General features: G+C 34.5%; 3 protein-coding genes and 1 long non-coding RNA gene across 7 annotated transcripts in view; 2 read left to right on the forward strand and 2 right to left on the reverse strand.

Annotated features, from left to right (window-relative positions):
- Positions 1–816: 816 nt before the first annotated feature.
- Positions 817–23,718, reverse strand: SR1 (signal responsive 1). Of its 2 annotated transcripts, none has more exons than XM_006853084.4 (14): positions 23,687–23,718; positions 23,375–23,442; positions 19,008–19,127; positions 17,467–17,582; positions 17,241–17,329; positions 11,339–11,381; positions 10,040–10,217; positions 9,672–9,836; positions 9,263–9,570; positions 8,456–9,025; positions 7,567–8,270; positions 6,841–7,423; positions 1,702–2,025; positions 817–1,086 (listed from the first exon to the last, which is right to left on the reverse strand). In XM_006853084.4, exons 2-14 carry the CDS (start codon positions 23,412–23,414, stop codon positions 991–993), a joined length of 3,336 nt encoding a protein of 1,111 aa, XP_006853146.4. In that variant the 5' UTR covers positions 23,415–23,442; positions 23,687–23,718; the 3' UTR covers positions 817–990. The 2 variants fall into 2 exon arrangements, with proteins under 2 accessions (XP_006853146.4, XP_088720929.1); XM_088864803.1 differs by having other exon boundaries at positions 9,672–9,839.
- A 29,359-nt stretch (positions 23,719–53,077) lies between these two features.
- On the forward strand, positions 53,078–57,454 carry LOC148782246 (uncharacterized). 2 transcript variants are annotated; one of them, XR_016054059.1, is made up of 2 exons: positions 53,078–53,175; positions 57,063–57,454. It is a non-coding gene; the product is annotated as an uncharacterized LOC148782246 (long non-coding RNA). The 2 variants fall into 2 exon arrangements; XR_016054060.1 differs by lacking the exon at positions 53,078–53,175 and adding an exon at positions 56,858–56,937.
- A 3,612-nt stretch (positions 57,455–61,066) lies between these two features.
- Positions 61,067–65,391, forward strand: LOC18426901 (uncharacterized). The gene is made up of 2 exons (XM_006835961.4): positions 61,067–62,468; positions 65,094–65,391. The coding sequence occupies exons 1-2, from the start codon at positions 61,611–61,613 to the stop codon at positions 65,109–65,111; spliced, it is 876 nt and encodes a 291-aa protein (XP_006836024.3). The 5' UTR covers positions 61,067–61,610; the 3' UTR covers positions 65,112–65,391.
- Positions 65,392–71,449: 6,058 nt separating this feature from the next.
- Positions 71,450–72,089, reverse strand: part of LOC18442879 (putative mitochondrial adenine nucleotide transporter BTL3) — a 20,952-nt gene continuing 20,312 nt past the window's right edge. For both annotated transcript variants that reach the window (XM_088864804.1, XM_006853088.4), the window contains one exon: positions 71,450–71,942. In XM_088864804.1, the coding sequence (XP_088720930.1) occupies positions 71,874–71,942 (69 nt within the window). In that variant the 3' untranslated portion in view covers positions 71,450–71,873. The remainder of the gene's footprint in view (positions 71,943–72,089) is intronic.

A 72,089-nucleotide genomic window follows, 5' to 3' on the forward strand; every position in this document is an offset into this window, starting at 1 on the left:
ATGCTCTCTCAGAGAAAGGCAAACTATAATTAACCGTAAATCTAAGTTATAAATAGAATTGCAATCATTTTACACGTTTATGTACCATGTTTTTGAATTTTTGTCCGTTCTAATTTTTCATAATAATATTTGCTTCTAAGTACATAATATATTTGCTAATATAATAAAAATTAATTTTAGAGTACATTGCTAATATTTACTAATAAAGAAATAATAAATTTACTAATACAATTAATTTAAATTTTAGATTAAATTAAAGAATAACATAACTGCATAATTAAAAAAAAAATTAAAAAAAATCTAAACTTTTATTTTCACATATGAAGATAAATCCAACAAATTCTCTTTAACTCGATTAAAAATTTATTTTAATATTTAATATTTAATACACATGCATATCACTAGTTACCTATCATTCAATAGTAGTCCTCTCTCTTGAGCATGGGATTTTCCTCAGTCCATGAAAAACAAATGCATATCCCAGTTACATTTTAGCACATAACGTTTTAGCACCCATTTTCTCCCTCTCCATCATTCTCGCGAAGTATAGCAAGTCTAAGACCACTCTCTCTCATATCACATATAATATACTCTCATCACTGCATCTTGGCCCTCGACATAAAACTCTAGTCATTCAGCCTCTGTGAAAAGTAAGGGAAACTTTGCCTAAACGAGAGGGAGAGGAACCTAATTACAATTTATAAAGGAGATGTAATAATTTCATTTTCGCTAGAAATAATTTAGCGCACCTTTCATTTGTTTCCAGTGAGGGGAAATATAATTTGCCCTATTAGGATTTAGTGACTACAGGATATATTTGTTTTCACTATCACCAAGCACATATTATTCAAAACCCTATAAATATTTATGTACAACACTTTTTCCACATATAAATATATTACAGCAGTTACCTTTCCCGATTAGAAAGGGAGAGGGAAATCAAAGGAAAGAATACCAATGACTGTACGAGAGAGTACTAAGTTCAATATGCTAACCCATGATAGTATCTTCTTCCTCTAATGTTACACAATCGATGAGCTCATATTCAATTTCTTCCGCTTGCCTTAAGAGCCTCTCAGAATCAACCTGCAATTATCAGCAACAACAAAAAATCATTCTTTTCTGGCCAATTTCATTCTTTGTTCCCACAAGTGTAGTTATCAAAAGTGATTTCATTTGTTTCGATGTAAAGAGCAGGTCACCGAATCATAGAAACAAGGAAGATGCCTTCCATTTTGTTGAAATTAAGAAAAACTATGCCAAACAATCCTTCGGACAAGCCTAGGACGTAAAAAAACTTAAGCGCTAATGTAGAAAATCCACGAGGAAACAAAGTAATTTTCTTATATTGCATCAATCAAAGAATGCATATGCTCACTAATTCTTAAAAACTAGTCATGAAAGATTACTATTATTATTTAAATATTACCATGATCAGAGAGAATTCGAGGAATCAAAAGCAGTTTCCCTATATAAGTTAAGAATGCATGGGCTAACCAATCCTTTTAGAAACAAAATTTCTCGTGATGGGAGAGCACTAGAAAAACTTAAGAAGGCGAGAGAAACTCTAATGCAATATGCATGCCCTTACCAATTCATCTCACACTAAATTTGTGATCAGCAAAGTGATACACAAAACATACCCTAGAGTGAATCCACAAGAAAACAAACCAAAACTAATAAATAGGAATTGAGTACTACCTTGGACTCCTGAAATTCATTCACAACATTCATCAGACGCCTGTATTGAGCTCTTGCTTCAGGGTACTGAACCATGGACTGCACCCTTGCAAGGGCTTTATCTAAGCGTTCCTCTGTTTGCCTACGGCCCACTTTTAAAAAGTCGTAGTCATCACTTTGGGAGGACTCAGCTTGTGCGTTAGGGCCTTCGATAGATGCCTCTGGCTTGAATCCTCGAAGCCCACTCCCTTTCCGCCTCCATCTGAGAATTGCTTTTTCCACAATCCCCACTGACCATATAATCTTCTTGTAGTGCTTTCTAACCTGATAACCCCTAAAAAAGGCCTTGATAAACAAAATAGATAATCAGAAAAATTATTAAAACATGTGGAAATCCACTTCAAATTTATTTTTTTACTTCTGTTATAATTTCTTAATTTTTCTTCTGATCGGGTAACATTCAAGTTAGTAAAATAGTTATGTGAAGTAGCATAGAGAAAATGCTACCAAAAAGACATAATCCAAAAGAGAGAAAACATGGAAAAAACAGAAAATAAAACTTATTTCTTCTTCTTTTTCTCGTTTCTTACATATCCTGGCCCTTGAACAAGCCTTGATCGAAGTCGGTAACAACCACATGCAATGCAAAGGTACGAACCACCATGACTTCACTTTCTATCATTGAATTCTACTTGGTTACAATTTATTAAAGTTCTTGAATAAATGCATATATGGTGGTAAGAATTGGATGAACACTCTGCAATTTTGGCTTAATTAGGGGAAAGGTGAGAATGGGGCTTAAGATAAGTTGACAGCTCAAGCACAATAAAATGCACATTATGTTCTCAAACTATATACTGATTGGCACTGTTGTCCATCAACTAGTCACCATGTCTAGCTTCTAAGTGTCCCTCAAACTCGAAAGGGAATCACCATTATTACTGATCGTACTATGATGTCTATTTTCAATGGAATTCAAACTACTTTTGTAACTAAATGCGGTCCTATTTCCTATTTAGGGGTGTAGTGGTTATCTCATGTTCTACCTAGAGGTTGGTAGTTATGCACGTTAATGGTTAGCTATTGTCTAGTGGGTAGCTATTGTACCACAATGGGTTGTCAATTATTGTGAGTGGGAGTCAACCATGTCATGTAGTGGGTAGTTATTGCTGTAAATGGGGTAAATATCACTTGTCAACCAGTTCTATAAACCTCTATTTAAGGAGGTGTGCTATGAAGCAAAGTGAGCCAAGCGAGTGATAAGTGCAGTGTGTGTGTGCTGTATTTCCAGCAAAGAAAATTAATGCAAAGATTGCTTTAAGTGTCCATTCTCTTGTTATTTTCCTTTGCATAGCTTGCGCACTAAGAACCCAACAAGATCTCGTATCAGAACCTGGTCTGTCACAAGCTGGGCATGACTGACATGAAGTGATTGAAGAAGAAGAAAGAAGGATGAAAAAAGATAGAAAAGAGAATGTAACACAATGGCAAGAACAGATAATGCTGTTAATATTTCAAAACAAATGGTTCCCATATTCAAAGGTGACGATGATCAATTTTGGAGCAATAAATCAAAACGAAATTCATGTTTTATCTATCATGATTTTATGGGAATTAGTTGAGATGGATATGTAGAATATGACTATAAAGAAGGAAGGCTTATTAAATCCCAACAAGCAGTGTTAAAGGAAAAGAGAAAAAAAGGATGCTAAGGCCTTGTTTTACATCCCACAGGTTGTGGATGGGACCATATTTCTGGGAATAATGGTAGCAAAAACATCAAAGGAAGCATGGGACTTGCTTGAATATGAATATAAAGGACTAAGTCAGGTAAAAACTATGAAGCATGGGACTTGCTTGAAGATGAATATTAAGGATTGAGTCAGGTAAAAACTATGAAATTGCAAACTCTCCATTGTGAATTAGAGACTCTGTCGATTAAAAATTCTGAATCTATTTGAGATTTTTCTCATGAGAGTTAGTTTTATTGTGAATCACATAAGGTGTCTTGGTGAAATATTAAATGATAAAAAATGTTGAAAAAGTTTTAAGAAGCCTTCTCCTAAATTAATCATGTTGTTGCCGAAATTGAGGAGTCCAAAGATTTTACTACTCTATCTTTGAATCATCTAATGTGTTCTCTTCAAGCACATGAGGAAAGGATGAATAGATCAGCAGAAAAATAAGTTAAATACGCCTTTCAATCAAAATTTGATCTAAAGACAAGCTCGAGTGAAGGTGGACAAACTCATTGGGAAGCATGATGGAAGAGGCGGTAAGCAAAACTTTCGAGGAGAAGAAAAATCAGCAGCATTCTAATAGTGGTAATCATGAACCCCATGAATGTTATAAGTCCAAAAAGATAGGCCATATTTATTGCTGGCACAAAGGGATTTTAATTTACCTCAATGTTCTAATTGTAAGAAGATTGACCATGCTGAAAAGATTGTTGGTACAAGTCTAAAGATCAGGCAAATTTCCATAAGAAAATAAATGATATATTGTTTCTTTCATGTCTTATGTCTTAATGCAAATGGTGCGCTAGCTGAAAATATTTGGTATCTTGATAGTTGTCGTAGTAATCATATGATTGGTGATAAAACAATGTTTTTTGAAATCAAAGGAACAATGAGATCTCAGGTCAAGATGCGAGATAACCAAATGCAAGTCCTAAAGGTATTCAGTCCTATAGCCAATGCTCATATTCATTCTAAAAAAAGGAAAAAAGTTAGATGATTAAGAGTACAAAATGCTGTTGGCAGTAGTGATAACACAAAGGCTATGGACTTCGTAATCCTGCTAAAAATAAGTTGATTATAAGTCGAGATATGCTTGGAATTGGGAAAGTGGTGTAGAAAAATATTCTTTACTTGTAGAAGCGGAAGAAGAATCTCCAAGTGCACCGAAAAGCCCATTCACATCTCATGAATTCACAGAATCACCTCCAAGGAGGTTTAGAAGTCATAGTTATCAATTATGTAAATTTGCATGTTTTGTCTTGAAACCTACTTGTTTTGAAGCTGCAACTACAAAGAAAGAGCGGATCGATGCTATGAGAGAGAAATGAGTGTGATTGAAGGACCAAAACATGGAGTTTAGTAGGACTTTCCCCGGGAAAAGAAGCTATTGGACTAAAGTAGATTTACAAATTCAAATTCAATTCCGATGGATCTCTACAAAGGCATAAAGCCCAGTTGGTTGCCAAAGGATATGCACAAATCCCAGGTATTGATTTCTCTGAAAACTTTTTTTTCACCTATTGATAGGATTGATACCATCAGAATAATCTTAACATTGGTTGTTCGAAAAGGATGGGAGATTTTCCATTTTGATGTGAAATCAACATTTCTTACTGGAGAATTACAAAAGGAATCTATGTAGAGCGGCCCCAAGGATTTGAAGTCAAAGGAATGGAACAACAAAGACTACAAATTAGAGAAAGCTTTATACGGGCTTAACCATGCTTGAAAAGCACGATATAGACAAGTATTTCCTTGACAATAATTTCAAGAAAAGTGTGAGTACCCTCTATGCGAAAGCCCAAGGTATGGATGAAATTCTCATAGTTTACCTATATGTTAGATGATATAATATTTATACACAATTATTTAAGTTTAATAAATGAATTCAAGAAAAATCATCATTATCCGAGCCTTATCCCAACTATTGGAGGTTAGCTACACGAATCCACTTCCGCCAATTCTGGTCCATCAATGAAAGACTTGGGCCTTTTATATTACTTTTTGGGAATGTAAGTTATTCAAGATTCTCATGGAATTTTCTTATGTCAAGAAAATATGTCTGTGATTTGTTGAAAAGCTTTCATATTTCTAATTGTAAGCCAGTAAAATCTCCCATGAATACAAATGAAAAGCTTGTATTAGATCAGAGGTTGGAGAAAGCCAATATTAAAGAATACATAAACTTGATCGATGGACTGATTCAACTCACTCACACGAGACCAGGATAACGTTTGCCGTGCACAATCCAAATACTCACCACCTTGGGTTCGTGGAACACTGAATTTCGGAATCAGGTATCATCAAGTTAATAATTTTAAGCATGTATTATATACTGACATTGATTGGGCAGGATGCGCAGAAGACATGAGAAGCACTTCAAGTTTGGCACTTGGACTTGGGTCCAGGATGATATCTTGGACAACAAGCAACATTGTGTTCCTCTTTCTAGTTTGAAAGCAGAATACAAGGCTTCTACAAGTGCAGCATGCATAGCTAAAAAGGATCTCATTCAACTTGAAGGAGGAACAAGGAGCTACAACCATATTTTACGACAAGTCTACTATTGCGATGACAAAAAATCTAGTCTTCCATGGGAGGACCAAAACAAATAGAAATTTGTCATCATTTTACTCGAGATCTTGTGGAAAAAGGAGATATCAAGTTGGGAGTATTGCAACACGGAGGACCAGATTCTAGATATTTTTTTTAAAAAAAAGCACTTCCAAAGGAGAAATTCGGTAAGTTGCATTAACTATTTGAAGCCAAAATAATTATGGGGGGGTGTTGAATGTAATTCAAACTATTTTTGCAACTAACCACTATTCTATCTCATAGTTTCTCTCTCTTTGTGGTGTAGTGGTTATTTCATGTTCTGCCTAGTGGGTCAGTAGCTGTGCACCATTTTCTCTCTCTAAGTGTTAGTCGTTGGTTATTGCCCAGTGGGTAGTTATTGAAATACAGGGGGGTTGTTATTGCAAATGAGAGTCAAACATCTCATGTAGTGGGTAGTAGTTGCTGTAAATGGGTAAAGACCACTTCTCAAGCAGTTGTATAAGTCTCTATTTAAAGAAAGGAATGAAAGTCAGCTATTAGTATCCATTCTCTTGTTATTTTCTCTTGCTTGTCTTCGTGCCTTCTCTCTTGAAATAGCTAGTGCACCTAGAATCCGACAATATACATTGGGAAACTTTGTTTATCGTGCATTCACTATGGTTTTCCAACATAAACAATGTATCAAGAACTGTTTCAAAACCACACTATTCTAGGACTAAAGGAAATTACCATGTTTGTCCTCACAAACACATGCTTTCATCAATTTCAAATGCACTGTATGATGCAATGCACAGACAATCGATATATCATATGCAGCTCAATCTGTTTCTTTTAAATAATACATGAAACAAAAACAATATTGTACCTGAAGATGGACAATACGCTGCCTGATTACCAAGAACTCCTTTCTTCCCTTCCATCCTCGAAACTTCCTTTGTATTCTTACTGCTGCATGTACAGGCTCATCATTCCCTGTTTTCCTCATCTTTTGAACAGAAATGAGTGAGAGAGCTCGCTCATCTGACATGCCAAATTTATCATCTCCATACTCTATAAGCTTCTTCCTATGGAATGACTGCACTCTGAAAACTTCATGAATTCGAGCTGCAGCTTGAGCAGCATTACGAACAGCTGTTAGTGAGTTCCTTAATGACAGTCCATCAAGACTGTCACCATCATTAAACTGATCAATGATCTCATCATTGGTTGGCTCTAGTGCATTTTCACTAGTGAGGGCTAATTCATTGCCATCCTCGATAGCCTCCTCTATAGTAAGTTTGGAGAGATGGGAGGTAAGCGCAGACTCAGCTAGGTAACCAGCAATTCCTTTGTGTCCATTGACAGAAGCCAGATCAGCAGGTGTTTGCCCAGAAGAAAACTTTGGAGTAGGATCACTTAACGCCCCTGGTGCTCCACCCAGGGCAATAATTGCAGCAACTGTTCGCTCTCTGAGATCACAATGAGCTCAAGTAAGAAAACTACAACCTGACTTTTTGTTTTCTATATTTATTCTCAATGCACATATGAACTCTACAAATATGGGTATTAAGTATTTAAAAGTGAGAAAACAGTCGTAAAGAAATCAGGATACCTGCCACAAGATGCTGCCCAGTGGAGTGCAGTCCAACCACTTACATCGCGGAAATTGATATTAACACCCGCAGCAACTATGGGGGCTATTGCCCAATCGTAACCAAGAGCAGATGTTAAGTGAAGCACTCCTTGCCCTTGTGTATCTAAGACATTAGGACCTTTACCATCTTCACCAGCTTTAACAAGAAGCCAAGCATGCAACTTTTCCTTCAATAGCTTTTGCACCAATTGATCCTTTGCTTTACCAGGAAACAAGTCCTCATCATCAGTAAGATTTTCTATCTGGAACCATTCATCGTCATTATCTTTAAGTAAGGAATTAATTTTGCCACTTATATAAGTTTCCTCTCTGACATTACTAGATAAAGATTTCACAGGAATACTGGACCCCAAAGACAACAAACTTGCAAGTCGTACACGAAGAACCATCTCATTTGTGCTAGTGTTATCAATATCTGTAAAAGTATCCATGTATTCAGGAGCGCAATCAAGAAACTCAAATTCTCTAATTTCACTACAGGCCACCCTGTTGGAACACGTTACATAGAAAGGGACTCTTCCAGAAGCATGTGATGGAGTGTGGCAGCGAAGAACATTTTCAGTTAACACCTGTGCTGGAACTTCAACTTCCCCGAACATGCACGACCACTGACACTTCTCCACCTGATTTTGGTTCATCAAGAATGTCCCAGTAATGAGAACCTGTGGATTGTATGCAATTAGTGATGGACAATGATCATTAAGAAACATGGAATCACATAATTTCTCCATCTATAAGAATAAACAGAAATGCATTTAAGAAACCATCTGTTCCAACTTTTTCCAATTCAAGCGAACTGAGGGTTTCAGAGAATTCAAAAAGAAATAAATTTCATACAATCAAATACCTTGCAATCCAAGCCTGAGTAAGCCCATGTTGGTGAGAAATCGATAATACTGAAAAGCTGATCTTGAGAAATTGAGGGACTCAATGAATCAGTACCCAAGTTCAGTTGATGGGGCATTCTAGAATCATCAACCACATCGGTACTATCGAGAGTACTCCAAAATGAACGAGACTCAGATGAAACAACTACATCCTCTCCTCCAAATTCATTACTCATCCACCTGCTAAAACTATCCAACTTCTTTAAGCCTTCTTCTCCTTCAGTTTTGGACAATGATTTCAGCAGAGGTTGCTCTGGAAAACGACTGTGAACAGCATATTCTTCAACACCAACTTCATCCTCATTGGATTTTGATTCTTGAAAATGTCCAACTTCTGGGAAGCTGCCATCTTTTAATATGATACAAGAATCTTTTAAGTTCCCAAACTGTATAGAAAATGGTTCCTGGTCAATATGAGGCTTCATCCAAAGATACTTAGACTGCTGATAGTTTCCACATGGTTCACTCCCTTGTTCTGTATGTATGCGTGTATTTGCTGTTGCTTTTGAAGAATCCTCACTTGAGGCTATCTGAATCCAATTAAAAAATTTAGAAGCTAGAAGCCAGGTGGTGATTCAAAAAATTCACAAGTTACTGACTTGAAAGTAGAAAGTTACAGGAAGAAAACACATTAGTTCCATTCTGAAACCAACATATCCTACGAAACTTGATGATTCAGAATCATGAAGTATGCAATGGAGGGCATCATCACTCACAGAGGCATGGAAAAAAAATTTGTCGAAAGGAGAATCTCATAAATAATTTACCTGCCATTCTTCTTGTGCATATGGTTTAGCAAGGGCTTCTGACTTGGTGCTTATGTCTTCAGCAAACAGTTGCTCAAAGATGCCATTGAACTGTTTATTTGGCAGCCCTCCCACATACACAGATTTATCAGAAGAACCCATTGTGCCATGTCCTAAGACATCTGACCAAGATGCCATGTCCATCTGTTTCCTCGGCTCAAGTTGATTCATTTCAAAACCACCAATATTTTTCTCTTCCAAAACGTTGTTTCGATCATGAGAGACGAATGACATTTCTGGTGCAGCTGACTGGTTGTCATGATGATTGCCTGTCAGAAGGGATTTAGAATTTCCAACTTTAATCATACCAACAAAACCCTCCATGATATTTCTCATATTTTAGGAATCATCCGAAAGCAACATGTCTCACCTTTGCTTGTAAAAATTAAGGGATGGCTCTTAAATATATTATCTGTTCTTAAAACTTCAAGATAACTATTCAACAGATCAGCATCCTTTTGATTCCTCTGTAACCTGTATTCCGGTTGCTGTAACTCGAGAAGAGATTTGTATCTGGAAGTTACTTGAGGGTTACCTGCTACACCAATATATTATAGCTTCTCGTTTTCTAATATTTGTTGATGTGTTGTACAAGTGACAGAACCATAAGAGGAATACCGTAAAACTACTAAAAATATAACTAAAGACACCAACATCTTATATCTCCTCTAGGAATTTCACAAGCAAAGCTCAAAAGCCTAACGAAAAAATATCAGTTTCATTTAGAGTTGGACTTACCCGATTCAGCATCCTCATATTCAGACTGTCCAATGCTCATGCTTGAGCCAGGAGTAGTTTGAGAATGTAGTTGGGAAGGATTTGAGTTAAGAGAAGCAGAATGAACTGGACTGCTTGTCGGTGTGACTTGAAAAGTTTTCTCTGCATCTCTTGAACGCCCATAACCTGTTTTATTACCCTAACATAAAGAATGTGTTTAATCAGTACATGAATACACTCCCTATAAACATAATCTTCCGAACTAGGATATTTGAGCCAATGTCTCCCTTCCACAGTTATTCCACACACGTATAAAATACTAACAGCATGTGTTAATGAATATGATTTCATTAGTAGTGTAAAATAATCAAGCTTTCAGAATTTCTTAAAAACAGAGAAATTAAAAGTACTACAATTTCATACAGGAAAGTCTATCTTGGTTTTGTTCTGTTTGGTACATGTCTCATCATAAAAACGATGGTTGATGCCAACTGTTCCTCTGCTCAGACAAGCATGAGTTGTTGACAATGGATGACTGATAGTATTTCCACCAAACCAAATAATTTGTAGTTCAAAACTGAAAAATATGGCCTAGGTAGCATAGAGTACAAACCTATCTCACATTCATCAGAATGTCACCATCATTTCTTACTTTTTGGTTCTACTTCCATCTTAATTTATTTGACTCAATATTCTATCGTTTTAATTTAACCATCTAGAAAACATCTTTTGTCACTTCAGTGGGATTCAAATTATCAAACAGAAGGGGAAATAAAAAAAGACTTTGGCAGAAAGTCAGATTGGCCTTGAGAGAACCAAATATGATAGCACAAGAAAGAATTGTAGAAGAATTGTAGAACCACACTGCACTCTAATCAACCAATTGTGTATTGGAATGGAGTGTGCCTCAAAGCTCCGTTGCATGTTTCATCCATTTATCTGTTTCACATGCAGTCCAAGAGAGTTTTCAACAATGATAAGATCAACCTTTACAACTAATGAAGATAACTTTGCTCATGATAAATTTTATATGAACAGTATGGTACTCGTTAATTTAAGAAAACATGCAGCTATCAAATTCTTTGAACATGACATAAACACCTTTTTACCAAGAGATCAGGTAAAATAGATGCGAGTACAACAACTGACTTAATCCTCAAATTCAGCTCCACCATTTAATGACTAGTAAACGGAGTGCAAGAAAAACACAATGATTAATGAATTCTGAACTAACAATAGCTGGAGACTGAATGTAAATAGTGTTATTAACTATATCGTTCACAAACATAAACCAAGGGGCTAAACAGAATTTATTCTAACCTTCACTTCTCGATAGTGAACGAGAACAATGTGCTCGAGTTCCCTGAGGCATAATGCAAATCGATTAAAAGCTATGAAAAATAAAAACCCACAAAAGACACCAAATATAATTCAAATTGTATAGAAAGATATGAGCGAAAATGGTTAAAAGACGGCACAGATGAATATTCTGAAATGAAATATTTGGAATAAAAGAAAAAGACACCCAATAAAAAGAATTTTATAGTGCATCATGCATAACAAGACATCAGAATAAAAAAAGCCTGTCCACGAAATCAAGTTAACGAGAAAATCTACTAAATGATAAACTATAGAAATTTTATGCTCCAGCAGGGAATAAAAGCGCCCAGGAAAGTATTGCAACTACATGTTATATGTCACATTAAATGTTCACAATTGAATGGATTGACAAAAATGTAATGCTAATAAGCATGCCCTGGTTCAGAACATGTTATAGAGTAGCCCAAATCAGTAATTAAAAAACCCCTTTTCAACATTGATAAACTCGATGAGTCAACTTGACTCGGTTAGTTGCCAAGTTGTACAACTGAACTCAAATATGCAAGATTTTTTTTTTTTGCATAATTCTTTCACTTAATCGTGTTGATGAAGTGGTAGTAGTGATGCATAGGTTGGCAGCTTACCACGGTACGACTCGCACCCATGGTTTTAAAATGTGGCCACATCGCCGCGTATGCAGCTGCATCAGGCGTTATGCACTGGAAAGCACGTCGCAAATGCCCGCATACGCGCTATGGAGAGATGCACGTGCATATGCACCACATTTCTCCGCATATGCAGCCGCATCGTGCATGGGCCGCATAATTCTGTATATGCGGTCCACCATTCTCACGAACATAAACCCATTGGGCAGGGGGTAATTTGGACTTTTGGACCCCGAAAAGAGGGGAAAGGTTTGGGGGGATATTAAACCCCCCAAACACCATCTTTCAGCCACATCTGTGGCTTTTTTTGGATCGAATGAATAAAAAAAAAATTATTGGTGAATAAAAAACCAATATTGGTGGAAATTTTATTTTGTGAATTTCTTCGATTTTTGTATTGGTTGATGCTTGGTTGTTGATTTGTATGTTTTGGGTGTTGATTTGAGGAAGTTTAGGCGAAGTTGTGACAACAAATCGCAAGCTTTGAGGGCCATGAAGAAATCGATACTTGCTTCAAATAACTGGTACCTTTTTTTTTCTACTACAATAACACTTTTTTTTCGAGCAATGCCTTCTTCCCAATCTTCTAGTAATAAGGATCCGGATTGGAAATATGCCAAACTTAAAAATCCCAATCTTCTAGTAATAAGTATCTGGCTTGGAAATATGCCGAACTTAAAAGTCCAAAAAATCCAAAAGATCAAAATTGTGTGATTTGTATGCTTTGTGGAAATACTTATATGAGATGTATTTTTTGGCAAACGAACACTTAGCCGGTATTTTTGAGAATGTAAGAGCATGCCCACAAGCTACCGAAGAGATAAAAGGGGAGATTAAAAAAATACATGGATAGCTTGAAAAAAGAAAAGAATGAAAAAAAAAGAATTAATTGATGAAATGCAATTATTTGATGATGATGATGAGGAGGAGGAAGATAAATCAGAAGTTGCAATGAGGCAAAAGGGTACTCCAATCTCAAGAGAGAGGGTTAGAAATATTGGTGGTAGTGTTGCCAAAAAAACACCTCTCTAAGGGGTCAATGGATGCCTTTTTTAACCCTAACCCTGAAATTGTGGTTCAAGAGAGGAGCAAAAAAAACCCACAATTGAAAATCAATTAAAAAAACAAAGAGGAAGTCGATATGCAAGTACATTGCAAAGTAGTTTTATATGGACGACATTCCTTTTAATACTTTAACCCTCAATAGTTTTGCATGTATGGTCCTTAAGGAGCCCTTATTGAAGGATGTTGTATTTGATGTTAACAAAATTTTGATTTCTCAAAGAGAAGGGTGGGAGAAGTATGGCGCCACTATTATGTGTGATGGATGGTCCATGGGAAGTTGAGGTCATGCATTAATTTATCGGTTAACTGTCCACAAGTACTTTTTTTGTTAAGTTTGTTAATACAACAGACAAGTCACATGATGCTACATACTTGTGTAGCTTGATGGATGAGACTGTAGAGTTTGTTGGAGAGAAATGACAATGGTGCCACTTACGCTGCAGTTGAGCATTTTTTTAGTTTGAAGAGGACGCATATGTTTTGGACTCCTTGCGCAGCTCATTGTGTTAATCTCATGCTTAAGGAAATGAGGATAACATCTTTATTTAGTAGGGTAATTTCAAAAGCTATGTTTGTTGTTGGATTTAGTTATAATCACACCATAGTCCTTAGAATGATGAGGACTTTTATAAAGAAAAGAGAATTAGTGAGACCAGGTATCACTAGATTTGTCATATCATTTCTCACTCTTCAAAGCCTATGCAAACAATAGTCCTTAGAATGATGAGGACTTTTACAAATAAAAGAGAATTAGTGAGACCGGGTATCACTAGATTTTCCACATTATTTCTCACTCTTGAAAGCCTACACAAGCAAAAAAATGCCTTGAGGATCATGTTTGCTTCAGAGCAATAGAGTCAAAGTAAGTGGTCAAAGCATCGGGATGGGAGATAGGTTGAACAGATTATTCTGAATACATATTTTTTGAATGGAATATATCTTGCATTGGAGGTCGTTGGCCCTTTAGTGAGGGTGTTTCAACTAGTTGATGGTGACGTGAAGCCTGCCATGGGCTACATAGATGAGGCAATGACTAGGGCAAGAGGAGAGATAAAAAAGGCTTTAAAGTACGATGAAAAAAAATGCAAGGCTATACTTGGAATTATTGATAGGAGATGGGATACCCAGCTTCACACTTTCCACATCCATCTCTTCACTACAAGCACCCATCCATTGAGTTTGATCATGTAATAAATGGTGGGTTCTTAGATGTGCTTAAGAGGTTGGTCCCTGACAAACATATCCAAGAAGAGATCCAGAGCCAAGAATTGATTAAATTCAAGTTAGCCTTGGGAAACTTTGGGTGAGAGATTGCTGCTCGAAATAAGAACACTACAAATCCAAGTATAGGCCCTAAGTACCCTTTTTAATTTCTATTTTGTTTACTTTACAATTTTTACTTGTTTATGACTTTATGTATAGTTCCATTTATACAAATAACAAAATATTTATCTAAAATCTAAATTATAAAATATTTTACAGCTGCATGGTGGGCCTTATATGGAAGCAAGACATCAAATCTATAACGTCTCGCTATTCAAGTGTTGAGTCTCAGATGTAGCTCATCTGGTTGCGAGCGCAATTTGACTGCATTTGAGCATGTAAGTCCTTAATTCATATTTCTTGGATGTCAATTTCAAATTTCTATAAGCCCTTATTCTTTTTGTGAACTTATTGTAAATCCTTTGTAATTGGGCAGGTATATAAGCCCACATTTTGTATAGGGTCTACTGACCATTTTTGTACTGAGAGACCCGTCTAGAGGGCTCTCTCGGACTACCACAATCTGTACCCCAACTTTTCTAACGCAATTCAAATGCTAACCTTTCAAAAAAAAAAAATTGCTAAAAGTGTAAAAGTAGAACAAGAAAATAACATCAGTTACTTTTGCTTGTTTCGTCGTTTTTACCACAGCTCCAAACAAAAAAAAAAAATAGGTTGGAGCAAAGGAAGTTACATCATGAATTTAAAATGCGGCCGCATTAGGCGTTATGCGCTGGGAAGGACATCAAAAGGACAGCCTACATTCATAAAAAATGGCGGACTTGTTTTCTCCCATCTTTTTGTATGATTACATTGTTTAATTTATTTTGATCACCTATATGAGATCTAGTAGTGCAAAGTTTGGGGGCTCAAGAACCAAAGAATCTGAAACCCACTACCACATCCTACACTGGTAGCTGGACCCACATCCATGTAACTTAGGTGCTGATAAGGAATTTACCGAAATACTGTTACATGATAAGGAACACAGAAATTTTGCATGTTCTCACAGATGTAAACAAGACACTCTGATGTTGTAATTAAGGAGATAGGCCTGTTATTGCAAATTGCCACATTATGGACAAAGGATTTGTAGTGAAGTACTTGGGAATGCCCCAAAAGATCGTAAGTACCACGCTTCCTCAAACTACACTCCCTTCCCCTCCCCCCCCCCCCCCCCCCCCTTAAGTCTTTTTCTCTCTCTCTCTCTGCAATAAGCATAATGCTCACTTTGATTCTTCAACTCCAGAACTGGTGGCTTTTGAAATTGCCATCTTATCCACAGATGCTCTTCATTAGCTGGCCAATGATCTAACCTATGATGTTTTTACAGGTGATGCTCCATAATGGTCCTCATGGTTTCGTATTCCCAAATCATACAATCTTCTATAAGCCAACCCAGCAAAGGTACATTTCCTTGACGCTGTCCATTTTTATTTAAATATATGAAAAAGTATACTAGAATTAATATGGAGTAAACAAGGTAACTGAAATAGAAGAACACCCCATACCTACCTAGCAAAGATATCTGCCGCCTTTTTAGCACTGCAAGACACATGGTGGAACCTAACGGATTTTCAACCACATAATTCACTGACTTCTGCCACCCAGTGGCCAACTCTCCGAGGCATCACTGCCTCATTACTAAACTAACAAACCCAGCAAAGGTACAGAAATATTCTTATAACTAATATATTTAATCCACAAATCTATGGAGTTGTCTTTTTATCAACCCATCTTTCTAGAAAACAGTTTGCACCTTGTCCAAATTATATTATGTTCCAATTTTTCCATAATTTATGTTGCTCCAGTTTAGCATCTAAATTAGTTTCCATAGGACGATTATTTAAAATTCTCATTTACTTTTCTGGTAAGGGTTGTCTCATGCAGGAAAGATTACTTGTAGAGACCGTAAAGTTAAAAGAATCAGCTGCTTGGAATTTGGTTTGGCTTCTCCACAAATTACTCTTTTTTTTCATTGTACAGATGTTTTATTAAATAAAAATCAGTTCACCTGTTAGTCTTCTTGCTCCTACAAAGAAAATCTGCTACTGAATCTTCCATGGGAACTGTGGCTTTGTCACTTGGATTATTCTCATTCTGACAAACTTGGTTTGGACCATGGTTTCATTTCAGGTAGTTGATGCTTATTGTGCAAGTTGCAAACTAGTGAATCATGTTTCCATTCCTTCCTCATTGAGCATTAATTAATCTCTCAGCTCTTCTTTTGATAATATCCCTCTAATGTTTCAGATCCAGCAGTTTCTTCCCTAAAGCTGGTACGCTATATAGTAGGTATTTAGGTACATTTGATTTCATTTTCATCAATTCAAGTTTCAAATCCCATATGTATTTTAAAAGTTCTCCAAGAAGTTGGAGACATAGTTTTAAGGTTTATTATATTTCTCTGCTTCTAGCTCAGGGGAAGAATATCTTTCTTCTCTCTAAGTAGAAGCAAACTTTTCATGAATTTCAAAAAAAAATTAATAGTAACAGGATTCTACCAAAAAGAACTGAACTTGAAAGAAATGTTCTTGCAACATATCTACAATACAAGCCTATTCATAGATTTTTCAACGCGCAAGTAGTTAACATCACTTAAAAAAGAAAAAGTGCACACGAGCAATATAGGCATCCATGTTGGACACATGTTATTTCAAATGTTTAAACACAGGAAACAGCGGCATTTTTCAAGAGCCAGTGGTTCTTCTCTTAATAAAAGACTAATGGGACCAGTTATTTTAAAGAAAATAAATAAATAATGAATATATGCCTAAGAGAATGGCAACCACCTGCAAAAGTACACCAAAGATATTGACCACTATGACCCTTCTCAGGAAAATTATGGCAACTGATATGTAACAGAACAGGAGAACATATGAAATTATGACTATTAAGAAGGGACTTACTCCTCCAACAACCAGTAACTTCGTCTTTGAAAATTTTCATTTTCTTCTCCATGTGCATAGTAGCAATGCAAGACATCAATCCTGCCAGCCTGGAATTATGAAAAACAGCTTATGTTCCATTCTAGCAAGATCACCATAAATTTACGAGAAAAATAATCTATCAAAAGTTAAGTGAAGAAAAATGCAAAGCAATAAAATTGCTACTACTCCACTCACACGCACTTACTTTAAGCCTCTCATGAGCCTCCCTGACTGTTTTTCCATCTTTCTTCTTTCTCCAATTGTGACCATCTTTTCTAAAATATCTCAATACCTTCCTGTCAAAGAGGAAGAGGGAACCACCTGACATTAAAAAATACATGTCAGAAATTAACTATATCCAGAAAAGTGGCATAGCTAAATCCTAATATGTAAGCCACTGATCACACTTGGACCAAACCATTTGTTGCCAAGCTGAGAATTAACCTCAAAAGTATTATGACCCAAATGCAGCTATAATTTCTAGGAAAACGAGGTCTGTAACAACTGGTTGTGTCAAGGAGCATAGTTCCCTGCTAATAGAGGATCTGTGCTGAATGATAATAAGGGAAATTAGTTGGATGGATACGATCCAATTCTATTTAGTGTCATCACAAAGGGAGTCACAGCTCAGATCCATCTTGGGAAGCATCATCAACAAGAAAATGCAAGTAAAATGCCAATGCATTTAGCGCCATGAGGTTTGTCCAACTGGAGGCATTTTTTGTTTTGTTTTGAGAATGTCAACTTTCCAACTGGAGACAATTTGACAGTTAAATGATGTCCGACCGACTTGTTCACATCTCCAGTTACATCATAAATACATGTTCAACACCTAGCAAGTTAGAAAAACAGTCCCACACAACCCAATTAACAAAAACACCAATGTGCTATTACCTTAATATGTATACACATAATGTGCACAATAAAACTCCTCAAGCGGATATTAAGGAATCACCCAGTGATTAAACACCAGAAAATGACCTTATTCTGAGACTCTCTATGATCAATAGCTGTAAGCACTGACATGGGGCAAGGAACTAAACATCAGCAGAGAAATGGAGATGGATAAAATGACAATCAGTTTCTACCATGTTTCAGCATGTCATGGAATAAAAGATTGCATTCATCACTAATAGCAATCAATTATATCCACGCAATGGACTAGGATATGTCACCTCTACCCCAGTTTCAAGAAGTTTTCCTCAAGGTTATATGATCTCACTCATGTTGAAGCCATTGTTTCTGTCCTCCACTTCAAATATCGACTTTAGCATGATCTCAAGTTTTGTACTTTTGCATGAAATTTGGGGGATGCAAGAAATTCAGAATAAATTGGGATCTCTTTGCTCTTTTGCTCTTCTTCCCCCCCCCCCCCCCCCCCCCCCCCCCCGCCCGATACAAGGTAATAGATAGCCATGATTCAATTAAGTCTCTGTAGTCCAGCCCAATCAGCATCAGTCAGGAGAGACTACTCAAGACATAATAATGATGAATGAAACAAATGTTATGCTACAATGTCTCTGAGATATTGAATAATACCACAAGCTAATGCTAGGCATGAAAATTTACCTTTATGCGACTACTGATGAATGATGTGCACCACAAAATTTACACATAGTCAGGGGGCTGATAGGCATACATGACTTCCAAAAATTTGGCATGGATAAATCACAAAATTTCTCTTTGGAAAAATAAGGCATCTTATTAAATAGAATATGCTTTGAGTAATAAGTAGAAGACTCATACTTGGTGGCCTATTTGGTGGATCAGAAGCAATATGAAAATTGTGATAATTCCGAAGAATTTCACAAACTTCAGCAGGACGCAGCCAACGGTTCTGAGCTTCCAATACAATTTGACTGATATCTGCACATCCATGAAGAGAGAATAAGTCGCTGAAGGCAAAGATATGAAAACAAGTAGATTTCTATTGTTATTCCCACAGACTAATAAAACGCAGATATTTCTTTAGATTCAATGGGAAAGAAAATTAAAACTCTTGAGATGACACAAATAAGACAAAAAAACAAGAAGATTCTATGAATTCACCAATGAATACTCTATGAATTAACCAAATGCGACATATGGAAAAAGGAGGTGTTGATTGTCATAAAGGTCGGTATTTTCAATGAAACAATCATCCCATTATTAGTTATTCAGCCTCCCTTGAGTATTTTTCTCTTAACATGAGTTCTTTTTGTTCATAGAAGAGCAAGAAGAGCTATACATAATTATATCTATTCTATGACGAACTAATCTCCTATTTTAAGCTGAACATGAAACTGACTAAAACCACAAAATACCTAGTAAGCGAAGGACAAATTTTAAGTTATCACTAATAAATATTGTCTTAAGGAGGCAAATGACTCACATTTACCAAACTAATATAAAGAATTTATGTCGAAATTATAGATGACACATAGCGATCAATATATTGGTATCCTATCACTTACACTTTTAGATGTTAAAATAAATATTATGAGGGTCGCACTGGCCACCAAACTGGTGAGGGGTATGGTTTCAATCCCCACTGACCTAACTGTCGATCAAACCGATAGGACTGGATTTGAGAAAAATAAAGAATAATAGTAATAATAGTTTAAGAATATAACATATATTAAAAACCTATCCCAACTTTGTTGCATCAATCTAACCAGCTAGTGTTTCAAAAAATGGGTCGCGCCTAGGAGCCCAAAAGGATCCTAGGCCGCACGCCTAGGCCTGGCAGACCTCTTTGGGCGCTAGTTCCTAGGCACCCACCCAAGTGGCCTAGGCGGGTGCTCAACGCACAGTCCTAGGTGGGAGCCGAGGGCCTATGCCCTTTTGACAGGGAAAAAAAACAATGAGGGAGATTTAGGTCTTTTTGACCTATGAAAAAGAGTGAAAGGGGTGCTTTGAGGGCATTCTAAATCCCCCAAAGTGAAAAAAATTCAAACCTAAACGCTAAAAACACTCCAAATCAATTGATTTTGCAAATTGTTTTGAATTGAAAAAAAATTTGAAAAGTTTGAAGAAGCATCCAAAAGCTTACCCTTTCTTATTGGAATTACTTTTCGTCTTATACTCTTAATGGGGACTGGCAGTCTATGTGACTATTTCTATGTGTGTAATTCTGTATGATAATTGTATGCCACTATGGAGTATGGAGAGTTGGAGACTAATACACTATGGACTTACTTATGTTTTTCACTAAATTTTCAATGATTTGAAGTTTTGAACATGTTTTAACATTGATGCATATATATCTGCATATATATGCATTTGAACAACACATATATACATATATTTGAATAAAATTTACCTCAAGGTGCTTGAGGTTTTGGGTGCCAGCCTAGGTACTAGGTGTCAGACCGACAACCTAAGGGCCACCTAGTGTTTTCTGAAACATTGCCAGCCGATCTGACCAGCAAACACTGGTCAAATATTGTTTTGACTAGTTTTCAGCCAAATACAATTTTTTGCTTGGGACCATACCGGCCAGGGCACTGATAGGCAGTCTAACTAGTCGGATCGGCCGATGCAGTCCAGTCCTAATAAATATTGTCAAAATCATCTAATTTAGAGCACTCCAAACGAGTGTATGGCTTCCAATTTGTAGTCACAATATGCATATGTGCACACAATTAGCCACGGCTTCTTGAAAGAAAATAGCGCATCAAGTAAGTTCCTTGTCAACAGAGAGATCCATGGAATTAGGGAGTAAAAACCTAACTTATCAATACAGGTTATATTCAACCAATGAAGTCTTGATATCTAAGCCTATGGTACAATGCTGTAAACCACCAAAGCATATGGACAATCATAGAATTGATGGAAGCTCCATAGGAAACACTCACCCTCCAGGAGTTGCGAGCCACTTCAAAGACAATGAAGGCATAGTTTTGATGATCTTTGCTAAGATACTTTGATTTGTGATGCCACTGAGTAAGAATCAAAATCCCTAGCAAGAATATTTAACAATTGTCTCCTTACATATCTTGACACTTCGGGAGGTGAGAGACAACATGCTCATGGCAGCTAGCCATGGCTAGAGGAGATACATGATATCAGCAACTTGCTGGTTGTTTTCTTATGTTGTTGTTGTTATCCTTTTCAGTCTTATTATTGTTGTTCTTGTTATGATAACGATGATGCCAAAAATGATAATAAAAATAGTAGTAAGGATCTATCATAATCATTATCATCAAGTTTTATAATTATTATTCTCATAAATGATTAGACAATCGTGGTATCCTTTCATCACATTCTTCATGAAGCCAAATAGAAATTTGATTTCTTATATAGATAGGAAGCAGTTCAAGAAGTGTCATCAATAGGGACAATTAAAAGATTCACGCCAAATGAAGGCAATTAAAAGACAAAGAACATTGTGAGACTTCTTGAGGACCAATTGTGCTTCATTGGCCCTTGATGATTTCAGCTTCTTGGGTAATGTCCAAGAAGATTTAACAACATTTAGTAAATGTTAAAGGAGGAGTCCAACCATGTTGGCATGATGCTCAGATACTTGTATAAGCCCGTCATCAGCATAGGACACCAAAACCAACATAGGATATAGAAGTGCAGAGTTAATAAAATATAATGATGCATTGTGAGAAGGTGTATATGTATGTATGTATAACAATGCATACACACATTCATATCTGTATCCAATTATGTGCATTTTCGTTGTTACATAATCATTCATGTTCAGTCATAAACTGATGAATAACATAAAGTACGTGAGCAATAGGATTCATAGCAACAGTGAGAATAGAAGCTTTCCAAATATTTGCAAGTGCACTATAAGGTCTCTAACAGGCACTGTTTGTTGTCCTAAGTATTTCACATTCAGCTCAATTTGAATCTGTTACTTCTTTGTCAATAACAATTTCTCAAGTGCTTAGATCATATGCATGGTTTTATGTGGTTATGTTACCCGTAGAACTGCGACTAAGCACATGCACCTGCACATCCATGCGAGCACACACATGCACATACACGCACACATATGATGAGCAAATGTGTTCTCTTTATATGGAGACGGTGAGAGAAAAATACAACATGCCTCGTACACCGAACAAATATGAATACCAAATTTTAATCCTCTGAAGAGGCTGAAGATAATTATTCCCACGAGAAAGATATATAAAAAGCTGGCCCACATAAATGCTAAACAGCAGATTGAATTATATTGATTACAAATTAAAGATAAAACTAATTTGATGGATCTTCCAGGCAACCTATTCCAAGTGTAATCATTTATATGCAGAAATACAAATATCTTCCACGACTACTAATCAGGCACAAATCTTATAAAATACACCAGTACAAGTAAGTTGTTTTTTCCTGTTATAATATTCTTTAACCTTATAAAGCATTTGCAGCATTGGTGTTCATTAGTTACAACAACCATACTCTTTCTATGGTGAAATATCGTTTCTTAAACCCATTTAAGCATTAGTGGCAGATTCTGTTCATTATTTGTAGCTAATATACACTATTGCTCATTTGCTAGTCAACAAATACACAGCATGAGATATGTAAACACAGAGAAGCATTTGCAGCATTCGGTGTTCACTTCACCAAAAGTAAATGTTGTGGTTGAATTAGCAAAAGAACTCATGATTCAAGACATTTAAATTGTATAAGTAGTCATTAAGGCAATGAATTTGTAATACAAAAACTTAAATTATCTATTTGGCAACCGCTATGCTCCAAGACAGCTAGACTTTCAACTATTATGCATAAGTATTCAGTTCAAAAGAACTAAATTTCCCAAACAAGCACACAACTATTATGCGTAAGTATTTCATTCAAAAGATCTAAATTTCCTAAACAAGCTCATACAAGTGAATCAAGATAAATTAAATTACAGACACAACTGAACTCTAAGAGGCCCATTTTTTTTTTCAAAATAAAAGCTCATAAAAGGCTACAGGCGCATTGTTTTTTGGGTAGTTCAGGCAGGAATTGAACTTGAGATGTTGCACTGCTAAAGCTACAGGCCCATCAAACAACAGTAATAAGCAAAACTCAAATCCGCAAAGCAATTAAGCTCCAAAAATCTTAAATTTACCCCCGAGAAAAGCTCATACAAAACATCAAGATGTTTAAACAAACCGAACACAAACCTAATGGATTGGAAAGTGCATAATGCCTGCTCTCCGCCATTACAGCACATCCATAAGCTCCAACAGATCTACAAAACCATCAAAAATACCCTATGTTCAGAACCTAATCCCTAAATTTCACTTCATCCAAGTCTCTCATGGATCCTGCATCTTACCAAACAATTCTGTTATAAAATTCATGGATCAAGTAACAGAAGCAGAATCCATTGAAACTTTTCAGAAAATTACACAATAAAACAAATTTTAATCGTGAAATTTGATTAATTTCCACAGAGAAGTGGAGAGAGACTCGCAAACGACCAGAAGCCTCACCTGATACAGTTGATTTGTGAGGCAAAAAGATTAAAGCATGCGAGCATCAGCAGAAGTTGGTCTTATAGACATGTCCTTTATAATAAAATGGACATTTTTATTTATTTTATAACGATACTACCCTCCGCCTCTCCTATATTGTTTCTCTCTTTCGTTTCACTGGTTCACTGTATGGATATTTTTAGTACTTTGTTATTAAATGCTGATGTCTATTTTTATTTTTTTGAAGGATTATACCCCTTGGATAGAATCAAATGTCGAAGATACCCCCAAGAAACACTTTTCAATTTCCCTCTAGCTGATTCATAAGTAGATGATGATGATTTCATGTAACCGTTGTAAAGCAATGGTTTAAAAAACGGATCGGTGATCGGGCTTCCAAAAAACCAATTCGGATCGAGAATCGGGTGAATCGGTCAGAATAAAGCTTAAAAAAAATTCGAAAAAATTATTAAAATTCATTATAAATATTGCTTTTTAAGAATTCAATAAGAAATGAGGGTACTCTATTAAGAATTTTCATGTTTTTGAATGAATATGCGAATATTGATATGTTCTTTCCCTGCATGAACCGCCATTCAGCATTTAATTTCCATCATACAAAAGTATAAACATAGAATTATCATGGAATAAGTATATCAACATACATGGACTACAATAAAGCATAAAATTAGTAACATATGATCTAAAAATAAAATGATAGACGACGTTATTGTTCTTCTTGGTCACGCTAGTGCCATTGATTGAATTCGTTTAACAATTCATTGGTTCGATCTAAAACCGAATTATCGATATTAGCAGGCGTCTGACTATTCCTAAATCCCTGAGTGTTAGTGTTTTGTTGTGTTCCTAATCTAAAATCCCCGAAGATTGTCCATCCTTCATGCTCACCTGTACTGTCGTGCTCATCCCTACACTGTTGCTGTTGGGACTTGATATGTGAATAATATGGCTGGGATATGGCGGCCTCAGAATCATCATCTCTCTCATTTTCTCTTTGAATAATATGGATTAAAAAAAAATTAACAAATTTTCAAAAAAATCGATCATGGATTAAAAAAAAAAAATCACAAATTTTCAAAAAATTCTATCATGGATTACAAAAAAAAATTCGATCATGGATTAAAAAAAAAAAATCACAAATTTTCAAAAAATTCTATCATAGATTACAAAAAAAAATTCGATCATGGATTAAAAAAAAAAAAAATCACAAATTTTCAAAAAATTCAATCATGGATTACAAAAAATTCGATCATGGATTACATACAAGTCGATCATGGATTACATAGAATTCGATCATGGATTACAAAACAAAACAAAAACAAAAAAACAAAAAATTCGATTGTGGATTACAAAAATAGAAAAAACAATTCGATCATGGATTACAAAAAATTCAATCATGGATTACAAAAAACTCTATCATGGGTTACAAAAAAAACAGAAAACAAAAAATTCGATCATGGATTACAAAAAAAAAAAAAAACATTTCGATCATGGATTACAAAAAAAAAACAAACATTTCGATCATGGATTACAAAACATTCAATCATGGATTACAAAAAATTCTTTCATGGGTTACAAAAAAAAAAAAAAAAAACAAAAAATTCGATCATGGATTACAAGAAAAACAAACAAACATTTCGATCATGGATTACAAAAAATTCGATCATGGATTACAAAAAATTCGATCATGGACTACAAAAAATTCTATCATGGGTTACAAAAAAAAAAACAAAAAATTTGATCATGGATTACAAAAAAAAAAAAAAACAATTCGATCATGGATTACAAAAAAATCGATCAAGTATTACAAAAAAATCTATCATGGATTACAAAAAAATAAAAAATAAAAATAAAAAAAAATTCCGTACGGGACTCGTCGATTCCGTACAGTGAATCGGCGAGTCACTGTGCATAATCGTCCGGTTCTCTCTAGAACCGGACGATTCCCGTTTTTTTCGCCGATTCGATCCGTCCATGGCGATTCCCGAGTCGAATCGGGCGAGTCCGGTTCGACTCGGCGTTTTTTTAAACACTGTTGTAAAGTAATATTTTCCTGTGGCTAATTCTTAAGTAGATGGTGATGATTTTATGCAACCGTTCTAAAGTAATATGATGCAATAATTTTAAAAAATCATCTCATGACTATTTGTTTGATTCGAATTTTAAAATATATACTCTTTTTATTCTAATGAACAATCAAGAAAAAATTGAAAACATTATCTAGAAAGAATTTTTTAGGCCCAATTAACATAGACCGTTCATTTTAGTGAGATATTTAGATCTAAGCCTTAGAAGGATTTTTTTTATTTTCAAATTTTTTTGGATGACTTTATTATCATTAAATGAACAATATTTAAAAAGAAAAAAAATGATTTTGAGTTTATAAAGGCTAAGATCTTGAAATTCACAACTAGATTCATTTTTGAAGGGGACTCATTTTGACCATACCTAGGGGGTTCAAATTGAACTTTTTTTTTTTGAAATCGATTATTGAGATGAAGAGAGTGTGTGTACAAAATTTGAGGTCATACAAATACCACAAACATGGTTTCCTAGAAGTGTCGTTGCATTATACTATAATACAACTGTTGCATTGGATCATTGCTCGACTTTAAAATCCTTGATAAAGATTCGTGTAACTGACTTTAAATAATTAAAAAAAAAAAAAGTTATGATGATGATGAAGATCAATTTGAAATTCAATTTATCAACTTAATTAACTTTAATAATAGGAAAATACATTGTAACTTGTAAAATCACGTCACAATTACCCATAACTATCATATATGAAACCTAGTATCACACGCGATGGTAAAAAGTAATTGTGACATTTTTACAACAAAAATAAATAATTTTATTATATAATTTTCCATAATATTTACCTTCTATAGCTCGAATTTTAGTCTAACATATGGCAAAATTAGATAAATTTGTTTAGTGATGCGCGTTTGCTTTTCCAAAGAAAAAAATTATTGTTCAAATTTTAGTATAACAAATGGCAAAACTAGATAAATTTGTCTTGGATGACTCGAAATGATTCTAATATTCTTTGTAAGGGTATGCTAACAAATGTTGCCCCAATTTCAAAGTTTAGTAGCTTTAGCCAAGTTTAATTTGAATTTCAAACATTATTAAATAGAAAAAGTATACAATGAGACTATTGAATGTGAAATTTGTTACAAGATTGTTACAATTAATCTTGATCATTGAATATGAAATGTGGTGGTTGCATTTTTTCCACTAACCAAGCCCAATGTTCAAAAGAAATTTTTTTGAATTTTATGCGACACCCAAACTATTAAATTTCACACCGAATGGTTATAAGATAATTGTGACCTCCTAGTGCCAATGGTTGATGGTCTTATTGTATAAAATCTTATACTTTACATTTATATACTAGATAAAATTATGAAACAATGGCAAAGTTTTTCGTAGGCGAAGAGCTATGACCACAAGAGTGTTTTAAAAATTAGACATGTGGGTTAAACTAGTCATCAACTAATTCCAAACTAAATTGGCCGACTCAGCAAATTAGCTGAATTTTTAAAGAAACAACAAATAATAATTGTTGATAAAATATAATGTTTTTATCACATCTATATATCTCAAATTTCTTTAAAAACAATGTCCATTACAAATTACAAAATAAAAACATTGTTTTTTTGACTAACGGGTTTGAATCAAGGAACAAAAAACGATGACTCAGAATCCCAAATGATTCGAGCCAACTCAAACGGTTCCAAGGCAGCTCAGTTAATTTTTTAAAATGCCTGACCTAAGTCAATCATCTTTCCATTTAATGAAGAGTTGGCCCATCTAATCGGCTGCTAAGTCTGTTGCATTTCCTGCTTGTCAAATATCAAAGGAAATTTAAAAAACTCACAAATTTAAAACGCATAAGTTCAATATTACATATTTTTATTGGAAAAGGTTAAAATAAGGTTAGGCCTTATGGAAAAAGTAAAGCTACACATTAAAACTTACCAAAAATTGCAGTTTTGGTATTGGAAAACCTTCAAATAGATCATCTCAATCTTGACTATTTACAGTTGTTAAAAAAAATTAGGATTTCAAGCTCTAAAAATAGTTTATATTGTAACTTGTACCATTTTTTGGGTTACAAAATTTATAAAAGACTGTACGCTATAAGACAATTCACTTTGGTACAAAGAAATCACCTGTCACTTTTACCCATTGGATGTAAAATATGACATATTGAAGTCGTGATGGTAGTGCACCCCATACCTCAGGTGGTGGGTGTAGCACACCTCATAACTCATTTCCAGGGTGTGGCTTTCATTTATACTAAAAGCCTAAAAAACCACTAACTAAATAAAAAAAAGGTAGGGAATGTCATCCCCAATGAATTATCAAAAAAAACAAAAAATGATTCAAAACATTTTAGAAAGTTTATTTTGAATTTTGTACCCAATACATCCTTAACTACCAAATAACACATCTAACTGTTAATAAAATGGTGGTATTGCATATATTTTCTTTTCATACTCATAGTGCATCCTTACATACCAAATTAGACATCTAACTGTTAATAAATGGTGGTATTGCATATATTTTCATTTCATACTAACAGTAGAAACTACTTGTAGGGCTGCCCAAAGTGCTCCTCGAACGAAGTTTCGAGATAAAGCTTAACCTATTTTTATTATTTTATTTTATTTTATTTTTCAGATTCCTTCCCTTAAACGTGCAACCGCATCTCCATATACATAATCCGTGAGTTTATTCCATACGCATTTGTGTAGAAAAAGATTTTAGGTAGCACACCAGAACTTGTAAGGAAAAACAAATGAGAAAGCTTGCATTACTTACCAAGCTAATGCTGTAAAATGAATGCCTCTATAACAAATTACATTAGATGTATTTGAATAGTCTAATTTTGACATACACATCGTATCCATCCTAACGAACACGCCTATAAAAAAATATAAAATAAATAAAATAAAGAAAATTGAAAGAAAATAGAGAAAATAGTATTAATTGCAGCCATATGTTTTGGTGAACTAAGAGCTCTATAATTATATGTGTTAAAAAATTAATGTTTTATGAATGCATTCAGTTAGCAATTCTAAAAAATCATCATCATCCGAGGCTTTTTCCAACTATTTGAGATCAACTACTTGAATCTGGTCCACCATTCTACTATATCAAGGGCGACACCCTCAGCTGGTCCACCATTCTACTATATGAAAAGGCTACACCATTCTACTATACGAAAGGCAGCACCTCAGTGAGGTCATAAGTCCTTTAGTAATTTTAGGGGACACCCTCAATAAGGTCATAAGTCCTATAGTAATTTTAACCCCTAAAATAGAGTTAAAATAAAGATAGTCAAATTGAGGATATTATATAGGCAAGTCTTCCCAAAAATACTCTCCGTTTTGTGTGGACAATTTAGATCTCCTGATTCAAATTAGTCGTCCAAGAGGTCTATTAATCCAATCAAACCTATTAGCATGTGAACCGTCCATTTGAAATAATAATGTAGTTATAAGTCACAATAAAGACAAAGCACCGAACATTTTCCTGTTAAGGATTTTTATCCATATAAAAAATGTTATTTTTCTATGGCTACATCATTTAATATTTTGAAGGCAAATATTATATGGGTCTATTTCAATATATAGATATATAAATACTGGGGTCTATTTCAACGTATAGTAGTGATTGACTTGTTGAAGTGCTCGAATATATTGGGGTTTATATATAGAAGAAGTTTGTAAACCTTATATTATAGGAGTAAGGTGCACCTCGAAACCCAGAAGAAAATAGTGTTCTAAAGTTGGAAAATATTTCAATAGATCATCTTGACCTCGAGATATATGGATTATAGAAAAAAAGAATTTCAAATCCTAAAAATAGTGTATTTTACAACAAGTTCTTTAAATCGTGTATTTTTTAGATTTTCAAGTGTTTATAGATTTACTCGATCTACTATGTTTTTGAAATTTTAAGTTCTTAATTAAGGTTGAACATGGATTTTCAGGTCGTTTCCGACATCTAAACTACATTTTTTGGAAAAATCTAAAGGTGCACCTAAAATGGACCACCTTATACAAACTCCAACCATTATATATTTAAAAATGATCAATTAAAAAAGTTTGGGAATGTAGAGCACACTACATACAAATACTAAATCTAAATGTGTGGCAGACTAAATAATGGAGCTGGATGTGGATTATTATTTTGAGGGTGCGGTTTGTATAGAGCTGAGGCTTTAAGCAATCAAATTAAAGCCCACCTTCAAATAGTGTCAAAAAATATGATTTTAACACTAGAAATTTTTGTAATAGCATTAAAATATATTTTCGTCTTTAATTATAAAATTTAAAACTTCAAAATAGTGTAGATCGAGCAGATTTATGAAAACTTGAAAATCTCGAAAATTGACGGTCAAAAAATGATCTTTACAAAATGCACTATTTCTAAAACTTGAAATCCATTTTTTTTCTCATGTCCATGCATCTTGATGTCGAGATGATCAATTTGATGATATTTAGGCATCAAAACAACCTCTTATTGTGAATTTCTAAGGTAGGATCTAATTTGATTGTTTAGAGCCTAGGCTCTATAAAAACTTTTCCCTTAGTTTGACAGGTGAATATTTATGCTATGGCAGTTGAATGATGTATCATGGTCGAAAGTACCATGATTGACCTTAAAATACGGTCTTTAGGACATCACTTTCCTTAGCTGTGCGTCCTCCTCCAAGCATCTCGTTGTTTTGACGATGGTGGTCCTTTGGACCAAATTGTAACCGTGTTCACAAGGATCATAGAATTTTAGTCTGAACCAACGGTATTAGAACCAGATTGATAGGGTTTGGATTTTGCAATGTTAGTGATCACTACTTTTTGCAGTCACAAGTAGTCGATTACAACTATCATGATTTTCGAGATAAGAAGTAGTGGATCAAGACTTCTAATTTAAAACAATATGTGTAAAGGTGAGAGGCAGCGAAACAAAAAAGGGGACAAAAAGTCTAAGCCAAATTATTCTAGAGAATTGTAGATGTATATAAAAAACGGGGGTTTGCAAAAGGAAAAAGGACGGATAGAGAAACAATGCAAGATTCACAAATTGGGTTTAAAATTGGGGTTTGACCAAATTAGTAAACATGTTAGAAATATGGGAGGTGGGTTGGATGAAAGTGAAACGTAAGGAGGAGAAAGGAGTCGGGTTTGGCTTAAGTAGTTAGTAGTTGACATAATAAGTTATATCTCAAGTTTGATTCCGCTGAACTACTTAAAAATAAAAATAAAATTAAAAACTAATAGGGAAAAAGCGCTTGATAGATCCAACTAAAACTAGACTAAAATGATTAAATGAAGGCTTACAAAATTAGCAAGTTGGACCTATTCAACGCGTTAAAATTTTGGTTTTGATCACTTTTATGATATTTTGATTTAATGGCATAATCGAACCAGCCAAGCGGTCATTCGGCAGTTTGATTTGTCGGATCCGCCCCTGCTTTTCCATGGTCGGATCATCTAATGTGTGAAAGCTATTTTGATCAAAGAATTTCCATGACTGCTTATTCTAATGTATGATCCCATTTTCCATACAGTATGCAACCTAGATATCTCTCTCACCCACACACATGCACCTGTTTATTTATCTCAACATGCACCTCACACGTTTATTTATCTCAATGTTTATTTATCTCAATATGAACCTCACCAGGTCTCTCTCACACCGACATACATACATGTTTAATTATATCCCACACCGTTGTATGATTCCACAATATATAAGGGCAATTTTGTCCTTAAGTATTCATCTACCCTCAAGTAAGAAACAAAATCCCTTACGAGAATAAGAAAGCAAATAGGAAAGCAAAATCCTTCACGGTTACTAAAAAGTGAGGGACATAAATGCTATAAAGAGGAAACTTCTGTCTAATTTGTTTAATTAATTCTGATCAATAGTATACAGAGTGGAAAGTTCGCAAAAGTGATTCCGGATAGAGAGTGGAAAGTTCGCAAAACGTGAAGGCTATCGCCACTTGCCGCACAAGTTTGACCTGGAACCACATAGGTGAAGCCAAGACATAACCATCCTTTCGTAAATGACATAAATGCCCCTATAAAATGCTAATATCGAAAATACCCTGTTTATGCTTAAACTAATCAATTAAAAAGTAATTTGCAACACAAAACACGGAGCTTTCAACAAAATCAAGCCAAAACGCAGGCCATAATTCAGGGAAAATGACTGGTTGATCTTTTTCTTAAAGAAATGGATTTCACAAATATTAAAACTAACTTATGTTATAGAGTTGGACACGTGTCACTGATTGCGCATGAGAGTGATAGGAAGTTAGTATCAAATTTAGCCTTGGAGTACTGTTAAATTAAGAAGCTGGCGGTTTGTATCGACAGAGGCACTAAACAATCAAAGTAAAGCGCACCTTTAAATAGTGTCAAGAAATGTGATTTTAATAATAGAAATATTTGTAATAGCTTTAAAAATATTTTTTCATCTATAATTATAAAATTTAAAAGTAAAGTTTCTATATTTCTCCTACAGCATAGAAGCTTTATTCTTTCTCTATCATCTAGCCGTCCATTTTTTATCAACAGAGTCATTCACCGTTTGATCTTAGATCTGACGTCTCAAAGTATTTTATTTTTAGTTTTTTTATTCAAATTTTATGAATATGAAACTCGGTACGTTACATCTTCTCTTTGGGGCACACCTATAAAAAAATATTAAAAATAATTTCTCGATAAAATACAATGACCAAAATACCCCTTGAATCTTTCAAGGGTATTTTGGTTATTTTTTTTGCTAGTGCGAGTTTAATAGAGGATTGGACGTATAAATTTTGGTGTCAAAATAGTTTATAGAAAAAAAAATTAAAATAAAATAGTGTATAGACGTGACATTGTGATTGGGGCAATCTTAAACCTCCATTCAGAATTGACGGTTGGATAAGGGGAAGTATATAAGTTTTATGTTGTAGGGGAAGCATAGAAAGCTTGCGCAAAATTTAAAGCTTCAAAAATAGTGTAAATCAAGCATATTTATGAAGACTTGAAAATTGTTAGATGGTCTTATTATGAACAACAATTCTGCTTCAAGGGATCATGAAGCATATTTGGGTAAACAGATGGGTGGTGCTGGCCGAGATGGTGGATCAAGTGTGGGTGGTGCTGGCCAAGATGTAGAGCTACATGATAAGAGCTTGGATGCTCATCAAGATCTTTCTATGGGTGCTGATGATCCTACTCATCAGCTTTCTACTTCTACTACTATGAATGAATTTTTGGGTGATAGCTACACAAACTTGATACAAGTGGATGGTGGTGAAAGGAGTATGGAGGAAAATGATGAATCTCTTTTTTGAGAGGTTCTCTATGTCGAGGAATCAGGCATGATGCCATCCAAGATTGTTGTTGCATCAAGAGAGCAAAACTCTAGCTCATCCATGGCTGGAAATTATGATGAGCCTCATGGCAATGAGGCTATATCATTGGGTGTCCATGTTCCTACACACGGGCTTTCTGAGAGTGTTGCTGCGAATATAGTTTCCTCCCTCCATGATGGTAACATGTAGCTAGTCGGCTGGGTGAATCTTCTATGAGCTATATTAGCAAGGACGTTGGGGAGGGCCTCGGTCTTCTTGATGTTCCTTTATCATATAACGCAGTTTCGAAAGACAAAGGTAAGGTTTTAAATTTATCTTTTAATAATCTAAGCCTTTCCATTGGAGAAAAGGAGGAGTTCCCCTCTTTGTCTGGATCCAAGGCTAAGGAGGGGACTCTAATGATCCCAAATTGCTGGGATTCGGGTAAACCAATGGATCTACTTTTTGGAGCAAAAGGGATCCAAAATGATGTCTGTTACTTCCATAGTAGGGACATCTCACCATTAGAAACTATTAATGGTAAATGTTACATGAAAATTGAACAAGAGTTAGTTAAGTCATGCTTTAAAAAGTACGAGAACTGTCTTTTGGGTTATTTTCTATGACACAGACTGGAATGGATGTATATAAAACATATGTCACAGAAGATGTGGCAGTTGAAGAATGAGCTTGAAATTTTATCCCTGGTGATGGATTTTTTACCTTCTGTTTCAAATCTAAGGAGGAAATGGAAATCACACGTACTGGTGGCCCTTGGTTTATGAATAAGAAGTGTTTAGTTCTTCAAGAATGGGATCCTTCAGTCCAACCTAGTAGACATACTCGATAGACTGTCCTGGTTTTGATCAAATTGCCTAATCTTCCCCTTATCTTTTGGGAGTCGGTTATCCTCTTTCGTAGAGCATCAAATGTAGGGAAGCCCATTTTTATGGACAAACCTACAAAGTTGAGATCTCAGGCAGAACCAAGGGTTTGTGTTGCTATGCATGTGAGTAGTACATGCTTATCGAAAGTGTGGTTTGATAACCTAGGCAAGGAATATTGTCAGAAGATTGTATATAAGTTTGTAATAACCATTTGCTTGAAATGTAATAGAATTGGGCATATGTCAGATCTATGTCGTTCATCTATTGTTATAAAAGATGAACCAAAGGGAAAAGATCTTGAAAGGAAGGCAATAAGTGATAGTGGTTCAGTTGTTGTATTACCATCGGGAGATGAGGGATGGAAAGTTGTAAAGGGTAGAACTCAGATGATCTAAAAGAAGAAGGAAGTGGTGAGTGTTCCTAATACCTTTCAAGCCTTAGCCGAGGAAAAAGACAATGTTGTGGATACTCCTCAGTTGGAGGATCCAGTTATCGAGGGCCACTCGGGTATGTCGCAAAGTGATGGAGTTTTGCACTCTGGTTTTTCGAATATTATAGGTGCTGACATGGCCTTCTCAGTCGTGATAACGAGACTGGAAAACGCTGAAGATACTAACATTGGGGAAGTCGTTGAGGTAGCTGGAGATACTGTAAGTGGTAACAGTGATGGTGAGCCTGCATCTTCGGATGGCCCTCCCTCTGAGGTACAAATATGTGGTTAGGACAACATACATGGGGGAATTGGAGGTGTTCCTCCATTGGAGGGCAACTGTTTATCCCAAGTGCCCCACCCGGCTGGTGTTATTATGACCGATGATGTACCCAACCAGCAAAATTTTGAGGATTCCATGGCCTTGACAGTATTAAATCTCAGCTTTCCATTTATAGATGGAGTTGATAAGGTGGTAGGTTCTAGCAAGCACGTGTACTCCTGGAGAGGGGGTGTCTTAGCTTAGGACTCAATCTCAACCTAAGGGTTATGCAGCAGCTGTTGGTGGCAAGAAGGGTGGTTCTCATAAGGTTCATCGTCTCCCAATGGCCATAGAAGGTGAGGCTTCTCTTATTAGGCACTCAAAATCCTAATAGTTTTTTATATCTGTTGTAACATGGAATGTAACAGGCCTTCGAGGCTCGGGTAGATTTCTGACATAGTAACCCTTAAAAACGAGCAAAATATTGGTATTTTATTTCTTTTAGAGACCAAGTTGCCTGCAAAGTTGAATCGGGTTTGTTCAAAAAAATTGATCTTTTATAATAACTTTGTTGCAAATAAGAGTAATGATAGATCCGGAATTTGATGCTTTAGAATCCATTGATACACTCAATCAATGTCCTCAGCCCAAATGACCAGATGATAACAGTGGAAGCTACTAGAATATGTAATGGCCTAGTGTCTGTGATCTCGGGGGTTTATGCCTTTAACTCAGTTTCTCAAAGAGCTCCGCTGTGGAATCATATGAGGACTATGGGGGCCACTATTTCAGAGCCCTGGTTCGTTTTGGGGGAACTTTAATACTTTATTAAACAACTCAAAAAAATTGGAAAGAAGCAACTCTTTACTATTAGACTCGGGTGATTTTGCCCAAGTCATGACAAATTGTACTTTATCTGATCTCGGGGTAGTTAGGGGATGGTTTACTTGGTCTAATAGCCAGATCAGTAGGAGGTACATCAAAACCAGATTAGATCGTCCAATGGCAACCAATGATTGGGTTCTGACGTTCCGAAATATAAGGTGGAGCTCTTTCCTAAAGGCAACTCTGATCACTGTCCTTTACTGGTAATAGTTTCTGATGAGTGACCAGTTGGACCAAAACCATTTAAATATTTTTATATGTGGGAAAAGCACTCAGGCTTCATGGATACGATATCTACATCATGGCAAACTAGAGTTGGAGGCACAACTATATATCGCTTTATGACTAAACTGAAGAGATAGAGGGTTGATCTACATACAAGGAATAAGGAGGTATTCGGTCATGTTAGTGAATCCATTGTAGAAGTAAGGCACCAATTATCTTCTTTGCATGATAGTTTATTTGCTGATCCATCGAATGATGCATTGATGTTAGAAGAGTAAGAAAGTACCAAGAGGCTTCAATACTTTTGGGGCATGAAGCAAGGCTATGGAGACAAACTAGAGTTGGATGCACTGCTATATATCAGTTTGTGACTAAACTGAAGAGACAGAGGGTTGATCTACGTATATGGAATAATGAGGTCTTTGATCATGTTAGTAAATCCATTGTAGAAGTAAGGCACCAATTATCTTCTTTGCATGATAGTTTATTTGTTGATCCTTCAAATGATGCATTGATGTTAGAAGAGCAGGAAAGTTCCCAGAGGCTTCCAACCCTTTTGGGGCATGAAGAAAGGCTATGGAGACAGCAGTCCAGACATAATTGGCTTAAGGATGGGGATTTCAATACTAAGTTCTTTCATCTTTCCACTATGATTCGAATAAGAAATGACAAGATCATATATCTGAAAGACCAGAATGGGAACTTACTAGCCTCTAAAGCTGACATTGATAGGCATATGATCAGTTCTTTTAAGGAATTGCTTGCTCAAGAAAACGATATTGATCCACTCTTGGCAGATCAGTTTCTGCCACCAAGTCTATTGAATCTTGACCAGATGGCAAAATTGGTTGAGGATGCCACCATTGAGGAGATTACGGCTACTATCTAGGGCATGCAAAGTGAGAGTCTTCCAGGTCAGGATAGGTTTTCAATTCAATTCTATAAATTTGTCTGGGAGATCATCAATAAGGGACCTTTATAGGGCCTTAAAGGATTTATTTAGGAAAGGTAAGTTCCTAAAACAAATTAACTCCACTTTCATATGTTTGATTCCAAATATGGATGTCGTTCTGTAATGAAAGATTTTTGGCCTATTAGTTTGTGTAACGTACTTTATAAACTGTTTAAAAGTTGTTCTTGAGAACATCATTGATCCTAGGTAGGCCGTCTTTTTGAAGGGCAGGCTTATCATAGATAATATTCTCATGGCAAATGAGATCATGTCTCTTTTGTCATAAGAATTCGGCACGACCTAAGATGTGCTTGCCGATTGACCTGAGCAGCGCTTATGACAAGGTCTCCTGGGAATTTATTGTGAGAAGGTTACATGCTTTGGGTTTCCCTCAACTTTTTATCTCCTGGATTCATATATGCATTTCGACTACTTCTTTTTCAGTTTTGAGAAATGGCTCCCCTAAAGGTTTATTTAAAGGGAAAGGAGGTTTGAGACAAGGAAATCTTCTCTCTCCCTATTTATTTTTGCTTGTCATGGACTTCTTTAATAGGCAACTGGATCAGGCTTTTATGCAGGGATTGATACCCAAAGCCTTCCCTTTTGGGTGTGACGAGGGGTCTCGCACTTATTCTATGCTGATGATGTGGTTATTTTCTGTGGGACATCTTTTTCTTCTGCTAGTGCCATAAAGTTGGTTATTGCATCTTTTGAAAAGACTACTGGTCAGCTGCTTAATTTTTCAAAAAGCAAGGTGTTTTTATTTGGGGTTTCTCAAGGTCGTCGAGGTCGTATTATAAGAAAGTTGGGATTCAGTGAGGTTGCCTTACTGGTGTGCTATATGGGGCTACCTGTATTTCAGGGTCATCTCCGACACAGTTATTGTCAGAGCTTGGTTGGAAAGGTGATCGGTAGGATAAGTACATGGAAATCTTTATGCTTATCTTATGTCGAACATCTCCAACTGCTTAAGTCAGTTCTCAGTGCCTCGGCTATTTTCTGATTATTGTCGTTTATGTTGCCGAAAAAAACCTATAACATGATAAAAAGGCTTTAGCGGAACTTCTTATGGCCTGAAGTTGCAGAGAATATGGGTGTTCATCTGGTCAAAGGAATGACAATTTTCCTTCCTCATGAGGAGGGTGGGCTGGGGTTGAGAGATATGGCAGATTTTATTACTGCAAGAATGATGAAGCTAGCTTGGAGGATTATAGCAAACCCATCTTCTTTAGTCACATGTTTTTTCAAGCACAACTACTTCAGAATGTGTTCCATTTGGGCATCTGTAGCAAAGAGGGGTTGTTCCCATGCTTGAAAGGGCATCTACTTCGGCCTGTCTCAGTTAAGGGATAATGTTCAATGGTGCATTGGTAATGGTCAGACAGTAGCCTTCTTGATGAACCATTGGCTATCTATTCAGACGATTAGGGATTCCTTTGATGGAAATTGACAGATGGATTCGAGGGAAATTGCAGGACATAACAAGGTTGCTGTTTTTATTGATAGTAACCCTCAATCATAGGCATTGCCTTCTTCTTCTTCTTCTACTATCTTGAACAACTTATGAAGTAATGTGGGGCGATATATTCTCCCCTTGCAGCTTAAGAAGGATTCATTGGTATGGATTCATTCTACCAATGGAATCTTTTTTTATCAAGGCAGCATAAAACTTCATTCAATATGAATGCCCACCTTAGCCTTTATTTCGTGCTCTTTGGTCTGCCAAATATCATCCACGGGCTAAGTGGTTTTCCTGGCTAGTAATGCATAATCGATTACAGATTACAATGATATTCCTACAACGAGATATCCATATGGCCACCATTTGCCCTTTCCCAGGGTGTCTGGCGGTCCTTAGCATGGCGGTGTGGTAAGAGATTTGTTATCAGATCTTCTGCTCATGATATCCTTCGTAGTTGGTTAGCCTTCAAGTTCAAATCAAATGGGCTTCTCGACATCTGGACAACTATTTTTTTCACTACTATCTAATTTCTTTGAGAGGAGCAAAACAGAAGAATCTTTAGATCTAACGCAATGAGAAGAGAGTAGATTGTCAATCGGGTTACTACTCATGTTAAGGTTCTAGTAGAAGTGAAAAAAATGGGACTTTCATTTGTTAGAAAAGGCGATTATTAGGAACCCACAAATTACTTGGTGCTAGCAGAAGTTACAACGCCAAATCCCATTTGCATGGTCATTTCCTCAGGTCAAGTGTTATAAGCTGAATATTGATGGTGCATCTTTCCACAATCCTAGTTTGGCAAGAGGAGGTGGGGTCATAAGAAATAGCAATGGTGGTTTTGTGGCAGTGTTTCCTAACGATTTGGGTGTCGCGTCCAATAATTATGTAGAATTCAAGGCTCTAGAAGTAGGTATTCTCTTGGCTATTCAGTCGAGTTGCTTCCCAATACAGATAAAAAGTGACTCATCTCTTCTAGTAGATGCTATTTAGAACCGACGTCGTGCTCTTTAGAGATTATATACACAACTGATAGTTCTTGTGTGAGGCCCTCGCCCCATAGGTGGTCTATTGCTAATATATTTAGCGAGGTGAATATGGTAGCTGATGCTCTCGCTAAGAGAGCAATGATTTATTCAGGCACCACGATTTTACGCAGTCATCCACCAGATTTTCTTTCCCTTCTTTTATTTCATGATTTGGCGCAACTGCCCTATAATAGGGTTGTAAAATAATGTGTTACTTTTTTCTCTATTAATGAAAGTCGGGGTAGGGAGCCTTCTCCCCCATTGACTTACCAAAAAAAAAAGATTAGTGTTTAGGAACGCCCATTTTCACAAGAAAAAGTCTCTCATCCACATCACATGGACAGTTGGAAGGTTCAGATTAAATAAGGCTATATCTAATGGCTAAAATTTACTTTTATTTGTATTTTTTCTTTAAATATTGTATTTATCTTAAAATATGGGTGTGAATTAATTTTTATAAGGGGAAACAAATAAAAATGATAATAGAATACTTTAAATAAACAATAAAGTAAATGCATTTTTGTTGAAAATATTCTTTTATTATTTTTATTTGGTTCTCCTTATAAAAATTAATTTACAGTCTAAATTATAAATAAATATAATTGTAAAATAAAAACAAAATTATTTTGTAGCCCTTGGAGGAGGCTAGGTTCAATTTGAACCACTTCAAGTGTCTGTATTTTGTGGATGTTATACCATCCTTTTTAAAAATGGGGGCCCAATTGTCAATTTTATGGATAATTAATGATGTATTTTCTCATTTACAAATAACTAAGACAACATTTTATGAGTCCGCTAAGCTTTGGACTTTTCTAGGTAAAAACCTGAGCTCCAGTCCTCAAAGGGAATTAGGACCCAAAATGCATTATAAATCACATATATGCCTCTGAATCTTGAATTTGGAGCTCCAAAAATAATGCATCACTTGAAGTATTAAAATAAAAGGTGTGGTTTCAATAAGGTTGCAACATAAAACAATCCAATTGAGGTGCACCTCCAAAATTTATCATAACATGTACTTCTGATGAAGAAAATTCTTAGGTTTAGGATTATCTCAAAATCTATTTTCATATCTAAGTATAAAATTTTGAACTCCAAAAATGGTTAAAATCAACTAGATCTATAAACCTATGAAAATCTTGAAAATGGATGGTCTAGGTAATGTATTGCAAGATTCTCTTGGACTCCAAATCGTTTTTTTTTTTTTTTCGTATTCATATATTTTGATGTCGAAATGATCAATTAGAGGTTTTTTAGACATTAAAACAACATTATCCAATATATTTTTGAGAAGCATATTCTAAATTTTAAGGTTGCAACCTTATATAAAATTTTTCCTAAAATAAAACTGTAAAAGTATAAAATAAATCAAATTTAGAGCTTAAAATTTTTTATTTTCATGTTAATCAAGGGGGTCGCCCTAGAAAATTTTCGATCCATAATCCATCTCTAAAATGGATTTTGGAATAGAATTCTCATTGTAATGCATGCATCTCGATACACACCTATACTTTGCCCATTAACTAATCCAAAATTAATGTTGCCAAACCAAAGTCTAAACCTTTTCATGTATAAACATGAAATAATAGACTGAACATTTTAGAAAAACAAATGGATTGTCTATGTGAGAAAAGAATTTAACCACTTATTCTAAGTGCTTAATTGACACAAAAAAAAAAAACACTTATTGATTATCTTTAGTAGCATAAAATAGAATGGATTATATTTGGCCTTCTATACTATTAGGAAAATTACTAGATGGATCAGTGGTTAGATAAGAAATGATAGAATTTGGATTAAGAACTTCAGAGAGAACTTAAGAATAGCTCCAAATAGACAATAAGATAAGGGAAAATAGACTTAGGTGGTCTGGCTATATGTAACATTGGCCTAGAATAACATTGGAAAGGAGGGGGATTTAGTTCAAGTAGAAAGCTCTAAAATTGCAACATAACCCAAAAGGACATGGATGAAAGTAGTGAGAAAAGATATAACGATTTATGGTCTGACTTAGGGTGTGACCCTTAATAAAGAGAAATAACAAAACAAATTTGTATAGCCAGCCCCAAATAGTTAGGATAAGGCTAAAATGATGAGGATGATGGTGGTGGTATTTTGGCTTTCCCCACTGTTAGGAAACAATTACTTATATTAGAATATGTTGGGTCCCTCAAATGTACACAACTATTCACATTTTAAGTGTACATAATTATTTGCATTAAGATCTCTCCCACCCAATTACTTGAATTATAATCTCTCTGTGTGTGCATGTATGTGTGTGATACAAAGTAAAAACAACCTATGGTTAGAAAATAACTCAATAAGAAAAACAAAGAAACAACTATATTACAATATAAAAATGAACTTTAAATTAGAAATATTCTTTGGAGTTACAAAATTATGCTAGGAAGTTCTCAATTACGTCCTCAATTATGTAGGCAAGTCTTATGATTTTCTTTTGGGATAAAAAGGACTACATTCTAGCATTTTTTATTTTGATGATATCAAGGTTCACATTACTGAAGTTATTGACAGAAGATGTGTGAAAATAGTAGATGGGATTCTGGATTCTTGTTTAAGGATATGGGAATACAGCCTACTTGGGTAGCTTTTTTGGCCAAAGACCTGAGTGATTATATGAAAGCCATGCTAAAGAAGACGTGGAGATTAGAGAAGGACCTCGAAATTTTTCCCTAAACGATGGGTTCCTGGTTTTCGCTTTCAAAGAAGGGAAGAGATAGAGATTGCCAAAACTGGGGGACCATGGTTTGTTAACAAAAAGTATTCGTTTGGGAGTTGGAACTTTTGTTTCGAATCTCAGCACCGGTTGGGAAGCCTTACTTCATAGAAACACCCACTAGGCAGAGAACGAGACTTGAACCAAGGATTTATGTTGCCTTAGACTTAGGGAAACCTCTTTTGAAATGTGTGGTTTGAATAAAAAAGTAAGCCATACAAACAATAAGTGCTTTATGAATTTATTCCAATCTCATGTGCCTTGTCTAAGAAAATGGGTCACACTGCAGATATCTACAAACCATCCTCACCATCTAAAGTTCAAAAGGTGTCTGATCATGTTATTGGTGTTGCTGTTATGTTATCATCTGGAGAGAAAGTTTGGTGTGTGGTTAAGGGCAGAAACTATTTCATTTACAAAACGAAATTGGCAAATACTAAATCTAATAAGCTTAAGGTTCTTAGAGCTTGGATGATGATGAAGGAATTTCATGCTCAAAACTAGTTCTTGTGAGTAACGAGCAGGCTGAAATTGAAACAACAGCCATGGCTGCTGAGCGTGAAGAGCAACACTTAGGTGGATTGGTTGCAGACCTTTCCATCATGGGATTGGTTCATGGTGATGCTATGCCACATCAAAATGAGGATAATCTTGAAGTTACGCCACCTTCTAAGGTCGCATATGGTCCTCTAAAATTTGAAATCTTACCACATTTAATTCGATGGTTGATGGAATCAGGTAGTCTCATTGCTTTTGAATTCTACACAATTTCAAATCTCGAACAATATGAAGTCTGCTGTCAAAAATTTGGAGGATGCATAAGTTTCTATTCTGGTTTCTATGGAGGTTTCAAATCAATCCACTGGTGAGGAGGATGATGATACGCATGTAGTGATAGGAGGTATCTTATCGTTGTCACGTGGAACCAATTCTGTTATAGGAGTTTCTCTCTCTTCACACATGTATTCTGATGAGGTGATGATTCAAAGTGTCTTTCCGTTAGAGCATGCAACCAGTAGTGCTCCTGCAGACATCTCTCCTCCTTCGCAATTGACTTTGGAGGCTAAGAACTTGCATAATCATTTGAGGGTGCTGATACGCTGCAACACGATCTAAGAGGAAAGAGGATGACCACACATGGACATTGTGCAACTAGTGGTGTTAATAAGTATGGAGCCAATGCAATCCAGCGTAGCAGTAGCAGAATAGCACAAATGAAAGCTCAAAGGATTCATAAAGATTCATTACCAGTTACTGGAGGCAAGCCTAGATCAGCACGTAAGCCATGCACCCTATGATTTTGTGTTTCCATGTCAGTGATTTCATGGAATGTGCGTGGCCTTAGGGGCTGTGATGGAAGTTCGGATATTGGTGAATTGGTGAGACAACATAATGTTGGTATTTTGTTTTTATTGGAGACCAAACTTCCTATTGAGTTGAGTGCAAGATGGGCCAGGAAATTGGGATTTTATGATATGTAGTAGCCAATGAAGTGGAGGGTAAATCTCGTGCAATGATCTTATGGAATCCCTCAATCTACTCAATTATTGTTCTTAATATCAATGAGCAGATGATTACAATAAGAGCCACCTATTTCTGTCATGGAAGTCACTTGACAGTCTCGGGTGTTTATGCCTATAATTCAATGGCTAAGAGATCCATATTATGGGCTCAAATGAGGGATATTAACAGTAACACTACAGTCTCTTGGCTAGTTTTGGGTGATTTCAACACTATCTTGGATAATTTAGAAAAGATGGAGAGAGAGACTTTACCTCAAGATTTAGGGGATTTTGTCAGTATAATTGCATATTGTGCCTTGAAGGACCTCAATTCTGCTAGGGGTTAATTTTCATGGTCAAACAGTTAGACAAATAGGAGATGTATACATGAACGACTAGATCATACACTTGCCAATATGGACCGTGTTTTCTCTTATCTAAAGTCTAAGGTGGAATTATTACCAAAAGGTAACTCTGATCACTATCCTCTACTGGTTTCTCCATCAAGCACACCCCAATTAGCCCCTTTTAAATACTTTTCCCCATGGGAAAAGACACTAAGCTTCTTGGATATTATCTCTAATTCTTGGAATGGAATGGCAGAGGGTACTCCTATATTTAGGTTTGTCATGAAGTTGAAGAGATTGAGGAGGGATCTGCGTAAATGGAATAAAAGTTCTTTTGGTCATGTTGGTGATAAAATTTTAGCACTTTGTTAGTAAATTTCTACTGTTCATGATGACCTGTGTCGCAACCCATCTGATGAGAAACTTATGTTGGAGGAAAAGGAGTGTACTAGGGAGTTGCAACAACTCTTATCCCATGAAGAAAGTGTATGGCGGTAAAAATCTCAGTGGGCTTGGTTGCAGGATGGTGATTCTAACAACTATATTTCATTTATCCACCATTATCAGGAGAAGAAATGACATGATTATTCTACCAAAATAACATAATGGGGATTTCATTACATTTGAAGATCAAATTGGCCATCACATGATCAACTTCTTTGAGGACTTACTCATAGGAAAGTAATGTCAATCTTCATCTGGAGGATCACTATTTACCTTCTTCATATCTTAGCATGCAGCAGCAGAGAAAACTCATTGAGGATGTCATCTTAGAATAGATAAAGGCATGTATCTAGGATATGAGAAGTGAAAGTGTCCCCGGCCCAAATGGCCTCATGGTGGAATTTTATAAATTCGGTTGGGAGGTGATAAAAAAAGATTTGTTTGTAGCTCTTAGTGATTTTTTCAAGAGAGGCAAAATTTTAAAATAAATAAATTCAAACTTTACTTGCCTAATTCCTAAAGTGAGTTCTATCAGTATTATGAAGGATTTCCATCCTATTGACCTTTGTAATGTCCTTTATAAGATTATAAGCAAAGTTGTCTCTAATCAGTTGAAGAAGGACTTGGGTGATCTCGTTGATTCTAGACAAGCAACATTCTTTAAGGGGAGATTGATCACATATAACATTCTTATGGCAAATAAAATCATCTCTCTTTGCTACAAAATGACATTAAACCAAAGATGTGCATACAGTTAGATTTGAGCAGTGTGTATGTTTGGGTTGCTTAGGATTTTATTTTTACTAGAATGCGAAAGTTGGGGTTCTCATATCTCTTTATTTCTTGGATTCAGCAGTGTATAACCACTCCCTCCTTTTCAGTGCTTCACAATGATTATCCTATGCTCATTGATTATCTCTTCCATGCTCTGTTATCTCGTTATAAACCTCGGTCTCATGTCTTTCCTAGATTAATAGAGATGTTGGCATTTTCTTCTCTCCCCTCCCATACCTCCCCCTCCTCTTTATTTATTAAATTAGATATGTTCTATCAAGAAGCTTAACAAGTACAGATTTTGGGTTTCTTTATGAAATGATCTATCTTCTTCTCTTTTTTGGGATTAGATCGATGTTCAAGGATCTATCTATTTTTTGAATTATTATCAATCTCATTCCAACTTTTATTTAGGGAAAGTTTTGTTTATAATAAAGTTCTAATTTTTACAATAATGTTTTTCTTTCGTATCAGTGTAGACACCACATTTTAAAAAATTGGCAAATTTCATGATGTTTTTAACTGTAGACAACCCTTAGAACCATACAATTCCATAAAATCCCTGAACCATAGAACATCGTAGTCCATGGTTCCCATTTCAGTATATAAAAATACAGTTTATGCCTCTTTTAGGGTTAGATCATCTTAAGCTAAGAGAGAGCTGGAAACCCTAGATCCTTAGAAACCTAAGGCTTGGAGAGACCAAAAAGAAAACCGTGAGAGATCCTAGATCTAGACAAGTTCTAGCCAAGCCCTAGCCATTAAACCTACAACATTAAGCTTAGACCAGGTCCAAGATAGCTATTCAACCAATCCAAGGCTTGGTCAATAATGAAGAGACACAAAGATGACCCCCGATGTAAACATACCAGCCGCAGTCCTGATACGGGCAACCCCTCGAAGCCTCGGATTTGACTTGGCCCGAGCAGTTATTTTTCTCATCATCTTCTCCTTTATTTTTCAATTATTTTGTTAGGTCTAGGATTTTATTCTTATTTCATTAAATATTCCGTGCTTTTGGATTTCTCATCCTCTTTTCCTTTATTTTTCAATTATTTTGTTAGATTTAGGATTTTATTCTTATTTCATTCACTATTTCGTGCTTTTGGATTTCTCATCTTCTTTTACATTATCTTTTTAGTTATTTTGTTAGATTTAGGATTTTATTCGTATTTCATTCAATATTTCGTGTTTTTTTATCTATATTGGCTCTGCCACTGATTTGAGAGCGGATCTACTCATTTTTTAGTAGATCTGGTCTCAGATCAAAATTTGAATTTTCCTTTATCACACTTTTAAAAAATCAGTTTGTGGTACGGATCCGAAGGATCTTCCTCTGAAGATCTCTCCAATTTGTACAGTAAACAATTAGTTTACACTAATAATAGGCATATGCATTGCATGTGATATTTAATATTAATCACTAAAACATATTTATCATTGAAAAATATTTTCAATAAAACATGGTCTTAGAGATAATTGAATTTATCCTCACAGTTGAATAACTTTATGAAATAATTATGACTTTTTTAAAACCATGCAAGAAATAAATAATTCAGATATACTATCGGGGAGACCAAAAATTTTTAAATGCTATTATAAATAGTGGAATCAAGATTGATATAGACAAATTAAAAATAGTGGGAAAAAGCTAAAGGAGATGGGATCAAAATTCATAATTAAAAAAATAAAATTACTCAAATATCTCCCAAAAAAAGAATTGATATTTATATATACGTCATCACATATTTTTTGTTAAAAATACAATTCTATAGTTACAAAAGCAATTCATAAAAATTTAAAATATAAAACTTATAATTAAAATACATAAAAAAGGAAAATTTGAGATGAAGATAAATTGATACATCATTTAACATAAGAATCAAAATCAAGAAGAAAAAATAACTATTTCTCTTTAGCATTCATGATCAATGGGCCTTACCAAATAAGATAAAAATAACTTATAAAATAAAAATAAAAACATTACTTCCCAGTAGAGAGATCAAAAGCGACATAATCCATTTGGAAAATAGCAAGAGAAAGCTACAAGAAAAAGTAATATAAATAAATAAATTATATACAATTAAAATAAATAAAATAAATAAAATAAAATGATTCAATAAATTAAATAAAATAACATGATTCAATAAAATAAAGAATAACAATAGTAACAATAATGGTAATAATAACAACAACAAAAACAACCATAGTTACAGTTGTTGATGTTATTGTTGTTGTTATTATTATTATTATTATTATTATTATTATTATTTATTATCATCATCATCATTATTATTATTATTATTATTATTATTATTATTATTATTATTATTATTATTATTATTATTATTATTATTATTACTATTATTATTAGGAAAATTACGTATATATCCGTTATAGTTTATGTTAGTACTGGAATGTCTGTTTTTGTCACTTCATAACGAAAATTAAAAGAAAGACTTTTTTTACCCTTTTTCGGTTTTTGAACAACTGAAAAATAAGTTAATTTCGGGTCTTGATCAATCGAAAATAACAGGGCTCGTTTAAGCTTCTAGAATACGTAGTCCTATTTTCGGTTGTTGAACAACCGAAAATAAGAATGCAAATTCCAAGCTTCTGTCCAATTTTTTGTTGTTCAACAACTGAAAATAGAACATTTTCGGATGTTGAACAACCGAAAATATTCCAGCAAGCTTCTGGAATATGCAGTCATATTTTCGGTTGTTTAACAACAAAAAACAAGACATTTTCGGATGTTGAATAACCGAAAATAGAACTGTATATTCCAGCAAGCTTCTGGAATACGTAGTCCTATTTTCAGTTGTTCAACAACAAAAAACAAGACATTTTCGGTTGTTCAACAACCGAAAATAAGAATGCAAATTCCAAGCTTCTGCCTATTTTCAATTATTCAAAAACCGAAAAAAGGACAAAAAAGTATTGTTTAAAATTTTTCTTTATGAAGTGAAAAAACAGATATTCCAGTAATAACATAAACTATTTGCTATTTTGGTAATAACGGATATATACATAATTTTTCCTTATTATTATTATTATTAACATTAATAGTAATATTAATACTAATAGTAATATTAATACTAATATTAATAATAGAAACAAAAAAAAATCATAATTTTGTTTCTATCTCAATTTTGGCCTTTGTGTACTTTAACTATAATTTTTATATTTTAAAAATTTTTATGACTATTTTAACATTACAATACCATATTTTTTTTAATATGATTCAGCAAGTATAAAATTTGATTCTTTGTTTTTGTTCAAATATTTGAATATCTTTTAATTTTCTAATTATGAATTTTGAATTATTAAAAATTATTCATAACTGATAAGTAACTTTTTCTTACTATTTTTCATTTGCATTATGTCCCTCTTGATTCTTCTATTTAAAATAATATTGAAAATCTTTTGGTCGCATTTAGTCTTTTATCATGATAAATAGCATATCTGAATTATTTATTTCTTTCATATTTTTTAAACAAATTTTATAGTTTTTAAGTTTATGCAATAAAAAAGCACGACCTATTGAAAATACACATCTCTCTCACATTCGAATCATTATTTTTCATGTGCAACAAAAAGCCCCCAACCCAATAAAAAACATACATATTTTTATTTATGATAATTTATCTCTCTCAATCAAGTTGCTATTTCCTATATATATTTTTAATGGGAAACATGTGGTTAAGGAAAGGGGCCATTTGGATACATATAAATATAGTTACTATTTCCCATATATATTTTTAATGGGAAACATGTGATTAAGGAAAGGGGCCGTTTGGATACATGTAAATATATTGTCTGTGAAATATATTACATGCAAATGGATTGTCATTGGGTAGTATTTAGATGCAACTTGGGAAATACATTGCTACTGTTTGGCTATGTATGAAAGAAATATGAGAAATGCATTAAATATGAGAAATGCATTACCATCCAAATATGAAAATATATGGCTATGTTTGGCTAACATGATTAGACTTTGGTTTCAACTTGATAAGTCATTGGAATAATATGATTGGAATAACATGATTTTATTGTGATAAGCCTTATTTTTATTTATTTTTTAAGGAAGTCTTTCAAATGTCTCTTTATATATAATTTCAAATAAATAATAAACTTATGATACCAAAATCAAAATATTTATGGTATAAGTTAAAAATTAGAAAGATGTTTGATTAGTAAACTAGAAGGTTGGATAATTGCAGTAGAAAATTTTGAAGCATTGGAGGGGATTAAAGAGGTATCTTATTTCAATTGAGCTTTTACTAATCTCTTATGAGGATTATGTTGTGTTAAGGATTATGTTGTGTGAAAGTTTTTATTATGATTGTCTTGTGTAATTTCTCATCGATTGTCAATTATTATTTTTATTATTTTTGTTTTTATACGATAACTGATGGCAGGCTACAACCCAAATTGAGGATAAAGGATGTAGAAATTTTTTTTATTACGATTGCAGTAGAAATTGTCCCTCCCTCATCAAGTTCTACAACCGTTCAAATCTATTTAGATTTTCCTTTACTTTCACTTACCAATTATTAAAAAAATTTGTTTTTATATGAGAGTCAGCGCTACAACCAAATTGGGGAGAGAGATGTAGAAATTTTTATTAGATTTCCCTTTTCATATCCCCTGCTTTCACTTTCACTTTCTACTTACCTTAATAATTATACAATATAGAGTCTACTTGAGAGAGAAATGTTTTTTTAAGCAGGGATAGGGCAGAGGGACTCACACGAAAGATTTCCAAAGACACTTACGCGAAAGATTTCCAAATATTACCTGCTTTGTAATAAATTTTTCACTCCTGACGGTGCAATCCCAAGGGATTTCGTGATTTTTAGAGAAATCTCAGTTAATCTCGAGTAATGTCTTTCCATTTCCTTACTGTTAAAGTAGATAATGTCTTTATGTTTCTTTACTATTAAAGTATACCCAAATAGTGTAAATGCCATATTTCCTTATAATCTATTATCACTTAATAGATTTCCACTTACCGAAACCGCCTCTAAATCTCTCTTGCACTCACTCTTTTCTTTATCTCTCACCAACCCTTTTTCCTTAAATCTCTTTCCCCTCACTTATTCTTGAAATTAGGTATATCACTCTTTTTTTTTGTTTATAATAAAGTTAATGCTTCTTGAGATGCCTTAATGGACTAATATATTACCTATAGACATTAAGACATTAAGAGGACCTAATGTCTTAAACTAATATATGAGATATTAGCATTAGTAAGAGACCCTATCCTGCATAAATTTCTCTAATAGTTTTATTTATATAATTTAAAATTTTTAATTAAATCATCTTTATTATTTTAATTGTATGTCAAATGGATCTGTGTAAATTAATAATATATTAAAAGTAATATTTACTATCATATTTATTATTAATGAGTAAAATATTCAATTGTGAAGATATATGCATTAAATTCTCTCTATCTCAAGATCATGTTTTATTGGAAAATTTTCAATGATAAATATATTTCAGTTTTCAAATATTATTTTATTATTTAAATTTAAAATATTAACTAATATTTTATAAAATAAAAGACACTTAAAATAAATATACCTCTTTAGTCTCTTCTAATGCCCTAACATATTTTATCCTCCATTATAATCACTAAGCTTTGTTCGCTAAACAAAGCTAACTTCAAAACAAAGCTATCTCCCAACTTTTAATGTTTGAATGTTAGCATCAACAAATTAACTAAAAATTATATAGAGAAATGGTTGAAAGGTTTATAGAAAAAATGGGAAGAAAAAAACTTATCACAACAAAAAGTACATTATTTCAAGGTATGTCATATTAAAAGCATGTGATTCCAAATTAAGAATATTTTTTTGAAACATAGAATTTTGATTTCTTATGTGTTTTTAAATATTTTTTGTTACTTTACTCATGCTCCTACAAAACATGTGCATTAGTTTGTCATGTATGAATTAAAAGGCTTACAAAACATGAGCATTAGTTTTTTTATGTATGAAATAAAAAGCTAGATTTGTGTAGCTTTTACACCGTGCTACTTGAAAATGCGGATAAGATAATTTATCTGGCTAACTCAGTTTGCAGCAAAAAGATGAGCATTTATACATTTCTGAAACAAATCATCATAATAACAAGCAAAAAAATAGCAAAGAAATGAGAGCAATATACAATATTTACATCAACTCATTTAAAAATTAATTACCCAAAAATAACTCATTTATAAATTAAAAGTAAAAAACCCTAGATGTTAAACAATGCATTAGTTCTCGAGCAAAAAGAGAAGTTCACACTCCTGAAACACATCATCAAATCAACAAAATGCAAAAATGTACTTACATCATCAAATCAACAAAATGCAAAAATATACATCATCAAATCAACAAAATGCAAAAATGTACTTGCTATTCTTCAACAAAGGCATCAAAACACTAACAAAATTGAAAAAAAAAACTATTTTCCTCAAGAAATTACATAAACACAATGCACTTCATAAAAAAAAAAACACAATGCACTTCATAAAAAAAAACCCTAGAAATCAAATAATCCCCTTATTTTTAACCTAAAAAAAGCAAATATAAGAATTATAGAAACTACACTTTTTGAGGCCCAAAAAAACGATGCTGAGTTTACAGAGTGCGATTAGAGCGCAGAGCCATGAAGATAGTTCTGAAATTACCATCCAATAAAGCCTATAAATTACTCAAACACAATACACTTAACAAAAAATCTTACAAATCACATAAAAATACCATCAAAAGAAAGCCTATAAATTACTGAAGCACAATATAATTCAGAAAAAATCCTAGGAATCATATACTCCACACAGTTAAAAGCTAAAAAAAACACTTTTTAAAACCCCACAAAAATCCCAAAAAATAAATTCTGAGTTTACAGAGATTTAAAGAAATATGAGCGCAGAGCAATGTTTAGAGTTCCGAAAATTCCATCACGTCTGGCAAACTGGAAGGTTCTTTTTCAAGGGCTTTTTTCTCTAGCTCTCCTCACATCTCTTTAGTAATATATAGTCTCTCTATTATCTCTCTGGAGAGTTTCGAAAATTTCATCATTAAAACTAATAATAAAAAATAAAACACTTCTTGCAGACTTGAAGGTTCTTTCTCAAAGCCTTTGTTCTCTGGTTCTCCTCACTTTTATTTACTCTTGGATCTTAAATTTTGTCTCTCCTATAGAGATAGTAATGTATAATCTCTCTACTACCTCTCTTCAGAGTTCCGAAAATTCCATTATTAAAACAAAATTTTTTTAAAAAAATATACCTCTTGCAAACTTGAAGGTTTTTTGGAACTTTGTTCTCTGGCTCTCCTCATGTCTCTTTACTCTTCGTTCTTATGTTCTCTCTCCTATGGCAATGGTAGAAATTACAGAATGTGCATATTCTAGCCCCAGAGAAAACCTATAAATTATTGATACACAATACATTTCATAAAAAATCCTATAAATCACACAATCCACACAATTTTAAGCCAAAGAAATGAAAACAAAAAGCATTCGAAAATTTCATTATAAAAACAGGAAAAAATAAATAACACCTCTTACACATTTGAAGGCTCTTTTTCAGTGGCCTTTACTATTTGGGTCTTCTCACATCTCTTTACTCTGGGCTCTTGCATTCTCATTTTTCAGCAAGAAAATATATAAATTACTGATACACAATACACCTCATAAAAAAAACCTTGAAATCACACAATCCCCTCATTTTTTAAGCCAAAAAAAATAAATATAACTATTACAGAACCTCGATTTTCCAACCAAAAAAAACTTGAAAAACAAATGTTAAGTTTACAGAGCCATGGAGAGAATTTAAAAAATTTAACAAATACCTCGTGCAAATTTGAAGGTTCGTTCTCAGCGACTTTGTATTCTTGCTCTCCTCAAAGTCTCTTTACTCCTAGTTCTTGTATTCTCTCTATGCCCAGCGACTTTGTATTCTTGCTATCCTCAAAGTCTCTTTACTCCTAGTTCTTGTATTCTCTCTATGCCAATACTATTGTATAGTCTCTCTACTATCTTTCACTTTCTTCATTCAAGAAATGGTTGGTTTCTCTTCCTCTTGTTCCAGATATGGCAACGTCTATGTTCTTCTCTCTTGTAACGCTTCGTAATGCTTCGTTTCCTTCAAAGCCCCCTCCTGCGAAATTTTTGTGAGTTGAAAAACAGGTTGGCTTCTCTCTCTCTTGTTTCTTGTAGCAACTCTTCGTTCTCTCTCTTGTTTCTTGTTAGCAACTCTTAGTTTTCCTAACAGTAATGTCCATTTTCTTCTTCTTTCTTGCAACCCTTTGTTTTCTTCACAAGCCTCTTCCAACACTCCTTGACATCTCAAGACCTACATCCTTTTCAAATTTTCTTGAAACTTATCAAGTAGATAACCTTTCTAAACCTTTTGTTAATAATGCTAGACATGCAACTGCACCTCTACCACCTCTCTCTCTCCCGGGGGCCTAAATCCCCCAAAGTTTACTCTACCATTATCCTGAACATCATATGCTCCAAGTTTACTCTACCATTATCAGGAACTTCATATGCTCCTTCTATCCACCTAAGGATAAGTGACCAAAGATTTTAAATTGCATGAACGAACCCCCACAATCAGTGCATATGCAGACTAATATAGAGGAAAAAAATCCTTGTAAACATTAGAACTTTATGTAAATAAATTTCCTAAATGGAAATTGGAATGGGATGATAATAAATATTTTCAATGTGTGGTTTTGATAGATATCGCTTTTTTTAGAGCACAAAGATCTAGATCATTTTTAGAGCACATAGATCTAATTAAAAAAAAAATTCCTATCAAATAGAAACAAAAAATCTATACATGTTAAGCTTCTTGATAGCACAGAGATCTAATCCAACTTAGGGGAAGAAAACAAAGAAAGAAGTAGATCACATAGAAACCCTGAAGTGCACACATGTTAAACTTCTTGATGTTTGCAAAAATCCCTGTACCTAGTGTAAAGAAGAAACAGACTCCTCTATGGATCTAGGAAAGAAAGGAGACCACAGTTTATAACGAGATAAGAGAGCGTGGAAGAGGGAGGATGCGCAAAGTACGCGCTGAAGATGGTGGTCTTTTTCCCTTGTGTATGTGTCAAGGGGAACTTCGAAAGTAGTGGAGGAATTGATAGTAGGATCGTTTTCGTCTCCTTCAAATTATCTTTTTGGCTTTAGTGATTCGGCAAGGAGAGCAAGGATGTTGTCCTATGATCATGTGGTGAAGAAGTTCAGAGACGATAGGATCTCGTTTTTCTTGAAATCTCAGGATGACGTTTCTAAGGCCTTGAAAGTAAGACACTAGAAAGCCCGAGGGTCACTGTCTCATTGGACCCCTAGTGCTCATGTGTCTCATGTACCTGAGGAGGATGTATAGATTAGATTTTGGGGTGTTCCTTTTCTTGCTTGGAATCTCGGGGTCTTTCAAAACCTTGAGAATACGTGTGGTATCTTTAAGGATGTTGACTGTAAATTTGTTAATAGTCTTGATTGCTCTCTCGTTAGAGCCAGGGTCTCAAGGAATGTCCTATCACCTTTACCCAAAAAAATATCTTAAACTAAGGGTTGATGATTTTATTATTGACATTATTTCGAAGGGTGGGAGTGTGAATATCAAGGTATAAGTGTATAACAGAGTGGAGCGGCAAACTCTTTCAGAGATAATGAAATGTAAGAGCTTTGGTGGCGGATAGCGAAGTTGGATTTGGGGTTGTCTTCTAGTGCGCATTTCTTTGTCATTGTTAATGGCTCTCCAAAGGGTTTCTGTGATGCTACCAAAGGTGGTAGGCAAGGAGATCCATTGTCTCCTTTTCTTTTTACCCTGGTGGGAGAAGCTTTTTGTTTGATGATTTCCAAGGTCGAGGGTTTGAAAAATTTTCTAGCTTCAAAGCATCAAGGGATAGACCATCTATTTCACATTTGCAGTATTGTTACTTTAATTTTTTTGGGGTGCTAATGTTCAACAGGTGGCTTATATCACAAAGTTTCTTATGTCTTATGAGGTTGTGTTGGGCTTAAAGGTTAATTTTAAGAAGACCGCAACAATTGGGGTAAACTATGGGATTGGTGTTCCGGAGTATCTTACTTTAATTGCTAGGTGCAAGGTGGATACCTTTCCGATGACTTACCTTCGTTTGCCCGTTTCATATTCTAGGCTATCCAAGTCAACATAGGATCAAGTGGTGAAGAGAGTTCATTTTAAGCTTGATTTATGGAAAACTAAGGTTCTATATATGGACAGACACATCATTTTTAAGAGATCTTCTTTGGAAAACCTACCTATTTATCAAATGTCGCTACTTATGATACCTCCATCTATTGGCAAGAGGAATTTCATTTGGGAAAATGTTGATCAGAAGGTGAGGAATCATTTGGTGAGTTGGAGTAACGTTTGTGCTCCTAAAAATGAAAGAGGTTTCAGGATAAGAAAACTTAAACTTGTTAATACGTCTTTGTTAGCGAAATGGTGGTGGAGAGCAATATATATTGTGATGGTCAGTTATGGAGACAAGTTATTGAAGCAAAATATTGATTTAGTGTAGATTCCTTCATGTGTGGTTGAGGGGGCAGGAGAACATGGTGTTTGCATATTTGGAAAGGTATATGGGGAGTGAAAAACATTGTTACCAAGATTGTGAGGTGGGTTGTTGGAAGATATGACAAGATAAGCTTTTGGCATCATAGATGGTTGGGGAACTATCTTTGAAACTAGCTTATCCACAATTGTTTGATAGAATTTCATTTGGGAAAATGTAGATCAGAAGGTGAAGTATCATTTGGTGAGTTGGAATAAAGTTTGTGCTCCTAAAAATGAAAGAGGTTTCGGGATAAGAAAACTTAAACTTGTCAATATGTCTTTGTTAGCGAAATGGTGGTGGAGAGCAATATATATTGTGATGGTCAGTTATGGAGACAAGTTATTGAAGCAAAATATTGATTTAGTGTAGATTCCGTCATGTGTGGTTGAGGGGGTAGGAGAACATGTTGTTTGGATATTTGGAAAGGTATATGGGGAGTGAAAAACATTGTTACCAAGATTGTGAGGTGGGTTGTTGGCAGATATGACAAGATAAGCGTTTGGCATCATAGATAGTTGGGGAACTGTCTTTGAAACTAGCATATCCACAATTGTTTGATAGAGTTTCCAATTAGACAACATCGATTGAAGATAACTTGATCAGGCATGAGCAAATTTCTCATTGAAGCGTGGTATGTGTATACAATAAAATGCCAGATATGGTCATTAATCAGTTGTCGTCGCTGCTGCATGACCTTAATTCAATCTATATATTTAGAAATTATGACGATGGGGTGGTTTGGGAGTTGCAGCAAGATGGGGTTTTTGGGCCAGATCTGCTTATAGACGTCTTTATCATGATCCCTATAGAAATGTGCGTAGTTTGTTGAGACTAGTTTGGAAGTTGCTTGTCCTGCATAAAGTTGAAGCTTTTTTGTGGGTTCTCCTTCAAGGCAAGTCTCTTATTATTCATAATTTGAGAAAGAGAGGCAAGATCTTTGTCGAAATTTGCTTGCTTTGCAAAAGGAATGAGGAGAATGGTAATCATATTTTTTTATAATGTCCTTTTATTAGTTCCATATAGGGATGCGCATTTGATTTGATGGGGGTTCATTTGATGTTGTCTCAAGAACATGCTCATATATTTTAGCATTTGGATCTCCTGGATTTCCAAAATGTGGTCAGCTTGTTTAGAAGATTTTTAAAGTAGCAATTTTATGAGAGGTTTGGAACGAGAGGAATTGAAGGACTTTTTGATGGTGTTTTTCTTAATATGAAGGATATTAGAGGCAGGCTACTACATTGGTTATCAATTTCTAAAAAAAGTGCTGATTTTTTTAATTGGATTTTTGGCAGAACCTTAATAATACTATTAACAACGTTACTTGGCATCTTCGACCAAAAGGAATGTGGTACGCACTGTTGGAACATTCTATAAGACTTAATTTTGATTGGAGTTATCTTGGGAACCCAGGGTTGACAGGGGTAGGTGGTGTTGTAAGGAACTCTTCTTCTGATGTTCTCCTTACTTTTGCAGCGAAGATTGCCCCCGGTGCGGAAAGTCAGCCCCCCAAGACGCCTCATTTATGTCTTCTCCCTCTCTCTCTCTCTCTCTCTCTCTCTCTCTCTCATTTTGAATGGATGATTTCCCCCAAAATGAGAGCTGTTGGTTAATAAGATTTTGTTGCTTCTTTTTATGCGAATACTCTCTCTCTCTCTGTCAACTCCAAACTAGGATTCTCAACCAGATCCAACCACCTACTCCTCCTTACCCTTCATTGTGCTCTTCTCTTTGAAAGTTTCTTCGTTTTCGCTCTCTACTTCTTGGTTTTAGAAACTATGTTGAGTTGGGTTGGTTACATAAGAAACTATGGAATCTATTGATGGAGGCATCAGTTGTTGAGATAATAATTCAACAGGTAGCGGCTACTTTTGTTTTATTGCATGTGATCTAAATTAGCTGCTAAAATCTCATTCATGGGGTGGATTTCTTTTTCTTCAAAATTTTCATGTCCTCTTAAAATGCCTCTTTAATTGGGAAGCTGCCATTTCATTGTTCCTTGGACCTTTTTTGATGATTCTTGCTTGGGTTGATTACCTGAGAAATTTTTTGAATTTAAGGATTGAGGCATCGATTGTGGAGGGAATAATTCAAGAAATGATTCTCTCAAAAAAAAAAATTTTCAAGAAATGCATCTATATTTGTCATGGATTCTGCAATTCAAGAATTCAGTTGGTTCTAAAAATTTTGTTTGCTTTTAAAAATAGGGTTGGCTTGGAGCTCTCTCTGCATATGACTCTTCATGTACTCTCCGGATGCTTGTTTAATGGAAAGTTGACATTTCTTGTGTTCCTCTGCTTCCTTGGAACGTTTGGAATAATGCTTGGGGCTTTATCAAAGCAATGCCTGGGAATCATTCTGGAAACTCCTAGCCATTACTTTTCCATTAGGACTTACCCAATCATCAGTATGAACTGTGCAGATAGTTTAAACTGGCTGCTATCACAAAATTCCAGACATCTTAATGAAGATTAAAAATATTGTCTTGGTTATTTTACCTCTGAGATCTGCTTTTTGTGGAAGTTATGCACTGAAATATTGGATCTCGTATTAGAAACTCTACTAGAGCGGAAACTTGCATCATTCAGATCCTTCAATGACAGCGGAGGTGATGATTGATGAACTAATCTGGCTGAAGGGTGCCTGTTGTTACAACTAATTTTCACATTTGTAAGAAGCTACCTACTTCCTGAGATATATTACGCTTGGATGACCCCTAGATCCACTCCTCATCTGTTTCAAACCTTTATCCATTCACCTTGGTTGAAGGGGGGGAAGCTACTGTGGAAAGCATCCATCTCTGCCACCCTTTGGTTCCTTTGGACTGAAAGGAACCAGAGAATCTTCAGGGGAAGGAGGTCCTCAGCAAGGCCTTTGGCAGATAAGGTCAGGAACCTTGTGGCCTTCTAGGCCACCATTAATCCTTTGTTCAAGGATGTACCCTCCTCTTCTCTTGGGTCACCTCACCTTTTGTAATTTTGGTCTTTTAATACAGTAAAAAAAAAAAAACTTACTTGTACATGAAAAATACTAGGTGGGAGGTCACCAAATGTTAGACCAACACACTGGTATGTATGCTTGTGGGGGTCACCAAATCTTTAGGCTTCAGCTGATGCCATAGCATTATCAAAGCCACCCTCCACTAATGACCTGAATATTTGCCTTCTCAGTGATGTGTTCCCAGAACAATGCAAGGCTTTACCCCCAAATGAAATCCACTTTCTTTGTAGCCATAAGAAGTCCAAAATCCTTGAAACTCTATAGCATCCTGCAAACTTGGCATTTAATTTGGTGGTTTTGATCTATAAGGTGAGAAATGAAGCTGGGATAGCCTAGAGGGAATATATTTTGCAGGCGATCAGGAACCCATCAAAAATTGAGAAAATGGGACGTTGTATATTTTACAAAAAAGCCTTTTGGAGAAGGAAGCTTACTGAATAATGGAGGGCAAAGTTCAGCATAATTGGATTCATGCTCGAGGATGTGACTGCTAGGTTCTTGAAGCTTGCAATGAAGAAAGTGAAATTAAAAATGGGAAGGAAGCTCATCCATACTCAAGTACTTTGTCTGCCAAAGCATGAGGATGTTATAGATGTAGAGAAGAAGGTTTCTTATTCTTCACCATTTTAGACCCCTCAAAACTCTGAAGTGAAGATTATATAGCTTGAGAATGTGGATATTTGTTATTCGCCTATCTTTCAAAGTGGAGGTAAATTTTGACGTAGACCCCGCGATTATGCAATGGCCACCTTTGTTATGATGTGACATGTGTGATAGTTTGTGCGATAATATCATGGCTGCTTAACATTATCAGGCTTTACTTGATTGATGCTGATAAGGTCCAAAGCAAGGCTTGTAATGTGCTTTTGAACACCCAAGAGGCAGCAATGTGGGCATTGAATCCAGGAAAAAGATGGGTGATGCTTATTAGGTGGCAATGGAGGTGGAGGAGAAAGAAGCCCATGGGTTCTATTCAAATTTGACGAAATTGGTGGGTTCCGGTCCACGGGTCGAGTTTTGAGAGTCTTGTTTGAGCTTGAATGAGAAGCCCATGCATTCTTGATAATATGGGGTTTATTGATTAGTTTTGTTAAGTTCTTTGTGACTTGCACATGGTTTATAACATATTTAATTTTTTCTTAACACTTTCAAGAGCTTATAAATTAGCATCATTTTAAGTTTTGAATTTCATAACTTGGGGTGGAAATGGATTTTCTAATCGTAATAGAGGTTTGTGGCACTCAAATTGTCCTTTGACCAGTTTTGGAGGCGCCTAACTTTGATTATCCAAGGTTGACACATTGTACAAATATCCTTCGTATAATGTTCCATTTGATAGTGCTCCAAGGCTTTATGATTAGGAAAATTATTTCACGCGGCGACGACCGTATTTCTACAGTTGCAGTCTTTGGGGAATAAGGCATCCATATTAAAGATGGATACAAATAGGTGGTTTATCTATAAACAAAATAATTGAAACTGATAAACAAAACAATTGAAACTGATTGTCCAAATGTTTTCTTAATAAAATTATTTTTTAAATTTTTTTTAAAATTTATTTATTTATTTATATTTATGATCTCCATGTAAGAAATTGCATGTCTTTAGAAATGAGGTCCAAAAATTTATCTCAAAATTAGGGATGTTTTAAAAAATTAGGTCAAAAAATTCATCTCAAAAATAAAATTTTAAGAGGCCAATCATTTTTACCTACCTGGACTCATAGAAACTGTCTACTTATTATTATAGAAGGAATACGAAAACCAAAGTTAGGTTGGGTTTAGATTGAGCAAAACTATCCTCAAAGTCTAGTGCTTTGGGTGCCATCCTGGAGTCTGGTGGTTTGAATGAGAGGAATCTAGACTCGTCTAAGTGCTGGTCCGCATGTAGGTCCTCTACTAAGATAGACCCGAGCGAAGGCCATCTCTTTTACACCTCAACCACTTGGTTGTAGTGATTGCAAAATCGAATTGGAATGAGTAATTGGACATGGGTTCGGAAGCAGTTTAATCGGTCTAATTGGTAAACCGGCTGATTCAACCGTTTTAACCGGATAAGTCCCAGACAGTCAAAAAATTATTGAAAAAAATAAAAAATATACAAAAAATATCTACTAAAATATGAAAAGCATGTAAAGATTGATTAAAACAAAATATATTCAAAAGAAATTGAAAATTAATAAAAAATTAAATTATAAAGAATTGATTTACGTGGAGGGATATTTTTAAATTTTTTCAAAAAAAATGAAAAGCTATAGAAGTGAGTATTAATGACCACAACAATTTCTAATCTTTACCATAATATAAAGAATATTAAAAAATATATTATAAACAAAATTCCTTATTTTTGAAATTTTATATACATGTATTTTGAATTTTTTATTAAAATACCAATCAATCACCGAAACAGCCCGGACCCGAAACCTGCCAATGGCCAGTTCCAATCTAAATGGGCACATACCAATTAGATCACCCGGTTTTTCCAACATTGCTTGGTTGCTAGTAAGTATAATTAGGGGCGCTAATTGGATTAACATATGGGATCGACCTCGTCTGGTTCCCTGTCTGGGTCTAGATATTGGACCTGAGGGGTCTGATCCGGTTTTGGGTCTACGCTACTCCGTACAGTCGGGGCGGATTTGTTTCAGCATCAACCCAAACCCATTTAAAGCACCAAGTGCAATCCTTCTCGCACTGGATCGAGGAAAAATTACTCTGATACATGTCAAGCCCTAAGGGTCACAGTCACACTTTCTCGCTCTAAACCTTGACGAAGGCATTTCCCTCGCTATTTGAATCTCTCTCTATAAACTATTTGCAGTAAGGGAAAGAAAGGGCGTAAAGGAAGCTACCGGTCCTCCCATTACAGCAAGCCACTGGGTATGGTCCTCATTCTTTCTTTCTTTGTTGGGTGTTCTTTATTCATCAGAACATAAACGATCTTCTCCTTTTTTTTTTTGAGTGCAAAAGTGTTGTTAGTCCATTAACACTGTAACTGATGATATTCTTCTAAATCTTCAAAATCATGGCCTTGACAAAAGCCCAATCTTTCTGCAAACCCCAATTTCTCATTTCCCTTGTCATTCCTCTCTCTCTTCATTCTTATGTTCAACAGTTCTCCACAAAACCCTCTTCTCTCACTTCTCCTTCTTCTCTCATTAATGATGGAACGGCCTTACCTTCTTCTACTTCTTCTTTCATGATTAATCTGTTTGTGGACTCTTTTGGGTTCTCAAAGCAAGGAGCCATTGCTGCATCTTCCCAGCTTCTCCATGTCAAAACCCCTGAGAAAGCTCTCTCGGTACTAAACTTCCTCAAAGCCAAAGGTTTTGAAGCAATCCATATCCATACAATTATCAACAAGTGCCCCCATCTTCTTGCAGCCAATGTCGAGAAAAACCTAGTACCGAAATTCAAATTGTTTGAAGATTTGGGCCTTTCTAAATTCGATCTTGGGGCCGTCATCTCTGCATATCCAACCATTGTTACGTATAGCTTAAACAAAAGACTTCTCCCTAACATTCTCTTCCTTAAAAACTACTTGGATCCCAAAGGTGTCTTGAAGTTTCTCAAAGGTCAAGGTCGTAGATTGGTGTCCAACAGATTGCAGTCCAATGTTAGGTTCATGGAGAGCCAGGGAATTGGCGGCTCGAAGTTGAGAGCACTCTTATTGAAAAGGACGGCCTTATTTGAAGTGAAGGCCATTAGGCTTATAGAAATCACAGAGAAAGTTAAGGAATTGGGTATTGAATCTCACTTTAAAATGTACTCTCATGCTGTTGGGTTCATGAGTTCGATGAGCAAGGAGACATGGCAGAGGAAATTTAAGTTCTTTAAGAACTTTGGGTGGTCAGAAGAAGATATCCGCACCGCTTTCCAAAAGGTGCCTGTAATCTTTTGTTTTTCAGAACAGAAGTTGCAAAAGACTATGGATTATTTCATCAACGAACTTAAATATGATGAAAAATATCTGTGTTTTCATCCACATATATTCAGTTATAATTTAGAGAGAAGGTTGATCCCAAGGATTAATCTATTGAAAGTGTTGAGGTCAAGAAAGTTGCTGGAAAAGGATGCAAATTTATCGACGATTTGTGTTTTATCGGAGAAGGCGTTCTTGGAGAGATATGTGTTACGTTTTGGAGAAGAGGCAGAAAATTTGCTGGATTCATAAGGGAAACAAAGAAAACTCAAGAAATTGATGCTGAGTCTATGGTCTAAAACAGGCTTAATAGCCATTAAAATCTGAATTCCATGACTCTTGTTTTGTTATATCTCTGAAAATAAGAACTGAATGTCAAAATTTTCTGTGTTGTGATCCTTGTGATTTTGCCTTGCTTCTCTTTGTTCTGCATTGTATAATATAGGTTACAAGAGCAGAAAAGCTTGCTAACCTCTACACAGATGCAAAATTAGATGGTGATAATTTTGGGTTTATTCTAACCATGTGATGGATTTGTCTGGAAATTTGCACACATTTTGGCCTTTCTCGCCCGATTATGCTCTCTAAACATAGGAAGTCATTGTTGGATTGCTGGGCTCATTTCTCCTCAAGTTTAGGGCTTTTTCTGGGAGGAATTTGCTGGGTTTCTCCAAATGTGGAAGCTCTAGCTAGAAAAGTTGGGATTTTTTTTCCTCCTATTAGGTGGGTTTTAATTCCTGTTTGGAATTGTGCTCAGTTGGTTAAAGACAAATTAGGGCAAAGAGAAGATTCTTAAGGGTTTCCTTTGAAGAAAACTCTGGAAAATGTCAGCTTCATTTGCACCTTTTGATCACCCAAGAAATGGAGTGCAGTGTAGGCTCTGAACCCCTGGTTTTCAGTTGTATTCTTCATGTTCTGGATACATGATTCTTAGATTTTTGTCTTCTCTTTTGGGGAATGCAATGCTTATGAATGCTTCTTGGAATATCTTTGTTTTCCTTCTGGTTATGGTTATGGTTTTGTTTTTGTGGATCCTATAAACTTTCATATGTTTGAAGGAGATCACTCTTCTTCTCTGTATCCCTTTGCATTTCCTTTGTGGTGGTGGTAGTTCATCTCTGCATCCTTTTGCATTTCCTTTGTGGTGGTAGTTGTTCATACCTGTTTCCCTTAGCATTTCCTAGTGGTGGTAGTTGTTGAAGGGTTTGCTTTTTTTAAAAAAAATTTATAGCAAATGTGTTCTTCTATGTTCGACAGCTCACTTCACGAATCAGATGATGTTAAATTTGACCAGAACTTGGTAGATGTATTCTTGTATGTTTTGATTAAGGGAGAGTTCTTTGATGCAGTCAATGATCTTTGTGGATAAATGGACGAATCAGATGATGGTGAATTCTGGCAAGTAAAACCCAAGTATTTAATTTGACCAGAACTTGGTAGATGTATTCTTGTATGGTTTGATTAAGGGAGAGTTCTTTGATGCAGTTAATGATCTTTGTGGATAAATGGAGGTATAAGCAAGTGGTTATGGCAACCCATGAGAAGCTCAAGTTAAAAAAGCTGAGAAAAAGGAATCATACAGAGGTGGAAGCTTGCACCCCATATGAAGATAAGCTTCTTTTATGGGATGGTATAGCATCCATGTGATGGATGCTTGAACGGTTGAACCTGGTTTCATTCAACAGCCATAAAATAATTCTGTTTTCTTTAAAAAAAAAAGAAATAATAATCTTTGTCTAAAATTTTGAAGTATAGATGCTTTTTTATATCAGACATCAAATAAAAATAATAAAAAATATTTTAAACAAAAAAATTGACCAGAATATTTCCGATGTTCAAGTTTTTAGTGTGCTATCATCTATGCCCATATAATCATATTTAACTAAAATAAAAAGGAATTATTTTGAGGCCCTTGGATATGGGCTCGTTCAATCTGAAGAGTCCACATTATGTGGATGGGATATTTTCCTTTTGCTTTATAGTGAATTAGTCCCCACCAATTCCTGATTCAGATCTGTGATTCCTGATCTGAATTGCTGTTTTTTGAAACATTGGTTTATAGCGAAGTGAATCCCTAATATTTATCGAGTCCTACCTACCATTTTAGTGACAATGACTCCTATTGAGATATTCTCAATGGCAAGTTTTATGTGGGATATTATAGTATTTTTATCAAGAATCTATTTATTAGTTGATCAATGGGATTTCAATATATCTGATTGAAATTTTATTAATTGTAGAGTAATTAAGATTTACTAACAAGAATTCAAATTACACACAATTAAAACTATTTTATGAGAGGTTTGGAACGAGAGGAATAATATGAAGGATATTAGAAGCAGGCTACTACATTGGTTCTCAATTTCTTAAAAAAGTGCTGGTTTTTTTAAATGGATTTTTGGGAGAACCTTAATAATACTATTAACAACGTTACTTGGCATCTTCGACCAAAAGGAATGTGGTACGCACTGTTGGAACATTCTATAAAACTTAATTTTGATTGGAGTTATCTTGGGAAGCCAGGGTTGACAGGGGTAGGTGGTGTTGTAAGGAACTCTTCTTCTGATGTTCTCTTTACTTTTGCAGGTCCTTGTGGCAATATAACTGCAAATGAGGGTGAATTTCTTACGGTGCTGCAAGGTTTAAATCTTGTTAGAGAAATGTTTCCAGCTATGTCTTGTGTGGTAGAAGGGGACTCATTAAAATGTTGTAATCTGCTACAATAAATGTAGTAAGCTGCTTGGAGATTGTTCCCATAGAGGATGAGGATGAAGTGAGGGACTTACGTAAAGAAAATGACGGATGGACTTGTTAAGTTTGGGGTGGGTTTGGAGACGCTTTTGGTCTCTAAGGACTTAATTAATATTTGAGAGCATTGTATATCTTTACTATAATAATGAAATCCAATAAGTTTGCCAAACTTGACGGAAAAAAAAAAAAAAAAAGCATAGAAGAGAGAAAATCGAGTAGCGTAGAGAAGAATAAGAAGAGAAGAGTAAGAGGTTGCATAGAGTGAGAATAAGAGAATAAGAGAAGAGTAAGAGGTTGCTTAGAGTGAGAAGAATATGGCATAAAAATAGAGAGAGTGAGATGAATTTTTTTTTCAGGCGTCTACTTCTACTTGTATTTTGGTCATAAATTTCACTATAAAGTACCTTGGGGCTAAGTGAAAAAAATTAGCGAAGATAATTGAGGGACTTTTCAACGGGGAGGACATTCTATCTGGGGGGATTTAGAAATTTTTCCTAATGATTAATCATCATATGATTTCTGACTTCCCGTTTTCGAAAAAAGCAAGCATATTTGTTCAAGCATGTAATAATAGGAAAATTACAAAAACACAATACCATACTTCTATACAATTTACCCCCAACTTACTATTTTTCTCATTTTTTTTTTTCAAAACAAACTTTCTATGCGAATACCCTTCAAGAGAAAAAGTTTAGTTTTTTTAGACGGAATGCTTTTCCTATACACAAATATGATTTTGGACAGATTTGACGTTGATTAAGTTGACTTTTGGACCCAATCGCACAGTGCCAAAGCCCACCATCACATTGCCGTAGCGCACAAGTGCAGTACCGCCCTTTGCAACTGTCAGGCTGTCCTTTGCAACTACCGAACCACCCATTGAAACTGCCGGACTGCCCTTTTCAATTGCCTACACAATGCCAGAGCCTTACATCCGGACCGTTTGTCGAACCGCCTCTGAAACTGCCGGACCGCCCTTTTCAATTGCCAGACGGTACTTTACACAGTGTCGGAGCCCTACCACCGGACCGCACTTTACACCGTGCCAAAGCCTTATCGCCGGATTGAACTTTACACAGTGTCAGCTAGAGCCTTATCACCGGATTGAACTTTACACAGGCTCAGCCGGAGCCTCATCGCCGGATCGAACTTTACACAGTGTCAGAGCGCTACTACCGAACCGCATACTTACACGGTGACGGAGCCTTCTATTTTGGTGGGATAGGGAAGAGAGAGGCGTGGGTAAGGTAAAAGTATGGGAGGGTAGTTTAGGTATTTTTTTTTGGTTGGGGGTTTTTGCATAGAAAATATATTTTTGAGAAATAAGTGAGAGAATAAGTTAAGTTTTCCATACAAAGGGTAGTTTCGGAAAAAAAAGTGAGAGAAAAAACTAGGTTGGAGATAAGTTGCATAAAAAGTGTAGTTTTGGGTTTTCTATTTTTTTTTTACAATTTTCCCTTTAATAATTCACTATACGATATATGGAAGTTGTTCAAAAACTATTTTAAAGGATAAATATTGAATTAATGTTAATATTAGATTTCTAAAAAATATTCTTAAAAATAAATAAATTAATCACAAAAGCAACCGGAAAACACAAAAACCTTAGAATTTAGAAACATAAAGAATCTTAAACACGGTATTTTGATTTAATACAAACACATTTTATTTCAAAGATATGTCATAATAAAAAAAATTTATTTAAGAATTTCAAAGATTCACTACGAATAATTTTTGGAAGATTAGAAATAACTATAGAATATAAATTTATGTAAGCAACAATAAATGAATAAACTAAGGTTTCATATTTCTATTTATGTATGAAATCAAGTAATTAAAAAAATTTAAACAGTAAAAATTTCAATGTAAAATGCCATTACATTTTAATGTTTAAGGTTTTAAAAATAAAAATGAGTCATAAATAAAATTTGGAAAGCATTTAAAATTCCAAAATTGGTTTGTTGTAATTAAAAAAGATAACATAATTTATATTTCTCATTTTAAAATTTAAATTTAAAATCTTGAAAGAGAAAGAAATAGCCTATAAATAATAAATTTAATAATTAAATAATAATATATGAAAATAATCACACATCATATAATTTATAAATCTTGATAATAATTATTGATATAACAATTTTAAATTCAAATTTATCAAATAAGAAATATTCTTTTGCAAATTTTCAAAAATCTTTAAAAATATAAAGATAGTCATAAATAAAATATAATATGGTTAAAAATTGTATTTAAAAATAAAAGCATCCACAAATTAAATTTAGAAGTGTAAAACAGTAGAACTTGAAAACATAAACGGTTTTTAAAATTAGTATACTACTTTTTTAAGAAAAATAATCTATCGATCAAAAATTACATAATTGGAATTTTTATTTTAAAAGTTTCGAAATATTATTTCTAATCAAAATTTAAAGGCATAAGATAACTTCAAATAAAATATAACATTATTTAAGCAATCGAACAAACAAATAAGATATCGATTCTTAATTATCTAATTCTATAAAAACAGTCAACTGAATATTTGTAACGCATAAATAATTTCTCTATATTTTGGATAAATCATCAGGGTTTGGGCTCCTTCCTGTTTCATTAAAAAACAAAAACTATTATAAAAAATTATGCAAGAGACCCTTCAAAAGGGATGTTGGCTAAATCAAAAATCAAGAGAAGGTCCAAAAGTTTGATGGTGGTGAGCACCAGATTGTAGCCACTGAACATCTAGTGGCATACTTTGCAAGTGCATTAGCATCCGGGAAGATAGGATTAATTGTCTAAATACAAGGGATTGTATACAATGAGACCATTTATCTCGAAGATAAGATAACAAAACTGCCTAAGAGGTTGCAAGCTATCATACACAGTTGCTACACAAGCTTACAGTCACTCTCAATCTCTAGGTAGGTAGGATTAAACAATGGAACCAACTGAATACCTTCTTCTCGAGCCTTGAATTTAATTAATAAATTCACCATTAGGGATTAGGGAACTGGTCATAAACTATTTTAAAAGCATGGAAAATTTGCCAAAGATAGAAATTGAAAAACATTTATGTTAAAATCCTTCCAAAAAATAGGTTCTAAGCATTTGAAATTCAATATTTTAAAAATATAAAAATATAAATTAAATTAATATATTCATTTTTTTAAAATTTAAATTTATCAATTAATTAATTTTATAATTTTTTTAAAAAAAATCAAAGTTCGAAGTAGTAAAAAAATGCAATTTAAAACTATAAAAAATAATTTAAAAATAAAATTTTCTGCAAATTTCATTTAAAATCATACAATATTATAACTTTAAAACATAAATGGTCTTAAACTTGGTATCCTTTTGTTTATTCAAAGATAATATTTACAAAAATTTAAGATTCATAATAAATTTTGTAAAAATTTTGAATATTTCTAATCATAATCTAAAGGGACATAAGAACTTTGAATAGATTATAAATTTAATTAATTAATGGAATGAACTAATAAGATGTGAGCTCTTGTTATCTAGTTGTCAACATAACATATATGATCAGGAAACTCATCATAAACTATTTCAAAAGCATAAATCTTTTGGTTAAGATAGAAATTCAATTGTAATGTTAACTTTTTCTGGAAAAATAGGTTAGTGAGTCATCAACAAAATTTTGAGGGCATATTTCCATAGGTCCTCAAAACATGGATTTTTGGAGTGAAAAATAAATTGCAAGGTCTTGGTTGGCCCACCACATTCGACTAAAACACATTGTCAGTGCCAAATTGTAGGTAAAAGAGCCCATAAAGTATTAGTATTTTATTAGTAGCACGTATTATAGGCTCACAAGTATCCTGTGCAGTAACTCCCTCAAGCAAAAGAGAAAATTGAAAGGATTTTTTTTTTATCCAAAATTTTGTGATACTTCTTAATATCATCTAGTGATTATTTTCTTAAAAAAAAAAAAAGATTTTAAGTTCTTGAACACCTAGATCTTGTCTCCAAAATTGGACAATTTTTGTTAACGCATCTGCATTAATACCTTTTTTAACCAATCTATCAGCCTCCAAAATACATTCTCTATATACAGTATAAATGCGAACCTTAGTTCTTATTTAATCATTTTATTACATTCATTGAATCACCTTCCATTTGTTTAACTTTTTAACCAATTTTACTCATTGAAGGAGAGATCTCAGTTCTGCTTCATTTACAATAATTCTACCTGCAGTGCCGTAGTATTTAAGGAAAACCCTCCCCCAACAATCTTTGACAATTCCACCTACACCAACAAAACCAAGATTCTCCATCGAGCTTCCATCAAAATTCAATTTTTTACTTCCATTTTCTAGTACCTGCAATTCTTATATTTCACTCTATTCAATCCATGGTTTACCAATATATCCCAAAGGAAACGTTCTTTCCATATCTTCCAAAGTTGCCACCAAATAAATTCTCAGATTGCGAGGATATTCCTAGTCACGCTAAACACCCCTCTCAAACAGTTTTCGCATGACAACAGATGAGGAACGAAAGATCTACAATTTCCTCATCACTTTTACATAGAATACGTACATTTGGTAATATTTTCGCACGCTTCCTTACAATATCAACTCATCAGCTTTTTTTTAAGTTTTAATAGCCATAAAAAAACAGGGGTTTTTAAAGGAGTAGCTTGTTCTTCTTCGGGTGCGGATTGTATAGAGCCGAGGCTCTAAACAATAAAATTAGAACCCACCTTCAGATAGTATTGAGAAATGTGGTTTCAATACTGGAAATCGTTATGGTAGCCTTAAAATATATTTTCATCTTTAATTATAAAATTTAAAGTTTCAAAAGTAATGTAGATTGAGCAGATCTATGAAAATTTGAAAACCTTGAAAATTGACGGCCCAAAATACATTATAAGGTGCACTATTTCCAAAACTTAAAATTTATTTTTTTCTCATGTCCATGCATCTTGATGTCGAGATAATCAATTTGAAGATATTTAGGTATCAAAACAACCTCTTCTAATGAAATTTTTAAGCCGGGTTCTAATTTGATTGTTTAGAGCCTCAGCTCTATATAAAGTTTTCCCTTCTTCTTCTTTTATTTATATAGTAAAGAAAAAAAGACGAAACGGAGATAAAGCTAACTACTTTTTTTCTTTTTTGAACACTGATGAAACGGCGATAAAGTTAACTATTTGGAAATAAAATACCTAAGATAAAAACTAAATTTTAGGAATTAAATTTAGTCACAACTGCAAGATAAAGTTGTTAAATTGTATTTATAAAAGCATTTACTAGATTTATTATAATTAAAATGGTCATTAAAAAAGATAATTTATACATAGAAAATACACGAGTCCAGGGGCCCGATCTGAACCATCCACCAGTCCGATCTGAATGCCCAACTGAGACGGATACAAATGACGCGCACCTATACAATGTTTTATTTTTTATTTTTTCTTCAAAATATTTTAACATAATTTTGGACGTGCCCACTACTCTCTTAAACTTGCACCTACAAAATAAAATAAAAAATAATGATAAAATAAAATTACTGAAATACCACTAAAGTATTTTGATCATTTTATTTTATCGGTAATGTTTTTTTATATATATATTTTTGACTGCGCCCTATTAAGATGATGACATGTACCAAATTTCATATTCATATGATTTGTAAAAAAAATAAAAATAAACTACTCTGAAGCATTGGATCTTAGATCAAACGGTCAGTAGCTCACTTGATCCAAATTTCATAATCATTTTTTCTACAAAATATTTTGACACAAAATTTTGGGCATGTCCACTCCTCTCTTAAACTTGCACCTACAAAAAATATATATTCATGATATAATAAAATTACCAAAATACCACTAAAGTATTTTGGTCATTTTATTTTATCGAGAATGTTTTTTTTTTACATTTTTTTTTGGTGTGCCCCATTGAAATGATGGCACGTACTAAATTTCATATTCATATGATATGTAAAAAAAATTAAAAATAAACTACTTTGAGGGATCTAGATCAAACGGTCAATAGCTCACTTGATCTAAATTGAACGGCTAGATGGAGAGAGAAAAATATAACTTATACACAGTAAGGGGAGTATAGAAAGCTTTCCCTTTATAAATAGAAGGGACTTTAAAATAATCAAATTTAAAACATCATATGCAATAGCCACCTTGTAGATGGAATTCTATTGATTCAAATGGGAACATTCTATGAACAAAACATGCATCATTTGAACTCTCTTTCATTAATAGAGTACAGATTCTGGCATCATGGTTTTGCTGAACTCCCGGACTACAAAGAGAAAGAATTATTTACATTACAAAATATACTCTATTTTTCTCTCTCTCCCCCTCTCCCTATTAAAAATGAGAAGAGTAATGTCGAATCCAACCGCTCTCAAATGTCCAATAATCAACATGAAAATAAGTAGGACAAGAGCCCAAGCTTAATTGGTCAGCGCTTGACAATTTTGCAACGCTACATCCTAAGCTCAATTCTCACGAAGGGTAGGGGCTTCTCCCAACAGACTCACCCGGACAAAATAAAAAAGGGGTAAATAACTTCCAATAATGGCAGGTTTCTCTCACCTCTTTCAGAAAAAGAAACACTATCATCTGCCAGCAAGTGCTGCTCTTCACTCCACTGTAAGCACTATCTTCATGCACTCGTAGACAAAGTAGCTTATGGCAGCAGATGGTAACACCTGAAACGGAAAATTGGAAATAATATTAAACCACTTACAGCAAGGAAAACCAAGAAGTCCAAATAAAGGGAGAATCAAAAGGCCATTCTCCTAAAGTTATCTTTTTGTAAAAATCGATCACAACACGCACACATGGTGTTCAATAGG

Source organism: Amborella trichopoda, chromosome 4 (genome assembly GCF_054954075.1).
Source record: "Amborella trichopoda isolate Santa Cruz 75 chromosome 4, AtrichopodaSantaCruz75HAP2 v2.0, whole genome shotgun sequence".
Classification (NCBI taxonomy): domain Eukaryota; kingdom Viridiplantae; phylum Streptophyta; class Magnoliopsida; order Amborellales; family Amborellaceae; genus Amborella; species Amborella trichopoda.

Bases quoted from the DNA above. Each gene is read 5' to 3' on its own strand.
- LOC18426901 (XM_006835961.4), top strand. From the start codon at position 61,611: ATGGCCTTGACAAAAGCCCAATCTTTCTGCAAACCCCAATTTCTCATT.
- SR1 (XM_088864803.1), bottom strand. From the start codon at position 23,414: ATGGCGGAGAGCAGGCATTATGCACTTTCCAATCCATTAG. The intron at 19,128-23,374 runs GTTTGTGTTCGG...ATGGATGTGCAG, and splicing joins TGCACTTTCCAATCCATTAG to ATATCAGTCAAATTGTATTG. The intron at 8,271-8,455 runs GTATTTGATTGT...TACAATCCACAG, and splicing joins ACTCAGGCTTGGATTGCAAG to GTTCTCATTACTGGGACATT.